Source organism: Myxine glutinosa, chromosome 6 (genome assembly GCF_964187855.1).
Source record: "Myxine glutinosa chromosome 6, kmMyxGlut1.1, whole genome shotgun sequence".
Taxonomy (NCBI): domain Eukaryota; kingdom Metazoa; phylum Chordata; class Myxini; order Myxiniformes; family Myxinidae; genus Myxine; species Myxine glutinosa.
The window spans coordinates 126533384-126605472 of NC_136266.1; the positions used below are offsets into that span (position 1 = coordinate 126533384).

Consider the following 72089-nt stretch of genomic DNA (forward strand, 5'->3'; position numbering starts at 1 on the left):
TATATGGCAAAGTCAGTGGGACTCCTCCCCTAAGGGGAGGTGGTGTCACAAGGTGCATCCATCGATCGTGTCCTTGGGGTCGTCTCCCCGGCTCCCTTGCAGGGAGCAGTCTATCTTATCTCAACTTAGAATTGGACATTGTTTTCTCAATTTTTATCGTCACAGGATCGGGTGCCATCCCTTGGGGTGGTGCGATCGGTGTAAGGTTCCCGAAGATCTGTACCATGTTTTTTCTTTTTGTCCACGTTATAATAATGCTAGAACTCGTCTTCAGCTTTCTGTCCGCGGAATGGGGATCACGTGTTTAGGTCTGCTGGAAGCCTTTTGCTGGCTGGATCTGAAACATCCTGGGTTTTGTAGATCAGTTTTAAAGTTCATCAAAGAGACGGGGTTAGCAGTGTGAGTCTAGTTTTTCTCGTGTTAACCTCCTGGTTTGGTTTGTTTGGATGTTAGGGTGCGTGGCGTATATAGAGCCTCGCGGCTCTGAAAGCGCTATTAAACCTCAAAAAAGCCTTTTTGCTTGGAAATCAGCCAACATCACCGCTTTGCACAAAAAAGGTGCAAAAACAGATCCTAGCAACTACAGACCAATCGGCCTTCTCCCAATTATCAGCAAAGTCATGGAATCCATCATTGCTTCGGATATGAAATCTTTCCTCTTCTCCAATGGCTTGATCTCTGATCATCAATTTGGTTTCAGACCAGGTCACTCTACTCTGGACATGCTGCTTCTGCTGTCTCAACAATGGATGGAGGTCCTCAATGCCAAACAGGAAATTAGAGCTGTCTCCCTCGACATATCACGTGCCTTCGACACGGTCTGGCACCCCGCTCGGCTCACCAAACTCTCCTCCTTTGGTATCCATGGAAATCTCCACGCATGGCTGGCGGACTTCCTCTCTAGTCATCGTCAACGTGTGGCCCTGAATGGGTTTCTCTCATCTCCTCTTCCTGTTCAGGCTGGAGTTCCCCAAGGCAGTGTTCTGGGCCCCGTGCTTTTTCTGGTCTTCATCAATGATCTCTCTGACTCTCTCGAAAATCCTCTCTATCTCTTTGCTGATGACTCCACTCTCTGCCGCTCCATTCCTCTTCCCTCAGATCGGCAGTCTACTGCCTCCTCACTCTCTGAAGACCTGGACAAAATCACAGACTGGTCAAACAAGTGGAACATGTCTTTCAATCCTGACAAATCTCACACTCTTACTATGTCTCTCCGAAAAGATCGACTGGACAACCCTCCCATCTACTTTCTCAACAATCCTCTCCAAGAAGTTCTGTCGCTCAAGATTTTGGGTCTCACTATCTGCCATGATCTTTCTTGGGAAAACCACATTTCCAAGCTGGCCTCCAAAGCCAGTCACCGACTGGGCATCCTCCGTCGTGCGAAGTCCTTCCTCGGCACACCTGAGCTCCTCACCACATACAAGGCTTTCATCCGCAGCTCAATGGAATACTGTTCTCCCCTATGGGCCAGTGCTCCTGCCTCACACCTAGCTCGGCTTCACGCTGTTGAAACCAAAGCTTTCAGAATTATTGGAATCTCCCGCGATGAAGCTATCTCTGAGGGCCTTTCACTCACTCACCGCAGGCAGGTAGGTGGTCTTTCTGTCTTCTACCGACTCCTCTCCGGCCTTGCACCCCCAGCTCTCTCTGTGCTCTGTCCCCCAAATATTCCTACAGGTCGCACAAGATCTGCCAGCAACCCTCTGATGGTTAAACTGCCGAAATCTCGGCTCTCTGCTCACCTTCACTCTTTCATTCCTCTTTTCTCCCGCCTCTGGAACAAACTCCCTCACTCCCTTCAATCCCACTCCTCCCTCCAGGTCTTTAAAACAGCTGTTCACCACCATCTCTTATCTTCCCCCATCCAAAACCTTGATCTTTTCTACCCCCGCTAATTCACCCCAGATTCACCTTGTTTGAAATTCCAACTTCTTTCCTGGAAGTCCTGGCAGTGTCCATATGTTTTATACCTCTCCCACCGCCCCCTTCCCACGCCCCCCCCCCCCCCCCCAAAGCCCTCGCCCTCTCTCAGATCTCTCGATGTCTCCATGTCTCTCGGTCCCTGCTCTCAAATGTTGTTTGTGTCCTTCCCCCTCTCTCCCCATCTTGTCTACCGCTCCCTATGTTATATGTTTTATGTGTCGGTTTGTCTTTCTGTGTGATTAATGTTCGCTCTTTCACGAGCCTCAATCTTGTATACAAAAAAAAAAAAAAAAAAAAAAAAAAAAGAAGAAGATATCGAGAGACGGGTCCTCTGTGATTGCTCGGGTCCTCTGTGATAGTATTTCCTGGTTGGCCCAGCTCGGGTGCTGTGCTTGGTTGCATCGGCTCAAGAAGTGTATTTCCGAGTTTTTGTACTCCAGTGAATTCCTGGCTGTCCAGTGGGTGTGTGCATGTAACTGGCAGACGAAGGTAGGCTTGCATTGAGTATGCAACGCCATTTTGTTCTTTTTATGTATAAATGAAATACGGATGCTGTTGTTGTTAAATGGTAACCGCATTATGTGTTCACTGTTTAGGCAGAGGTGCAGTGGAGTGTTTTCATCGTGATCTGGGTAACCCCTGATCTCTTGTGAAAAGGGTATGTGATTTTGTTTTTTCGAGTAAACAATCAGCGTTTTGTGTATCGTTGATTTGTATATTTATATTGGTGGGTAGTGGGGCTAAGTTAAACCTTTTTGGGGATGCTTTTAATTATGAGAAAGGTAATTTTATGTTTTCTTTACAGATATTTGTTCAGTGGTCAGCTGCTGTTCTTTTGATAGGTTTTATTACTTGGCTGCTATTCGCCTTTTGGGATATTCTCAAGTTTAATAGAGTGTTGTATTGTGCTCTCCTACCAAACTTTCAAATAAATTCCATTAATTTGAAATCTGTTTGTTCAGTTAATTGAACACTTACCTTTGGGGAATTGCCTTCAAATTACTTATTTAGGGTCTCCCACCCCATATTTGGGAGTGGTGTAGTCTGTAAACAAAGTACCAGGAGTCCTGGACTCCCCTGGGTGCCACATATACATTGATTCATAGATGGGCATTGTAAATGTCATGTCCTGTTAGGGTTAATTTAATTGTTTGTTGGGGTTATCACAATATTTGTTTTTTCTCTGAGAGCTTCTTAATATAACGTAGCTCTAGTTGTTAAAATGATGCAACTTCAGTGAGCGAGGTTTGAAGAGCAGAGGAAAAACAAATAAATAAAGAAAAGGTTCGTGCACTTTGTGGTGGGCGTGGCGTTGACTGGGCATGGTGCGATGGAAGGGTGTGGTGTTTTTGGGCGTGGTTTGGGCAGAGGCGTGGCTTGCATTTCTCGAGACGTCGGGTGACCTACGCACACACCCGGACTTGTCCTCACTCACCCTGACTCATCCTCACACATCTTGCTCCTCCTTTTTCACGCAGGTTGTTCTGAACTTTCTACAAAATCATGGATGAGAAAAAGAAATGCGGTGAGTTCGCTTCTCCATGTGCAACACTTTTATACACAATTTCATCAATTGTATTTTTTTAACGATATGAAATGAAACGATCACAATGAGAGTTGCCGAAAGACTCATAGTCTCGTCGCGTTGTAACTTGTAATTCTTATTGTTGAACAAAAGCACTGAGTGTTCGCCTGCGTTCGGTTTCCATAAACATAACCATTTCCAACTTTCCGCAGTGGGCGTGGCTAATAGAGAAGCAACGTCACGTCAGGAACCAATACTTTAGTCTTACGTAATAAATAGATGGCTCCTTGCTCAGTTCACTGAATCATTTCGAGATACATCCGATTAGAAGTTATTCATTCGATCGTGACAATTGCACTTTACATGTGTGACATCACATCATTTAAAGTTACAGCAACTTCACAAAAGAAACAACGACTATGACGTCATTTCAACCACACAGCTTATCTCGGGTAGCTGGGGCTTTTTTTTTTTCCTTTTTTTTTTTCCTTTTTTAGAAAACTTACGGAATTATCAGAGTGACCACTATCAGGTAGACAATGTGAACAATGTATCAATTCAAACCTGCATTACCTTGTTTACTATGCAGGTGTGTGCACGATTCATTGTCCTTGGGGACATAATTTGTATTTTCCAAGCTTGCCACGTCATTTTCTCCTATGGTAAGATTATATGGATGGCTTTCTGGCCGTAGTGCGGTTCATCCACCAAGATTAATTAAATATGTACCAAAAACATTGCACCTTGCGAGAGTGGAACATGGGGATGGGCACATACCAATAACATTGCACCTGTAGGTGCATGAAAATGGGAGGGCCCTCTACCTGGCCAATGACATTGAACCTCGGAGTGTGGAAAATGGGACGTGTAGTTTGTACGAAATTGGGGAAAGGGATTCAGAAAACTGTGGTGGGTGTCAGGAGTTGGAGAGGTTGGGGTTGCCAGGCAGGTGGATGAATTGGGTTCTCGTGGAGGGTGGGGCAAGATTAGGGTTAAGGTGTGGTGATGCCAAAGATGAAACTGAAATACAAAGCAAGGCTAACAGATCATTTGCATTTCATTTATGTCGGCATCATGTTGTGAGAGGGGAAAACAATAAAACTTTTGGAGGTTGGTGGTGGTGGTTCATATGCGGCCTGTGGCTGCTTGGCTGCATCATTTCCTGGGTTGCGTCCATGCCGCTGATGCAGTGCCCCCCAAAGGGGAATCGGGGTTTGCATATTCATAAGCTGTGGCATGACTTCAAACATGTCAGCAGGTTAACTACCGTGAGCTATTACATTGTAATTGCAATGAGTTTGCAACATCAAACCCTCCTCCTTTTACCTCCTCTTTGTTTTACTTAATGAACAGCCTCTTCCCCTTTTTGACTCAACTGGACTATGTCCAGCTGAGTTTTTGTCGACACCCAGTGTCCGTCATCCGTCTGTCGTCTGTCTGTGTCTGTCGTCTGGAAACAATTCGACGTCTACGCTCAAAAAATCACAAATATTGATCAGAGTTTGATGAAACTTGTTATACAGCATCTTCAAGACAAACTAGTTTGGGATTGCATTTGGGCGTTGCATGCCAAAAAATGGGCGCGGCAGGGTGGCCATATTGAAAAATCAATTTTTGTCATATATTTTTAGCACATATAAACGATATCGTTTGTGGTTCTATTATGCATATTCTAACCATATTGATATAGACCAGTTGAGTTCAGGTTCCCTGAAACCTCTCTAGTTTGAGACCTTGGCAAAATGACAAGATGGTCAAACACTTGGAATATGTTTTTCAATCCTCACAAATCTCACATTTTCACGATTTCTCTCCCAAAGGACCATCTGCCTCCCTCTGACCCGCCACACCCATGTACTTTCTGAACAATCCTCTTGAGGAAGATCAGTCATTCAAACTCATGGGTCTCACTTTTAGCCATGATCTTTCTTTGGCGAACCACATTTCAGAGTTGGCTTCCAAAAACCAGGCACCGACTGAGCATCCTCCGTCGTACAAAGTCCTTCCTTGGTACACCTGAACTTCTGTCCACCTAGAAGGCCTTCGTCCACAGCTTCATGGAATACTGCTCTGCCCTTTGGGCTGTTGGCCCAGCCTCACATCTTGCTCAGCTTGATGCTGTAGAACCTTTTAAGATTATTGGAATCTCCTGAAATGAAGCTGACTCTATGGGCCTATCACTTCACCATCACCGACATGTCGGTAATCTGTCTTCTACCACCTCCTTTCTGGTCTTGCACCCTGTACTCTTTCCGTGCTTTGTCTCCCCTTTCCCCCCCACTCGCCAGGTTTTGGCAGGCCACACACGGTCCACCATCAACCCCTTCTGCTGAAACTATCTAAATCCAGGATCATTGATCACCTGCAAACTTTTGATGTGGAACAAACGCTGTCCAATCACGGCACAGTTGGTGATTGGACACCAACTTCAGCATTCTTTTCAATCTCATTCTTCCCTCCAGGTTTCCAAGACAGCTGTTCACCACCATCACAGATCGTCCTCCATCCAAAACCATGATCTTTTCTACCCCTGTCAATCCTCCGTCCCCCACGCAAAGCCCACCCCTTCCAAATTCCACTATTTCCGTCATGAGTGTTCGCTTGTGCATCCCCTACCCTTAATTCCTCCATACAAGTCTTCCTCTATTTTTTTTTTCCTTCAACCCTGCTGTTGGTGTGTTTCCCCTCCTTCTCTCTACTCTTCCTTTTTCTGATACATCCTGATCCTTTCAGTGTTCTCGCTCTTCCATGAGCCTCGACTATGCATACAAAAAACCCCCAAAAACATATTTGTCTCCATGAACCTTTTCACACAACAAGCCACTTCGTATGACACTCCTATACAGTACCGTACATTACAAACACATTTTTATAATGTAGCATATTTATTTAATCTTACTATAATTCACCAAATGTCCATCCGTCTGTCTGTCTGTCTGTCCGTCCGTTCACAGGTACCGCAAAAACGGCTGAACCGATCACAACGAAATTTTGGGTGGGTAATCCTGGGACCCCCTGGAGTAAAATAGGCTATAGTGTTTTTCCAATTTCAGCTTTGGTCTCCTGCATTTTCAGGTTTGGACTCCCGCCGAACGTTATTGTCCCGGGTACCGCAAAAAACGGCTGCACCAATCGCAACGATACACCGCAATCCCACGAGTGACCCCACGAGTAATAATAATGCGAAGTTTGTTTTGTGCATGATAATAACTTGATATCCTCTACACACTTTACAAATAAAATCAATTGACAAACAATATTAAATTAACAATATTCACTCGAACGAACGTTTATTTCAAATCGGCAAACAAGAACAGTAGCCTGGAATTGTAATCTAATGTTTGCGAAAAATCTATAACCTTACTTCATACTGTGCAGAACTATGTGCGTGCGGTGTCATTTTTAAATGCCTGACAATGATCGATATAGATTGCAGCAAACTTGGGTGTGGACAAACACACCCTCCAGAATGGGCACGGCTTACTTGGACAGAATCCATATTCAAGGTATAAAAGCACTTTATTGTTAAATTAGACTTTAAATATTATCGTAAAAATTAGAAAACTCCATTGAACTGCCCCAAAGGTTGCCCAGGTGTGCCAGAGGAGCATTGGAACCTGTAGGCCTTGCAGAATACCTCAGACCACTGACTCAACTAGCCAGGTCTAACTCCGCCTAAGACCATGGCAAGTCGCACCTGTGGCCTGAGGTGCACCACAAGATTTGAGAGGAATGATGCGAATGCCAACTTGAAACAATTTGCTGTTCTTATCTTCTTTAACTGGCACAATTCTGTCCACCGATGTTATTGTGGGGTTGGCTGGGGGAAGCTTGGCCCAAGTGCTTCATCAACCGGTTCGCCAGGCCTGACGTTCGACTAAGGTTAGGTCAGGGATTTCAAATTTGGCCATGGTGCCGGCGATAGCTCATCTGATTTTTGCTAAGGAGCTGGGGCCATAGATGCCGTGCAGAATTTGTGCATTCTTCATTTGTTATGGTTAGATGGGACAACTGGGTTCAATTCTCATTATAACCAGAAAGAGCCTTTAATTGCAGAGTGTATCCAGGGTATATAGATTACAGTGGTGAGAAAAAGTTTGTGAACCCTTTAGAATTTTCTGTATTTCTGCATAAATTTGACCTAAAATGTGATCCGATCCTCATCTAAGTCCAAATAATAGATAAAGACAACCTGATTAAACAAATGGCACAAACATATCTACTTTTTCTTTTATTTATTGAGCAGAATTATCCAACATTCAATTTCTGTGGGGAAAAAGTATGTGAACCTCTAGGTTAATCAGCTCATTTAAGGGGTAATTAGTCAGGTGTTTCAATCAATGGGATAACAATCAGGAGTGAGTTTGGTTGGCCCTGCCCTATATGAAAAACATAAACTTTGTTGATCACCATCAGTTGGGTCTTCACCACACAGGTTTGTGTAAGCGTGCCATGCCCCGATCAAAAGAGATGTCTGAGGACCACAGAAAAAGAGTTGTTGATGCTCATCGGTCTGGAAAGGGTTATAAAACAATTTCTAAAAATGTTGGGCTCCACCAATCCACTGTCAGGCAGATAGTGTACAAATGGCGAAAATTCAATGCCATTGTTACTCTTTCCAGGAGCTGTTGTCCAAAGAAAATCACTAAGAGCAAGGCCTACAATAATCCAGGAGGTCAAAAAGAACCCCAGGATAACTTCTAATAATTTGTAGTCCTCTATTGTATTAACTGTCAGTGTTCATGAGTCCACCAGGAAAACACTGAACAAGAATGGTGTGCATGGGAGGATAACAAGATGGAAACTACCGCGCTCCAAGAATAACATTGCTGCCCATCTCAAGTTTGCCAAAGACCACCTAGATCAGTGGTTCTTAACCTTTTTAAAGGCGCCGAACCCTAACAAAACCCACCGAACACTCGCGGAACCCCTCAAACTTCGCAAAAAAAATTAAGAAGAATTGCATCTTAATGCGTTTTCTGTTCTTCTTTTCGGGAAGCGATCTGGGAAATGCGTGGTTTTGTTTTGGGAAGGGCCACTCTCAAATCATTTTCGCATGCAAGCCTGCTCCTTTTCTTTTTTTTTATGTCCACCAGTTTCGAAAACGCATGATCGCAGAGATACGTTGTAATGAACGGCATGAGGATCTCAAGGGCAATTTTAGCGATGTGAGGATACCCTTCCATTTGGCGGCATCAAAACGTTGAGAGTGTTGTTGTGCCGAAGAGGTGTTGTTGAGTCTGACTCTGCTGAAGTTCGATGCGGTCGACGAGGTATTGGTCGTTGACATCTGCCGTAGCAACGTCGAAAGTAAACGACTGCCGCACCCATGCTGGGTTTTGCTCTTGGTCGGGGAAGTAGCCGTCGAATGACTTTCCCAGCTCATCCAAGTGCGTGGCAATTGCTTGCTTCAGCTCCCCCGGTACAGCAGTGCCTCCATCTTCAGACTCATCTTCGATCCCGCTCACACACTCGTCCAGTAGCGAAAAGTTCGCAAAGTTGTCAGTCTCTGTTCGCTGCCTCCACAATGGTAACTTCTTTCAGAAAGCGCTCAGCTTTTCTTCAGATTCGATGACATTCACTCCACCGCCCTGCATCTGGCAATTGAGGTGATTGAGTGCGTCGAAGATGTCAGCCAAGTATGCCAAGGTGAGGATGAACTCTGACTCTTGGAAATGCGTTGCATGGCAATGCTGGTGTTCTCGCAAAAACAGGACTAATTCTACATGCAAGGCAAAAACACGGCTCACTACCTTCCCTCGTGATAACCATCGAACGTCAGAGTGGTAGAGAAGGACTTCAAATTCAGAGCCGATTTCATTGCACAGCTCTTTGAAGATGCGATGATTCAGACCACAGCTTCGCACGTAATTCACAGTTTCAACGACGATTTTCAGAACATTGGCCAGTTTTGGAGGCAGGGTTTTTGATGCCAGCGCGTGTCTGTGCAGGACGCAGTGCGTGACGATGATGTGTGGTGCATCGGCCTTCACCAGCGCTCCAAAACCGGAGTTGCATCCCAGCATGGCTGGAGCTCCATCCGAGCAATCTGCAGACACCATGTTCCACGAGAGGCCGTTGCTTTTGAAGAAGTCGTCCACAAGCTTTTTCACGTCAGCTGCCTTCGTTGTTGTTGTGAGAGGCTTGCAGAACAGAAAGTCTTCCTTGATCTCGTCTCCTTTGACATAACGCACAAATAACATGAGCTGGCTCAAATTCGAAACGTCGGTGGTCTCTGTCGAGTTGAAGGCTGAATTTCGTCGGGCTCGCGACAAAATCTGCAACTACCTGGGTGAGGATGTCGTCGCTCATGTCATCGATTCTGCATCTGATGGTGTCATTTGAGAGTGGAACGAGAGACGACTTGTTTTCAGCAGCTTTTCCCAGCATGATGTTGGACATCTTCAACGCGGCCGGTTTGATGAGTGTCTCGCCAACGGTGTGTGGTTTGCCCTGCTTTGCGATCAGGTACGCAACTTCACACGACGCGGTGAGGATCAGTTTGTCAATTGGAACGAAGCCGAGAGTGGGCAAGGTAGCACTTGCATCGAATCGGACTCTCTTCAATTTGAATTCATCCAGCGTTGCGTCTTTGTACTGCCCCTCGCCTTGCAGTTTTTTGAAGTGTTCCCGTAGTTTTGCTGGTGCTCAGCTGGAGTTGCTCAACTTGACATTGCAAAGCATGCATTGAGGACGCTGACTTCCGTCCCGTTCCGTCAAACACGTGAACCTGTACCGCACGCAATCCTCCGACCACTTACTTTTTTTGCTCGACATACTGCAACAAAAAAAAAGGAAAAAAAAGGAACAAACTGACCTAATTGAGTTCGGGCAAATAATTATATGACAAAAATTAAAAAAGGAACATGCTTAAATATAATCAGTACCCCTCTGAAAACTGAGAAATTTTAACGAAGAAAACATAACTTATACTTACAATGACGGTATTTATTATCTACTCAACTCTATGTCACCTCAAATCCCATTATAATATCACAAAGAAAACTGTGAATTGTTCGTTTTGAATTTCGACAAAAGGAGTTATATCACCTCCACCTAATTTTCTGAGTAATTCGATCATATTTTATAATCACCATCCACTTTTGACTTTAATATAACTCTGAACCCGCCCTGCATATCCACAAACATTTCCAACTTACTTTTCAATTAATCAGTAGCTCCAAAGTAAGGCGCGACCAATGACGCACGGCACACGACAAGCTAATCGAGGCTATTTACTGGAATTTCCGAACACCTGCAAAGTCCAAAATCCAGCAAGTAAGTGAGCAAGTAAGCATCATCAACATAATAATTAGCAAGTTGCTCATTGATTCAACTTACTACAGTCAGTGTGAAACAACTTATCTTAAACACAGACCAGAGAAACCATGAATGGGATGGGAATACAATTACAAATAACATTTCCATTCGTTCGTAACATACATAGCAAAATAATAATAATATTAATAATAAGCGTAATTACACATGGATTCAAAATTGATACAAAACTAAAAAAAAAACAAAAAAAAAAACAGATTGCAATGCGCTTCGGAGGACCTCCGCCGAACCCCTGAGACTGGCTCACTGAACCCCTGGGGTTCGGTCAAACCCAGGTTAAGAACCACGGACCAAGATGATCCAGAAGGCTATTGGAAGAATATTCTTCAGACAGATAAGTCGAAAACGGAACTTTTAGCTTAAATGAGAAACATTATGTTATGTGAATACCAAACACTGCATTCCAACATAAGAACCTCATCCCAACCGTGAAGCATGGTGGTGGGAGTATCATGGTTTGGGCCTGCTTTGCTGCCTCAAGACATGGACAGCTTGCCATCATTGATGGAAATATGAATTCTGGATTGTTCCAGCAATTTCTGCAGTGCATCCGTAAGTGAGCTGAACTTTAACAGAAAGTGGATCGTGCAGCAAGACAACGATAAAAAATTTTTGTGTGCTATTTGTTTAATAAGGTTCTCTTTATCTATTATTGGGACATGTATGAAGATCACATTTTAGGTCAAATCTATGCAAAAATACATGAAATTCTGAAGGATTCACAAACTTTTTCTCACCACTGTATGTTATATACAGTCACGTGAAAAAGTAAGTACACCCCATGTAAAGTTTTGACTTTTTCAACATATTTCAACATACAGCTATTTGATCTTCATTTCAACAATATTGAAAGATAAAGGTGATATAATATAACAAATATCATGAAACATTCCATTTTGTAGTCCATTGTATAATTTAAATAAACATTCATGCAAATTTTGCATGTGGGAAAAGTAAATACACCCTGACATTTATCACTACCTCAAATAACTTAAATTAGAATCAGGTGCACCACCTCAGGTGCAAATGATTATAACATCGTTGGAGAGGATCTTGGAGGAACCTGTCTTATTTAAACCTCAGACATTTAGTTTGGTTTGCTCTTTGTTGTTGACGTGTCGGCGTCACCATGCCTTGATCAAAAGAGCTCTCTGAGGCCTTCAGAAAGAAGGCTATAGATGCCTACGAGTCTGGGAAGGGATTTAAAAAGATCTCCAAACAATTTGAAATCAATCATTCGACTGTCCGGAAGATCATCTACAAGTAGAGAAGATTCCAAACAACTGCCAATTTGTTCAGGCCAGGCCGCCCCAGCAAGTTCAGCCCGAGAGCAGACCGCAAGATGCTGAAAGAAGTCTCTAAGAACCCCAGAACGTCATCACGGGACCTACAGGTAGCTCTTGCCACTGTTGATGTCAAAGTGCACGAGTCTACCATTAGAAAGAGGCTGCGCAAATTTGATCTACATGGGAGGTGTGCCAGGAGGAAACATTTGCTGTCCAGAAAGAACATCAGGGTAAGACTAAAGTTTGCCAATGAACACCTCGGCAAAGACCAGCACTTCTGGAACAATGTGCTCTGGACAGATGAGTCAATGGTAGAGCTATTTGGCCACAGTACCAGAAGACATGTTTGGCGAAAACCAAAGGCAGCATTTGACCACAAGAACCTGATACCAACTGTAAAGTATGGTGGTGGAAATATTATGGTTAGGGGCAGCTTTGCTGCATCAGGGCCTAGGCAGCTCACCATCATATAATCCACTATGAATTCTTCATTGTACCAGAGGGTGCTTGAGGATAATGTGAGGCCCTCTGTTGGAAAGTTGAAGCTCAACCGAAGGTGGCCCTTGCAACATGACAATGACCCTAAACATACCAGTAAATCCACCAAGGAATGGCTGAAAACAAAGAAATGGAGGGTTCTGGAATGGCCAAGTCAAAGCCCGGATCTAAATCCTATCAAGATGTGGGGGGATTTGAAACGAGCTGTGCATGCAAGAAACCCCTCGAATATCGCACAGCTGAAAGAATTCTGCATGGAGGAGTGGGCAAAAATTTCTCACAGTCGATGTCAGAGACTGGTAGACAGTTATAAGAAATGTCTACTTGAGGTTGTTTCTGCCAAAGGGGGCAATACCACCTATTAGAGCCAAGGGTGTACTTACTTTTTCCACATGCGAAATTTGCAATTATGTTTATTTAAATTATACAATGGACTACAAAATGTAAATGTTTCATGATATTTGTTATATTATATCACCTTTATCTATCAATATTGTTGAAATGAAGATCAAATAGCTGTATGTTGAAATATGTTGAAAAAGTCAAAACTTTACATGGGGTGTACTTACTTTTTCACGTGACTGTATTAAAATTGCTCTGTGTAGACATAGTCAGGTTCACTATGTCAATAAATTATATTTCGTTCAAAATCATGGTAGATTAGCAAACCTATACATTTGTGGAAAGGTTATAGCATAAGGAAACTAAAAATCAATGTTTACATTTGGAGAGATACCTGTATGGCGGCCATTTTGGATTTTCAAAATGGCCACTGTAAAATACATATTTTGTTATATTTCTGCCTCTAATTACCAGTCAGGTTCACCATGTCAATAAATTATATTTCGTTCAAAATCATGGTAGATTAGTAAACCTATACATTTTTGGAAAGGTTATAGCATAAGGAAACTAAAAATCAATGTTTACATTTGGAGAGATACCTGTATGGCGGCCATTTTGGATTTTCAAAATGGCCACAATAAATACATATTTTGTTCTATTTCTGCCTCTAATTACCCTAAAAACTTTTAAAAATATACTAAACCTATATTTTCAGGGACAAGGAATCCAATGAAAGTATCAAATTAGTGCTATGGGGAATGGTAGAGCACGAATCAAAGGTTTTGAATTGCAAAATACTGTCTTTATATTCGCGATAAGTTGCATAATCAAATACATGTTATCATTTTGTACAGGCAGTTAATAACATCAAAATGTGTCACAATAATTCATATCACCAAACATACACAGGCAGTCAGCAAAATCATATATACACATGCAGTCAGTTTAACTTCACATCTACCCAGGCAGTCAATGACAAAATATACACAGGCAGTCAATGGCATCAAACATACACGATTACAGAATATGCCATTTAGAGTTCGTCATCACTGTCCTGACGTCCTGTGTGCCGTATCCGACAATATAGTCCGCATCGTTTTCACAGTCCGTTCCACACAAGCAAAGGTCGGTCAAATTGATTATAAAAATATATATATAACCACCTTTAGAGGCCATTTTCCCCCGCAAAGCGGGGGTTGGCCTTTTTCGGGAACCATGGTTATTGTTGTTTTTTGGTCCCCTTTTTGAAACGATGTTTTACGGCCGGATGCCCTTCCTGACGCCAACCCTTTTTGCCGCCTTTAACGACAAATAGGGAATTACCAGTGAACTGATACTCAATTAGCCGACCTCGGAAGGATGACAGGCTGAGTCAACCCCCCTGGCGTTAATTCAGCGATCGACCGGGATTCGAACCCAGGATCCTAGGATCCTAAGCCGGCACCCTAGCCGCTAGCCCAACACCAGGGGGGTTGACTCAGCCTGTCATCCTTCCGAGGTCGGCTAATCCTGTGTGTCGTATCCGACAATATAGTCCGCATCGTTTTCACAGTCCGTTCCACACAAGCAAAGGTCGGTCAAATTGATTGGCAAATCGAATTGGTCGAATGGTCGATCGAAGCGATTGGTCGAATGGTCGAATTGGTCGAATCGAATTGGTCGGAATTGGCAAATGTAAACATTGATTTTCAGATTTTCGATGTAATAACGTTTCCAAAAATGTATAGGTTTGCTAATCTACCATGATTTTGAACGAAAAAACATAGTGAACCTGACTAACACGTACACACACTGACACAGACTGATTACAATAGACTCCATCACATCGGGAACGGGCGAGGCTCGCAATTATTTCATAACTCATCCATGGGTTGATGGTGCGCTTTTAGACCTGCCTAAAGCGTGGCGTTACGGGCGCTGCTTGCGAGCAAGGAGGAAGCGGACAACCGGTAACTTATAAGCGTCTTTATTTCAGGAGCTCACTGTAACACTAGCCCGCTCTGGGCTGCGCGCCCCATGTATATCCTCAGGCCACGCCTACCCCTCGGGCATGTCCCTCGCCCACTTGGTGCGCGGAATGATGTCACCACGCCAGTGGGCTTTTGTGTCCGCCACACGCGCCCCCCCAGAATTCCCGCGCACCTGGAGGGCCAGTTTGCGGGGCAGACGAATGATCCGGCCGAAGCGCCCCCTGGCGATCGGCGGCGTCCGGGGTGCAGGGATGCCAGGTGGGATGCCCCTGGCTGCCCCTGGGATGGGTGCAGGACCGGGGGGCGGCGTGGCGGCGGGGCTGGGCGGTGCCGGGGGTCCGCCCGCAGGGGGGCGGCCCCGACGTGGGGGTCGGGCCACTGGCGGTGGATGGTCCACGTTGAGGTGGGCCGGCTTGAGGCGGTCTACCGAAACGCGGTCGGGAGTACCGCCGATGTCCAGGGTGAAGTGCTTCGACCCGGTCTCCAGCATGCGGAAAGGCCCGTCGTACGGGGGCCGCAGTGGTGTCCGGTGGGCATTGTGGCGGACGAAGACGTACTCCACCGTGCGAAGCTCCGGGGCGACATGCGTCGGTGGGTGCCCGTGGCATGCCATTGGCACCGGGGCGAACCTCTGGGCGGTCTCTTGCAGAGCGGAGCGCTGCTGTGCCGCGGACCATGGTGCCGTGGAGTCGGGGAGGAACTCGCCCGGCACCCGCAGCGGTTGCCCGAAGAACAACTACGCTGCGGATGCGCGCAGGTCCTCCTTGGGCGCCGTCCGGAGGCCCAGCAGGACCCAGGGGAGCCTGTCGACCCAGCCACCATCGCGGAGGGTGGCCCGGAGCGCGGCCTTCATTGAGCGGTGAAATCGCTCACACAGGCCGTTAGCCTGGGGGTGGTAGGCCGTGGTTCGGTGCAGCCGGACCCCGAGCCCCTGCGCGACCGCCCCCCAGAGCTCCGAGGTGAACTGAGGGCCGCGGTCGGACGAGATGTCTGAGGGGGCGCCGAACCGGGCGACACAGGTGGCGATGAAAGCCTGCGCGACATCGGCCGCCGTTGTCGACGCCAAGGGCACGGCCTCCGGCCACCGGGTGGTGCGGTCCACCATGGTGAGGACGTGGGTGAAACCCCGCGAGGGGGGCAGAGGTCCCACCAGGTCCACGTGGACGTGGTCAAACCGGCGTTCCGGCACCGTGAACGGGGCCAACGGGGCCTGGGTGTGCCGGTGCACCTTGGCGCGCTGGCACGCGAGGCACGTCCTGGCCCAGCCGCGGACGGCCTTCCGGAGGCCATGCCAGATGAACTTGTCGGCGATCAGCCTTTGGGAGGCCCTCGCGCCCGGGTGGGACAGGCCGTGGATGGCGTCAAACACCTGGCGCTGCCAGCCCGCGGGCATGATGGGGCGAGGACGCCCGAGGGAGACGTCACACAAGAGGGCCTCGCCCGCGCCGTCGAACGGCACCTCGGTGACGCGGAGGCCCGTGACGGCGGTCCGCAAGGCCTGGACGTCGGGGTCAGCGGCCTGGTCCGCTGCCATCCGGGCATAGTCGATGCGGAGGTGGACTGCATGGGCGACGGCCTGGGAAAGGCAATCCGCCACCGGGTTGTCCTTCCCCGCGACGTGCTGGATGTCCGTCGTGTACTCGGACATGGCCGAGAGGTGACGCTGCTGCCGGGCCGACCACGGCTCGGTGACCTTGCCCATCGCGAAGATCAGCGGCTTGTGGTCGACGAAGGCCGTGAACGCACGGCCCTCGAGCAGATGGCGGAAGTGCCTGACCGCCAAGTGAAGCCCGAGCAACTCGCGGTCGAAGGTACTGTAACGGCGTTCGGGCGGGCGAAGCTGCCGGCTAAAGAACGCCAGCGGTTGCCAAGCTCCACGCACCCATTGCTCGTGCACTGCGCCCACCGCGTAGTCCGAGGCATCGGTGGTGAGGGCGATCGGTGCATCGGGTGCACGAGCATGGTGGCGTTAGCCAAGGCGAGCTTCGCGCCCGTGAACGCCGTGTCCATCTGCTCGGTCCAGGTAACGTCACCTTTGCCCGGCTTACCTCGGAGAGCTTTGTGCAGGGGGCGCAGGAGCTGGGCGATACGGGGCAGGAACCGATGGTAAAAGTTCACCATGCCCAGGAACTCCTGCAGCCCTCTGATCGTGCGGGGGCGCGGAAACCCCATCACTGCCTCCACCTTGGCCGGCAGGGGGACGGCTCCGTGCCTGGTGACACGGTGCCCCAGAAAATCGATTATGGCGGCGCCGAACCGGCACTTTGCGGGGTTCACAATCAGGCCATGCTGGCCCAGGCGTTCGAAGAGCGTGCGGAGGTGGCGTAGGTGCTCTTCGCGGGACGCGCTGGCGACGAGGATATCGTCCAGGTAGACGTAGACAAAATCCAAGTCGCGCAGGACGCTGTCCATCAGTCGCTGGAACGCCTGAGCCGCATTCTTCAGACCGAAGGGCATGCGCAGGAACTCGAAGAGTCCGAATGGCGTGATGACCGCCGTCTTCGGGACGTCCTCCGGCCTGACGGGGACCTGATAGTAGCCGCGTATGAGGTCCACCTTCGAGAAGAAGGACATGCCCGCCAAACGGGCGGAAAAGTCCTGAATGTGGGGGACGGGGTAGCGGTCGGGAGTCGTGGCGTCATTGAGACGGCGATAGTCCCCGCACGGTCGCCATCCCCCACCGGGCTTCGGCACGATGTGCAGCGGCGACGCCCAAGCGCTCTCTGAGCGCCGAACGATGCCAAGTCGCTCCAGGGTAGCGAACCCCGCTTTTGCCACCGCCAGCTTCATCGGCTCGAGGCGGCGTGCCCGGGCGTAGACCGGTGGCCCGACGGTGGGGATGTGATGGGCCACCCCGTGCTTGACGGCCCCCGGCGCGGAAGCGGGTGAATGCGTCCGCTGCCGGAAGCGTACAGACCAACGTGGCCGGAACCGAACCGTTCGGCAAGCCGCTTGGCAAGCCGCTCGTTGAGCTGCTCGGCGAGCTGGGCAACGCACAAGCGAGCGAGCTGAACGTCTCGGCCTGGACAAGACGTCTGCACTTGACATCGACCAGGAGCCCATTAGCGCACAGGAAGTCCGCGCCAAGCAGTGCCATGGGCACGTCGGCGGTGACGAACGTCCATCGGAAAACCTGCCCTCTGAACCGCAGAGAGAGGCAGCATTTTCCGTACGTACGGATGGGCGTCCCGTTCGCGGCAAGCAGCGCGGGGCCCCCACCCGCGGCATGCTTGTCTGACGTGCCGGCGGGAACGACACTCACCTGCGCTCCCGTGTCGCACAGGTAACGGCGCCCGGAGAAGGTGTCCGTTATGAACAGCAGGCCGGCGCTCATCGCCACAATTGAGCGCCGGCCCGGGCGTTTCCCGACCTGTTGAAGGAGCATGGCGGATGACACTGCCGAGCTTCGTGGCCGAACTTGGCGTGGAACCAGCACCAGGTGGTGGAGCTGGAGGAGCGCGGCTGGCTCCGCCAGGCCGGTGGAGTTGGCGGGTTTCCCCGCGGTGGCGGTTTTCGCCGCGGCGGTGGGCGGGGTGTGGCGGCGGTCACGAGGTGCGTATCAGCATGCTGCGTATGCTGTATAAGCTGATGCTGTGGATCAGCAGCATCAGCAGCATCAGCAGCATCAGCAGCATCAGCCACGAGGGCCGTGACGGCCACGCCGACTCTCGCCCGCGTGTCCGAAGCGGCGAAGTACTTGTCCGCCTCGGCTGCCAATGCTCGGGGTTCCGTTAGCCCGGTCCCAGCCAACGCGAGGCGAACCTGCGCTGGAAGTTGGCGACGGAAAAGCGCCCGTAATAGAGAACCGGGGGCTTCGTCGCCCAACAGTGACAGCATATGGTCCATTCGGACCGACGGGCGCGTGTCACCGAGCTCGGGGAGATCCAGGAGGCGGGCGGCCCGTGCGTCGTCCGTGAGGCCGAACGTGGCTAGGAGTAGCCGCTTGAGTGCCTCGTACTTGTGGCCGTCCGGTGGGTGGCGAAGGACGGACACAACTCGAGCGGCCGTGCCGGGCCCGAGGGAGGCGACGACGTGGCAATAGCGCGTGTCATCGCCGGTGAGGCGCCGAAGCTGAAATTGGGCTTCGGCCTGGACGAACCAGACTTCGGTCTGAGCCTCCCAAAATTCGGGAAGTTTGATGAAGTTGGCCATGGCAATGGCGTCGCGTGTGGAAGGATCGCTCCGGCAGATCCAACGTCGAGGGGGTCACCAGTAAAGCGCGGCGTTACGCGTGCTGCTTGCGAGCAAAGAGGAAGCGGACAAGCGGTAACTTATAAGCGTCTTTATTTCAGGAGCTCACTGTAACACTAGCCCGCTCTGGGCTGCGCGCCCCGTGTATATCCTCAGGCCACGCCTACCCCTCGGGCGTGGCCCTCGCCCACTTGGTGCGCGGAATGATGTCACCACGCCAGTGGGCTTTTGTGTCCGCCACATGCCTACCTTTACATAAAGTGCACATTCTGTTTGCATAAAATTGTTTGTACCTCAATCCACGACTATGTATAAAGGCAAGAAAGTTGCAAAGTCGAGCTAACATTATAATTTTGGACTTGCAGCATTTGATTTTCAAAAGGATAATTCCAGATGTCAAAAAGCATGTTTTATTTCCCATCTGAGTTAAAAGGTTTCCTTATATATTAAGAGTTTACAATGTCACATGTTGTTTTACTTATACGTGTGCGTATACTCACCACTGGTGATCAACAACTAATTACTCCCGCTCGGGAGTAATTGTCATGTATGAAGCTGCAAATGTTCACTGTTGTATCCCTTCACCGTGACCGCGTTGTATCCCTACGCCCGAGCTCGGATGGTGCTGCAGTGAATCGGGCCTGCAATCCCTGCATCGGGAGAGTCAATAAACGTGTGCTACAATCGATCGTAGTTTGTCGAGAGAGATGCCTTACTGCGTGTGTGTGTGTGTGTGTGTGTGTGTGTGTGTGTGTGTGTGTGTGTGTGTGTGTGTGTGTGTGTGTGTGTGTGTGTGTGTGTTAACAAGATATCTGGAAAAGTTCTGAACGGATTTGGATGAAAGTTGGTGGGATGATTGCCCTTGGGATAAGGAAGAATTGATTAGTTTTTGGTGAAGCTCAGGATATTATTCCGGATCCAGGAATTTTTTGAAGGATTTTTTTACCATTGGAAGATAGGTCCCTTTTTTTAACATTATCTTCTATATATTCTATATTTAACATTGTGATATGAAAATAGTTTTCATATTTGTTGTAAATGTAGTTTAAACTCGTGGTTATGCGTTAGAGCGGTGTATTTTTTTTAGCAGCGTCGTCTTCAATGTTCGGTTGTTTGTTTTTTCTAATAAAGACATATTCTGTCATTTTAAAACCACCAAAGTGTGTATTAGGTTTCCCCGTTTCATGAAATGTATCGTTTGATACGTATTATGCTTTAAAACGGTTTTTTTTTTTTGGTTTTTTTTTTTACCTCAGAAGAGATATCAACATTTACCTCAGCGAATGTCAATTGCGGTGTCAGTATTTGATGAACTTATAAAGACTTAGGTGACTTATAAATGTGACAAGCATGTGCACGGGATTCTTCCCAGAAGAATGAGTGGTCGCATTAGCTTGCACGACTTAAAATGAGCGAGTTTTGTTTTGACGTTTGGCCCAGTTTTACATGTTGTATCCCGAAGGAATGAAACGAACGTTATTCCTGGCTTACAATTTTATTTGAAGTCACACATGCCTCAAAATACACTCACTTATATAGAATTGAACGCTGAATCCGAAAATGTGAGTGAAATTGCCTTTTTTTTCTTCTTTTTTTTACATTATCTTCTATATATTCTAAATATAGGCCTATATCTGTGCAGTGTCTGTCTTGTGTTGTCTTGTCTTGTGTTGTCACTGAACTACTCCCTCAAACTTTTGTGAAATCTTACGATTCCAACTTGACCCACGACGGGAGTATGCGCTCTACTGAGTGGCATTGTAGCGGTTACCGCTGGGTGTACACAATCGCCTTGCACCTGCCAGGACGCGGCCTGGGCGCAATCGCCATGCCGGGCTCGTCCGGACGGGCCCAGACGCGCCTCTCCAGGGCATGCCCGGACTCGCTGTTCCCGGGCTCGCCCGAACCTCCCGGGCACGCCCGGTCTCGTCTTTCCCGGGCATGCCCGCTCTCGCCTTTCCAAGGCTCGCCCAGAACGCCCGGGCATGCCCGCTCTCGCCTTTCCAGGGCTCACCCAGAGCGTCCGGGCATGCCCGCTCTCGCCTTTCCAGGGCTCACCCAGAGCATCCGGGCATGCCCGCTCTCGCCTTTCCAGGGCTCGCCCAGAGCGCCCGGGCATGCCCGCTCTCGCCTTTCCAGGGCTCGCCCAGAGCGCCCGGGCACGCCCAGCCTCGCCTTTCCAAGGCTCGCCCAGGATGCCCGGGCAGGTCCAGACTCGCCTTTCCAGGACTCGCCCTTGACACCCGGGCATGCCCGGTCTCGCTTTTCCCGGGCAAACGCTCCGGCATAAATGTGTATATATATTGCTGCCCGATAAACGGGCTTTTCAGAGTACCCGAGTTTGATACGTGCAATAAAGCAACTCGGACGAATTTCCGTCTTTGGTCGAGTCAATCCTTTCGACTTGCGTTGGAGCACAGCTCCTTCATTGGTGACCCCGAACATGGACACGGCAGTGGCTCTTAAACTGCCTACCTTCTGGGAGGCTCATGCGGCTGTTTGGTTCGCCCAGGCGGACTCCCAGATCGCCCTGCGAGGCATCACCGCCGACGACACCCGCTTCCACCATGTCGTGGCAGCGCTCGGCTCCGCCACCGCGGCCCGTGCCATGAGCCTCCTCGAGCGCCTGCCAGCTGCTGACAAGTATGACGCGATTAAGACGCTCCTCCTCGACGCTTTCGCCCTCTCACTGGCGGCACGCGCACGGCGCCTGCTTGACCTGCCCGAGCTCGGCGACACGCGCCCGTCCGAGCGCATGGACTACATGCTCTCGTTGCTCGGTGAGCACTCTCCGGATTTTCTGTTCCGCGAGCTGTTCCTTCGCCAGCTGCCTAACCCGGTACGCCTCGCCCTGGCTGGCACGTCGATCACGGATCCCCGCGCCCTCGCCAGGGAAGCCGACAAGATCTCCTCGGTGGGCCAGCACATCGGAGCGGCAACCTGGAGCCCGCCGCCGTCCGAGGTGACGCCCACGACGCCCGAGCGCCCTGCGCGGTTGGAGGCCGAACTGCCGGTGCAACTGGCGGCCGCCACGCTGCACCGACCGCTTCCAAAACGACGGCCGGGGCCTCCACCTGACCAGGCGTGGTGTTATTACCACGCCAGGTTCGGACACAAGGCTCGGACATGCCGATCCCCGTGCACTTTCGGCAAGTCGGGAAACGGCCGGGCCGGCGTTCATTACCAGCCATGAGCGCCGGCCACTCGGGCAACTTGCTTTTTATTAAGGACAAAGCGTCCGGGCGGCGTTTCCTTTGTGACACCGGCGCCCAACTGAGCGTCATACCCACCTCAGAGCAGGACAGGCGTAACGCCGTTTGCGGCCCCTCTTTGGTCGCTGCTAATGGATCGGCCATATGCACTTTCGGCCCGCGCAACGTCACCCTCTGCTTCGGCAGCCAGCGCTTTCAGTGGACCTTTGTGACCGCCAGCGTCCCGCTGGCTTTGCTGGGCGCCGACTTCCTCTGCACGTACGGGCTGCTGGTCGACGTCAAACGACGTCGCCTTGTCAACGCCGAGACCTTCAGCTCCCTGGCGTGTACGATGAGCAGCTCCGCGCCGACCGAACTGGCATGCGCCCTCCCGACGGCGAATGAGTTCGCTCACCTGCTCGCGGAATTCCCGGCCCTCACGCGGCCGAAGTTTTCGGCCGTCGCAGTGCGACATGGGATCGAGCACCACATACCCAATACGGGCCCGCCGGTCTATGCCAGGGCCCGCCGCCTCGACCCGGCCAAGCTCGCCGTGGCAAAGGCCGAGTTCGACGCGTTGGAGCGCCTCGGCATCGTGCGGCGCTCCGATAGCGCGTGGGCCTCACCACTGCACATCGTGCCAAAGCCGGGGGGCGGATGGCGCCCGTGTGGCGACTACCGCCGCCTCAACGACGCTACCACCCCCGACAGGTACCCGATCCCGCACATCCAGGACTTTTCCGCCCGTTTGGCGGGACGGGTCATATTTTCAAAAATTGACCTGATACGGGGATACCACCAGGTACCTGTCCGGCCGGCCGACGTCCTGAAGATGGCCGTCATCACGCCGTTCGGCCTGTTCGAATTTTTGAGGATGCCGTTTGGCCTCAAGAACGCGGCCCAGGCGTTCCAACACTTGATGGACGGCGTGCTGCGCGACCTGCCATTTCTTTTCGTCTATCTGGACGACATCCTCGTCGCCAGCACGTCCCGCGCCGAGCACCTCCTCCACCTCCGAACACTGTTCGGTCGCCTCAGCGAGCACGGCTTAATTGTCAACCCGGCCAAATGCCACTTCGGCACGATGACCGTTGACTTTTTGGGCCACCGCATCACCAAGACCGGGGCCGTGCCGCTGCCGACCAAGGTCGAGGCCATCACCACGTTCCCGCGTCCACGCTCCATCAAGGCCCTACAAGAGTTCCTCGGCATGGTGAATTTTTATCACTGATTAGTGCCCCGCGCTGCTCAGCTCATGCGGCCCCTTTACGAGGCCCTCCGGGGCAAGCCGGCCAAGCATGACATTGTCTGGTCCGCGGCCATGGACGCGGCATTCACGAGCGCAAAGCGGGCCCTCGCCGACGCCACGCTGCTGGCTCACCCGGTGCTCAACACGCCCATCGCCCTCACTACGGACGCCTCCAACTATGTGGTGGGCGCCGTCCATGAACAATGGGTGAACGGGGTTTGGCAGCCACTCGCTTTTTTCAGCCGGCAACTCCGGCCGAACGAGTTAAAATACAGCACGTTCGACCGCGAGCTCCTCGGTCTATTCCTGGCCGTTCGCCATTTCCGCCACCTCCTGGAGGGCCGCCCGTTCACGGCTTTCGTCGAACACAAGCCATTGGTTTACGCGATGGCCAAAGTCATGGCGCCGTGGTCGGCCCGCCAGCAGCGCCACCTCTCCGCCGTGTCGGAATTTACCACGGACATCCGGCACGTCGCCGGCAAAGACAACGCCATGGCCGACTGTCTTTCTCGGGCCAGCGCGAACGTGGTCCACCTCGGCGTGGACTTAGCGCTCATGGCGGCCGACCAGACCACCGACACCACGGTGCAGGCCCTCTGGGCAGCGGACACGGGCCTCCGCCTGGCCAACATCCCCTTCGCGGACACTGTCCTGCTCTGCGACGTCTCCCAGGGCCAGCCTCGCCACATCGTCCCCGTTACCTGGCAGCGCCGCATCTTCGCCTCCATCCACGGCGTTTCTCACCCGGGCCGGAAAGCTTCTCAGAAGCTGGTGTCGGCGCGTTTCGTCTGGCACGGCCTTCGACGGGACGTCCGCGACTGGGCCAATGCCTGCACGGCCTGCCAGCGGGCCAAGGTCCACCGCCACACCCAGGCCCCGCTGGCACCTTTCACCGTGCCTGAACGGCGTTTCGACCACGTCCACATGGACCTGGTGGGACCCCTGCCCCCATCGCGGGGGTTCACCCACCTGCTCACCATGGTGGACAGGACCACAAGGTGGCCGGAGGCCGTGCCCCTCACCTCCACCACCACCACCGACGTGGCGCAGGCGTTCATCGCCACCTGGGTCACACGCTTCGGCGCACCGGCGGACATCTCGTCCGACCGCGGCCCACAGTTCACGTCCGAACATTGGGGCGCGGTCGCCCGCTCGTTGGGAGTCACTCTGCACCGCACCACGGCCTACCACCCCCAAGCCAACGGGTTGTGCGAGCGGTTTCACCGCTCCATGAAGGCCGCACTCATGGCCGGCCTTCAGGACGACGGTTGGGCCGACCGGCTGCCGTGGGTCCTTTTGGGCCTCCGCACGGCCCCCAAGGAGGATCTCCGGGTGTCCGCCGCCGAGCTCCTCTACGGCCAGCCGCTCCGCGTCCCGGGCGAGTTCGTGCCCGACGCTACCAGTCCCTGGTCCGCCGCACGCCAGCGCTCGGACCTCCAGGAGGCCACCCGACGATTTGCCCCCGTGCCAACGTCCCGCCACGGTGGCCCCCAGTCCTACGTCCCCCCGGTGCTTCGCACAGTGGAGTATGTCTTTGTGCGTCATGACGCACACCGGGGGCCACTCCGGCCTCCGTACGACGGGCCCTTCCAGGTCCTGCGACGGGGCGACAAGTCATTCGTCGTCGACTTCGGCGGCCGGTCGGACCGGATTTCTGTGGACCGCCTCAAACCGGCGCACGTGGACGTCGACCGGCCACCACGGTTGGCCCTTCCTCCGCGGCGAGGCCGCCCCCCATCCACAGTTCCCCCCGCTCGACCACCCACCACCACATCGCCCCCCCCCCCCACGACCCTCCAGGGGTCGCTTTGGCCGGGTCATCCGGACCCCCCTTAAATTGACCCTGCCGGTGCAGGTCGATTCTGGAGGGGCGTGTGTAGCGGTTACCACTGGGTGTACACAATCACCTTGCACCTGCCAGGACGCGGCCTGGGCGCAATTGCCATGCCGGGCTCGTCCGGACGGGCCCAGACGCGCCTCTCCCGGGCATGCCCGGACTCGCTGTTCCCGGGCTCGCCCGAACCTCCCGGGCACGCCCGGTCTCGTCTTTCCCGGGCATGCCTGCTCTCGCCTTTCCAGGGCTCGCCCAGAACGCCCGGGCATGCCCGCTCTTGCCTTTCCAGTGCTCGCCCAGAGCGCCCGGGCACGCCCAGCCTCGCCTTTCCAAGGCTCGCCCAGGATGCCCGGGCATGTCCAGACTCGCCTTTCCAGGACTTGCCCTTGACACCCGGGCATGCCCGGTCTCGCTTTTCCCGGGCAAACGCTCCGGCATAAATGTGTATATATATTGCTGGACCTTCCCCCTCTCTCGCATCGCGTCTCTCGCGTTTCGACTCGCGTAGATGCACAGCTCCTTCAGTGTTCTAGTTTTCTTTTGAACTGTTCATGAAGGAAATCTTTCCAAAAATGAAGAATTAGACTCAATTACTTCAAACATGTTAGCCAGGTGTGGACATATAATTATTAATCACACCTCACTTTGACTGTTTAAAAGCCGATTCACCTCACATATGGATGATATTGTTATGAATGTTGGGGTAGGGCATATATAGATACAGGTAGATCTGATAGGGTAGCAGGACACAGCATTTTTTTTTTGTTGTTGTATACAAGATCGAGGCTCGTGAAAGAGCTAACATGAATCACAGTTAATCACCAAGTCAAAACGACACATAAAACACAAAATAAGGGGAGCTTTAGACAAGACGGGGAGAGAGGGGGAAGGACACAAACACAACATTTGAGAGCATGGACATCGAGAGAACTGTGAGAGGGAGAGGGCTTGGGGGGAGGTGGGAGAGGTATAAAACATATGGACACTGCAAGTACTTCCAGGAAAGTAGTTGGAATTTCAAAAAAATGGATCTGGGGTGAATTTGCAGGGGTAGAAAAGATCAAGGTTTTGGATGGTGGAAGATAAGAGATGGTGGTGAACAGCTGTTTTAAAGACCTGGAGGGTGGATTGGGGGAGTTTGTTCCAGAGGCGGGAGAAAAGGAGAATGAAAGAGTGAAGGTGAGCAGAGAGAGCTGATAATAACTTTGCTGATAATTGGGACAGAGCACAGAGGGCTGGGGGAGCAAGGCCGGAGCAGAGTCGGTCGAAGCCAGAAGACAAATACCGCCAACCTGCCTGCGGTGAGTGAGTGAAAGGCCCTCGGAGTTAGCTTCATCGCAGGATATTCCAATGATTCTGAAAGCTTTGGTTTCAACAGCCTGAAGCCGAGCATGGTGTGAGGCAGGAGCACCGGCCCAGAGGTGGGAACAGTATTCCATTGAGCTGAGGATGAAAGCCTTGTCTGTGGTGAGGAGCTCAGGTGTGCCAAGGAAGGACTTCGCACAACGGAGAATGCCCAGTCAGCGACTGTCTTTGGAGGCCAGCTTGGAAATGTGGTTTTCCCAAGAAAGATCATGGCAGATAGTGAGACCCAAAAGCTTGAGCGACAGAACTTATTCGAGAGGATTGTTGAGAAATTAGATGGGAGGGTTTTCCAGTCGATCTTTTCGGAGAGACATTGTAAGAGTGTGAGATTTGTCAGGATTGAAAGACATGTTCCACTTGTTTGACCAGTCTGACTTTGTCCAGGTCTGCAGAGAGTGAGGAGGGCTGCAGAATGCCGATCTGAGGGATGAGGAATGGAGGGCCAGAGTGGAGTCATCAGCAAAGAGATAGAGTGGATTTTCCAGAGAGTCGGAGAGATCATTGATGAAGACCAGAAAAAGCACAGGGCCTTGAACACTACCTTGGGGAACTCTAGCCAGAACAGGAAGGGGAGATGAGAGAAATCCATTCAGGGCCACACGTTGACTACGACCAGAGAGGAAGTCCGCAAGCCATGCTTGGAGATGTCCATGGATACCATAGGAGGAGAGTTTGGTGAGCAGAGCTGGGTGCCAGACCGTATCGAAGGCACGTGATATGTCAAGGGAGACAGCTCTGATTTCCTGTTTGGCATTGAGGACCTCCATCCATTGTTGAGACAGCAGAAGCAACATGTCCAGAGTAGAATGACCTGGTCTGAAACCAAATTGATGATCTGAGATCAAGCCTTTAGAGAAGAGGAAGGATTTGATATCCGAAGCAATGATGGATTCCATGACTTCTCGGATAATTGGGAGCAGGCTGATTGGGCTGTAGTTGCAAGGATCTGTTTTTGCTCCTTTTTGTGTAAAGCAGTAATGTTTGCTGATTTCCAAGATGCTGGCAGATTACCTTGAGCAAAAGAGGGTGAAAAGAACAGAGACGGTGAGATAGAGCGGCAGAGCAGGATTTTAAGACCCGTGGGCTGATGCCGTGTGGTCCAGTTACAGGATCAGAGTCGATGTTTGACAAAAACTTCTTCACCTTGTCAGGAGAGAAGGACACAGACTCCAGGAGCAGTTGGGTTCGACTGGGTAAGGTGGGAACAGAGAGAGAGATGGGTTTGGGACACAAGATTTTGAGGCATTCGGCTTTGTCACGTGCGGTGTCAACTGTGTAGCCATTTGAGGTGAGGGAGGGGATTGAGGGGGAACAAACACCAGAGATGGATTTGACCAGACACCACCAGGATTTGGAGGAAGGAGACAGGTTTGAGAGTTCATTCTTGAGTGTGGAGAGATAGTGCTTCCTGGCACTCCTGATGGTAGACACACTTGTTCCGAGCTTGGTGGAAGGAACTGAGATTGCCTTCAGTTGCATTTGCCTTCGAAGAGGCAGAGGCAAGTTGTTTCAGGGCAACTGCCTCACCACAACATTCATTGTACCATGGACCGGAGGAAGGGTAAGACAACTGAAGACGAGATGGAATAAATCTGTGCATGAGAGAGAGAGAGCAGTTTGCTTTGGAAGAATTCCCAAGAAGAATTGATGTCAGGCAGAAGAGATGGGAGACCAGTCCAGATGATTGATGGCTGCTTGCAGTCCGTGCCAGTCAGCCTGAGTGAAATGCCAGACTCATCGGCGCTGAGGAGGCTCTCTGAGAATGGCCAGAGTGATGTCCACTTTAGCAAGCACATGATCAGAAGAACCGATTGGAGCAGAAGAAGAGCAGCAGACATTTGCAGGGAAGTTTGTCATAATCAAGTCTAGAAGAGAAGATACTCCATTGACTGAGATCCGGGTCGGGAAATTGACAGATTGTGTCAGTCACAATGAGTCGCAGAGGTCCTTTGCTGAGGTGCCATGGTTGGTGAGAGAGGACCCCACACCCAGCCACCTGGCATGATGACAGTTGAAGTCACCACATATGAGGAAGAGAGAGTTTTGGATGAGTTGATAGAAGTTGGTCCATGTTGTCAGATAGCGAAATGTAAATGGAGTCATCACGGTTTGGAGGACGGTATAGAAAACATATGAACAAAAGGTGGGAGCGGAGAGGAAGCCGTAGCCAGAGGTACTCTTGGGGGTGGGGTGGAGAGAGGGCAGTACAAGGAGAGTGAGGAAAAGTTTTTAATAAAGATAGCAACCCCACCACCATAACGAGGCTCAGGTCTATCATACCGGAGGAGGGAGTAACCAGGAAGAGATATTAAGGAATCGGAGACATCTTGACGGAGGGAAGTTTCTGTTAACCAGATCAAGTCTGGATTGTCAGAAGCAACCTGAATGGAGAGATCAATCAGGTTTGAGTGAAGGCCCCGGATGTTTGAGGTCCATACCGTTAATGAGGAGAGAGGGGGAGCATTGGGTGCAGGACAGGGGAGGGGTAGGGTCAGATGAATGATGAGAGGGGGAGGTAGGGAGAGCAGTTGATAGTGTGTCAGAGATTACAGAAGAGTTACAAGAAGGGGAAGGATGAGGACGAAAGGTTTGATAGTGATGGGATGAGGCACAGTGAGGGGTTGTTTGAGTGGGGCAGAGGAAAGTAGAAGGTTGGTGGTGGTATGAGACAGAAGGGAGACTCAGTGGGGAGGAGGCAGCTTTGAGGAGGAGGGGGATGGGGTAGAATTGGAGAGGGATGGTAGGGGTGGGGGGGATTTGAAGTGGAGGTGTTGGGGGGGAGTTTTGAAGTGGAGGGGTTTGGGGGGGAGTTTTGAAGGGGAGGGAGGAGTTTAGGAGGGGAGGGGCAAGGGGGAGTTTAGAAAGTGGATGATTAATGAAAGACGAACATTTATAACAAATTGGGTTTATTGTGATTTTCAAGTTAGAGATCCGTTTAAGAACGATAGACGAGGGGTGGAATGAATGTGAATTTAGAGCATGTACTGAGGAAGAATTATAAGAGATTGAATTTTTTTTTTTTTGAAGTGGAGTGAGTTGAAAAGAGCCTTTTAAATAGCAGGAAAAGCAGCGTGTTGTAATATACCACTGAATAAAACACTGCAGGGGAAATTTTAAACATATTTGAACAGAACCGTGAAGAACAATCTTATATTCACAAAAATACCAACAGGTAGAGGGCCTAGAGGGACAACCACGAGTCACGTGAACATGGCAAAAGGTGGAAGGCAAGGAGATAATGGGGGCGGGGCGAGACAGCGCACATGGACAGAATCACACAATGAGACAACAGCACACCTGGAGAAAGGGGGAAAAAATGTGTTTGTTGTTTTTTTTTGGGGGGGGGGGGGGGGAAGGGGCAGGTTTAAAACGTTAGACAAAGAGTAGATGTTCGGGGAGAAGGGAAAAATCTAAGAACCAAGCAAAAACAGCGAAGGAAGGAACTTAAGTGAACAAACTTCGACGGGGGAAGCCTCAGGCTGCAAGGCCGCACACGCGGGGCAAACAGGAACGATTAATTTATTACGAGTTACAGGAAATTCAAACCAAAATGAACTAGAAACAAACAGTAACGCAAAGACGATAAAACAACGAGTGGAAATTTGACAAACACACAAATGGAAAAATAACTTAACTTTGGATGCCAGGAGAGAACAAAAGTTGCCACCTCGATCGCGAAACCGGAACCGGAGAAATGACTTTGCCTTCAACTGGTTACGGGGGCGAATGTGCCAATATTTGGGACGTGGGATTGTGGGGATGTGGTTGGGTAGTCTGGGGGTCGGCGTGGTGCTGCAGGTGTCCAAGGTGTATGGACCATGTCTTCTAGAGGAGTCTCCTGGTGGAGCAGGGCTGTCTGCTAGACCTTGGCGTGGTCAAGTGTGGGTGGGCACTGGGGAATGAGGGTGACCTGATGTGGATGCCACGCATTGCGACTGCCCCCCCCCCCCAGGGCCGAGGTTGTGAGTGTGGTAGTGTTGTTGGCAGCAGGTGCTCACCACATTGGCCAGCTGGGGCTAACTCAGCCATGTTCCTTGCAGGGGGGCCAAAAGATGGATGGTGGGTCGCACCCTTATGGACGCTCATGGGCCATGTTGACGTTTTGGCTGCTCAGCTTGTCCCGATGGCCCTTGCACGGTAGAGGTGCGGAGCTGTCGTGGCCAAATGTAGTTGTTTAGTACAGTTCACCGTTTAAGGCGGATCCACATACCTGCCAGTTCAGTAGGGAGAAAAGTGAAATTTGGTGAAATTTCATTGGTCCAATGGGAGAAATTTTGGGATTCTGTCGGGTGGATGGCACTTTTGGACCTGACCAACTGACAAATACCTGCACATCAAGGTATGGGTAAGGCCTTAATGGTTACTGTCCCAGACTTCAGTACTTGCTTGAGAAATTGGGGACATGTACAGTGCATTCAGAAAGTATTCAGACCTCTTCACTTTTTTCACATTTTGTTATGTTGCAGCCTTATGCTGAAATCGTTTAAATTCATTTTTTCCCTCATCAATCTTCACTCAATACCCCATAATGACAAAGAGAAAACAGGATTTTAGAAAGCTTTGCAAATTTATTAAAAATAAAAAAACTGAAATATCACATTTACACAAGTATTCAGACCCTTTGCTATGACACTCGAAATTTAGCTCAGGTGCCTCCCATTTTTCTTGATCATCTTTGAGATGTGTTTACACCTTGATTGGAGTCCACATGTGGTAAATTCAATTGATTGGACATGATTTGGAAAGGCACAGACCTGTCTATATAAGGTCTCACAGCAGACAATGCATATCAGAGCAAAAACCAAGCCATGAGGTCGAAGGAACTGCCTGCAGAGCTCAGACAGGATTGTGTCGAGGCACAGATCTGGGGAAGCCTACAAAAAAAATCTCTGCCGCATTGATTGTTCCCAAGAGCACAATGGCCTCCATAATTCTTAAATGGAAGAAGTTTGGAACAACCAGGACTCTTCCTAGAGCTGGCTGCCTGGCCAAACTGAGCAATCGGGGGAGAAGGGCCTTGGTAAGAGAGGTTTTCACATTGAAGGGTTGATGGGGAGATCAAGGCAGGCCGAGTAAGAAGCATGCTGCCGATTGGCAGAGTAAGGAAGAGCTCGTGATTGGTCAAGGGAGGGGAAGAAGCAACGCACTGATTGGCGGGGAGAGAGAGCTGACGTCACGAAACGATCGATAAAACGACTTGTAAGCCGGCATTTGGCCCTTCTTGTTCTGGTTCCCCTCATGGTTGGACTGCCTCTTGTTCTGGAGCCTGCCTACGAGTGTGTGTGGACGGGCTGCATTCTTGACCTCTGCGCAAGTGGTGGCGTGCCGGCCTCGTCTCCTCGTTCCCCTGTTCATTGGCATCTGGGTTTGAAACAGCCGATGGGAGAGTCGGCGCGTGGACGAGAGTACGAGTGCTGCAGCATGTGAGGACATCAAGGCCTGTTTCGCGCCAACGGCCGAGCAGTTCCCGCGAACACGAGCACCGCGTCCGGACTGCGTGCTCGAGTTGGCGACGTTGACGAGGACACACTGCAGACAGAGATAAGCTCGCACCACAGAACACAACGGTTTCTTTAATGAATTCTTCCTTTGTCTGTTGTTGAAGTGAGGTGTGTGGGATCCCAACCTAGTTTATAGTATTATCGTCACGTTCTTTATCTGGTTCTGTTTAATAAATCATATTTTTGTACACTTTAATTCCGCCTCGGGTTGAGTTACTTTTTGCAGGGTGAAGATGCCTGTGCCGGCCGTCCAGGTGAGTCGGTATTCTTCATTCCGTCTCACGTATCATTCACCATCAATTGGATAACGCCTCAAAGTAAGCTCGATTGCTATCCGTGATTTCCCGGTCTTCACCGAGGGCAATCACACGACAATATTTAACATCTATTGTCTAATTGTAGTTGGGAAGGACATCGCAAAGAGAAACTTTGGTAGAAATGTTTTTTTTTCATAATGACATAACTTGCAGCGTCGTACCTCCAAACAAGCTATGTCTTGCGTTGCTTTGGGCAAATAATTTTGTTTAATTTATTTTGGGTGTGGTGTGCTTCAAAAGCCTGGGTGTCTGGGTGTGTCAGCCTGATTTTTGTCATTGTAGGAAAGCCAGCCAATTTGAGCCTTTTTCTCCTTTAATTAACCATATAGTGTTTGAAATAATTTTGGAAACAGTGAGGGGGAGAAGGAGGTATAAAGGGCAAATACTTCCACAATAACAAACAAACTCCCTCAATTTACTTCCAAACTTCACTTCCAAACTCATTTTACTTTTAACAAACTCCCTCGCTCTTCAATCCCACTCCTCCCTCCAGGTCTTTAAAGCATCTGTTCACCACCATCTCATCTTCCCCCATCCAAAACCTTGATCTCTTCTACCCCCGTTAATTCACACCAGATCCACGTTGTTTTTTTAAATACCGATTTCTTTCCTGGAAGTTCTAGCAGTGTCCATGTGTTTTATACCTCTCCCCACACCCCCCCGCCCCCCGTCTTCCCATGTCTCATCTCCCCCAAGCCCTCTCCCGCCTACAGATCTTCCGATGTCCCTGTTCTCTGCTGTTGTACTTGTGTGCTTCCCTATCTCTCGCCATCTTGTCTCCCGCTCCCTTTATTGTATGTTTTGTGTGTCCATTTGTTTTGTTTGTGATTGATGTTAGCTCCTACACGAGCCTCGATCTTGTATACAAAAAAATATATAAAAAATACCACCCCTTCAACAATTAACTGCATCAGAGTACAACCAGGTGTTGGTATTTTACATTGTGACTTGTGGGAACAATTGAGAACATGCCAAATTAATATAAAGCCATTCGAAGTACAGACGCCTCAAGAAAAAGGGTGAATCCAAAAATGTCTCCCAGGACTGAAATTGCCCCCATGACAAACTTATATAAATAAAACTTATGGTTTGTGAACTGCATACAAAAATCGAAAACAAAATGGTGCCTCCATGTATCATTTTGAGCTTCAAGCAAGACCCAAAAACTTGAAAGTATATCTGGCGAGTACAAAGCTGCTGGAGACTTGTGCTTTTTACAAATCAATCTAAAAAAAAATCTATTTGTTGGGCGATAGCCAATGACATCGTTTGACGTCACAGATGAGAAAGTATCGTTTTTAAAATACAACATCCACAGTGAAACATGTTGGAGAACGAGATCTTTTTGGGACTTTATCTCCCATGACGGTGTCGGTGATCTACACAAAATGGATATCAACATGACTGCTGCACTCAAAGGCTGAATGTGATGAGTCATGCTATTCCTTCATAAACAATATCGATGGGCAGGAATTAATCTTCCACCAACATGGTGATCCTAAGCATACAGCTGATTTATTGAAATTATTTATTGATGGCAGTTTTGCGATATGCATCGGTCTGTTTCGCGATCAAGTTTCACATGATACGACATAGATTATCCAAATTACATAGATTGTCAAAATTTGTCAACTAACCCCCGCTCTAGCAGGGAAAATGGCCTTAAAATGCCTGTTGTTATTGTTGTATCAATTTGTCATCTCAATAAAATAGTTAACCTCAGACATAAAATTATTGACTTTGATAAATAATCATACTGTAAGTATTTTCTAGATCCCTGCGCAGAGAAATACTAGAGCTAAGTCGATGGTGCGCCATCGCAAATCCTCACGCATCCCATCGAAAGCAAAGTTTAAAGATGGCAAAAAGTTCCACCAGGAATGACCCAATATCAAATTGAGATCTTCTGTTTTAACCCCTGTTGCCCTAAGTCCCCAACCTAGGGCATGAACTGCGGGTCAAAACCCCAAAATTGTTATATATTTCATACGTCCCCCATGTTGATTGCATATGTAAAATTCCATTAAAATGTGCCCGTAATTGCATTGTTTTGTATTTGACCTTTTGACCTTGCCATAGTGCCCCAAGGGGCATGGCCAGAAATGATGAAGCTCTTGTACCCTCTTGCTATGTGGTCATCATATCTGCCAAGTTTGATGAATTTCGGCACAATTGTTTAGGAGGAGACAGCGTGACGGACAAACCCAATATCCCTCTTCTTTTTTTTTTTCTTTTTTTTTCTTTTTTTTTTAAGCGTGGGAATTATGAGCATGCGACACAATGGGAACAAATAGAAATAGATGAATGCATACAAAATTAACATTAGTAGCTCCCTTTACAGATTAACAGGTGGTTGTTCCACTTGAATCAAGCTGGCTATAATTTCAATTTAAGGGAAAGGAAGTGACACATCTTACAGTTTCTCTGATGAAGTTCAGCCACAGCTCTGCTCCTCGCCACGTCATGTGGTATGCCTCCCCGCTCTACCTATTTGTCTACAGTGCAGCCTTGACACCAAACTATCTGTGGTGGGGTATTAACTGACTGGGACTCGACCTCAAGCTGATTCTGTTTATATGGTCTAAGGCAGCTCAAAATGGACTTAGCTTTGCAGAACTAAGCACTTACCCAATATCAAAACCCCATTGATCATAAAAGTATAACATTCACCATCCATGTGCAGTCATGTATTGTTTGTGACTCCTATTATTTGGGATGAGGGGTGTGTATATGAAAATGTTTCATGGGGTCGTTATTCTCAAAAAAGGTCAACTAAACAAGCTACCACACCAAGGTTTTCACTCTTGCCTCCACAGGATTTTTTTTGCTTTTACAGGATTTTTTTTTTCCTTTACAGGATTTTTTTTTGCCTTTCCAGGATTTTTTTTTGCCTTTACAGGATTTTTTTTGCCTTTACAGGATTTTTTTTGCCTTTGCTGGATTTTTTTGCCTTTGCTGGATTTTTTTGCCTTTGCTGGATTTTTTTGCCTTTACAGGATTTTTTTGCCTTTGCAGGATTTTTTTGCCTTTACAGGATTTTTTTTGGCTTTACAGGATTTTTTTTGGCTTTACAGGATTTTTTGGCTTTGCAGGATTTTTTGGTTTTACAGGATTTGTTGGGCCTTTACAGGATTTTTTTTTGGCCTTTACAGGATTTTTTTTGCCTTTACAGGATTTTTTTTGCCTTTGCTGGATTTTTTTTGCCTTTGCTGGATTTTTTTGCCTTTGCTGGATTTTTTTGCCTTTGCTGGATTTTTTTGCCTTTACAGGATTTTTTTGCCTTTGCAGGATTTTTTTGCCTTTACAGGATTTTTTTGCCTTTACAGGATTTTTTTTGGTTTTACAGGATTTTTTTTGGCTTTACAGGATTTTTTGGCTTTGCAGGATTTTTTGGTTTTACAGGATTTGTTGGGCCTTTACAGGATTTTTTTTTGGCCTTTACAGGATTTTTTGGGACTTTACAGGATTTTTTTTTTTTTTACCTTTACAGGATTTTTTTTTGCCTTTATCTTGCTTTTACTACAACATCGTGCCTTTCCAGATTTACAGGATTTTTGTCCTTTGACAGACACTTTATTGTCATTGTTCTTTAATCTCTTTGCATCTCAAAGACCATTTGTACTTATGATCGTCGTGAGTTTCAGTGACGATTTTAACCTTCTTCATGTGAACTCCCCAGCCGATTGTCAAACAGACCACCACCCACTTACGACTCCCAGCACCCCTATCCCTGTGGGCCCCTTGGTATGCCTGCCACGTTTGGTCAAGATCGGCCAAAAACTGCAGGAATAAACACATATACCATTCATATTATTATTATTACATATTCCTTCCCATACACAGGAATATTATAGTTTAATTTTGACAAAGTTGTGCAATGTCACTCGGTTAGAACATTCGGCAGATCAACTTCAAGGTTTGTTGTTCAAGTTTCTATTTGGCAGAGGGATTTTTTAAGTTGAGTTTGGGGAATGTGACTGAACCACATTTGGTATTGGCATAAAAACCACCGATTCATAGCCCTCACAGAGAAACTCTTGTCAGAGTCATGAGGTTTTTCCTCTGTGGGCAGTTACAGTTTAAAATGTCAGGAAAATTGCTTAATGGTGACTTAGTTGATAGAGATGTGTACGGTCCGGTCACTGCCATGCACGGTGCAGCCTCCCCACCCCATGCACGGTGCACCCCCTTCTCCACCCATATGGTGCACCCTCCTCCATGCATGGTGGACCCCACTTTGTGCAGTGTGTGGTAAGCCTTTATTATGCAACTAACTCTGATTAAAAAAAAAGTGAACATATTAGACAGGGCACTGTCCAATTTAACGACCAAAAACACAGGTAATTACTGCATATGATACCTGTCCAATTTGTTCACATGTTCTGATTATTATGAAAATATTTATAGAGTGCTAGAAGGGCAGTTCTAATGTAGAAATTTTCTAGGATTTGAAATAACAGGCATTCCAAATCGCATGTTTGAAATAATGATTGGGGGGGGGGGGTGGGGGGGGGTAGTGTGCAGAGGAGGGTGGGGTGGGAGTGGATTGGAGGGGGGGGATAATTGGAAAATAATGCAAAGTGTAGAGTGAGGAGGAGTGGTGGTGGTGGAAGAGAAAAGTGCTGAGGAGTGTGCAGAGGAATGAGGGAGGAGGAGTGTGCAGAGGTGTGAGTGGGCGATGAGGTGGGGAGGTGGGTTGTGTAGTGCAGGTGGAAGAGAATTATATCAGACATTCTCTGAGCATGTTGAGTAGAGGAAGAGTGTTCACAGGAGTGAGTTTGGTTTGTTACATAAACCTATTTAGGTATTTATTTAATTGTTGCATATAACTTGAGTCTGTACAGGATACAGCAATGCATTTCCATATTGTCCCATGGTTTCTGATTCTGATGGAACATTCTCTAACAGTCGGTGCTGCCGAATCAGTTTCTTGACGAGGGTTATACTGGGTAGTTTTCCAGCAGTAGTTGGAGCAGGAATGTGGAATTTGGTCAGGGTTCCAGTGATGTCCCTTGCGAACAGTACAGGTGAACCATCGTGGGGTCTTCAACGTTCATTCATAACTAATGCTAGCAGACGGGACACCTGTTTAACATCCATCCGAGGGAAGGCGCACACATTGATGAATCACCCGACCTGTGAATCTCCGGGAAGCCATTTTATAGCTGGGTTGGGATTCAAACCCACACTAGACAGCTTAGAGTTGAGTGTGCGTACCTGCCATCCTGCCAGCCCACCCCCTGGTTCAGGGTATTGATCTACTGTAATTTTGTAAATATCCCTCTTTCACAGCTGTTTGTATTTAAGCCATGAAACTCCAGCCTGATTCGTGGCCTAGCTTCCTTTAGGCTTGTCATGTTACGCAGTGTTTAATTAGCCGTCATCGTCTCGTTTGTGCAATGGATTGGCACAACCGCGGGAACCTACACAACACGAACCAGGTGTCTCATGACTGGAGGAGCGTGTTGTTCTGCTTCGTACCCACAATGCCAAACAAGTACTTTCAAAAAGACACATAAAGCAAGATGTAAAAAGCATTCCAAATGCCAAACAAGCACTTTCAAAAAGACACATAAAGCAAGATGTAAAAAGCATTCCAAATGCCAAACAAGCACTTTCAAAAAGACACATAAAGCAAGATGTAAAAAGCATTCCAAATGCCAAACAAGCACTTTCAAAAAGACACATAAAGCAAGATGTAAAAAGCATTCCAAATGCCAAACAAGTACTTTCAAAAAGACACATAAAGCAAGATGTAAAAAGCATTCCAAATGCCAAACAAGTACTTTCAAAAAGACGTAAAGCAAGATGTAAAAAGCATTCCAAATGCCAAACAAGCACTTTCAAAAAGACACATAAAGCAAGATGTAAAAAGCATTCCAAATGCCAAACAAGCACTTTCAAAAAGACACATAAAGCAAGATGTAAAAAGCATTCCAAATGCCAAACAAGCACTTTCAAAAAGACACGTAAAGCAAGATGTAAAAAGCATTCCAAATGCCAAACAAGCACTTTCAAAAAGACACGTAAAGCAAGATGTAAAAAGCATTCCAAATGCCAAACAAGCACTTTCAAAAAGACACGTAAAGCAAGATGTAAAAAGCATTCCAAATGCCAAACAAGTACTTTCAAAAAGACACGTAAAGCAAGATGTAAAAAGCATTCCAAATGCCAAACAAGCACTTTCAAAAAGACACATAAAGCAAGATGTAAAAAGCATTCCAAATGCCAAACAAGTACTTTCAAAAAGACACATAAAGCAAGATATAAAAAGCATTCCAAATGCCAAACAAGCACTTTCAAAAAGACACGTAAAGCAAGATGTAAAAAGCATTCCAAATGCCAAACAAGTACTTTCAAAAAGACACATAAAGCAAGATGTAAAAAGCATTCCAAATGCCAAACAAGTACTTTCAAAAAGACACATAAAGCAAGATGTAAAAAGCACTCCAAATGCCAAACAAGCACTTTCAAAAAGACACATAAAGCAAGATGTAAAAAGCATTCCAAATGCCAAACAAGTACTTTCAAAAAGACACATTAAGCAAGATGTAAAAAGCATTCCAAATGCCAAACAAGCACTTTCAAAAAGACACGTAAAGCAAGATGTAAAAAGCATTCCAAATGCCAAACAAGCACTTTCAAAAAGACACATAAAGCAAGATGTAAAAAGCATTCCAAATGCCAAACAAGCACTTTCAAAAAGACACGTAAAGCAAGATGTAAAAAGCATTCCAAATGCCAAACAAGCACTTTCAAAAAGACACGTAAAGCAAGATGTAAAAAGCATTCCAAATGCCAAACAAGTACTTTCAAAAAGACACATAAAGCAAGATGTAAAAAGCATTCCAAATGCCAAACAAGCACTTTCAAAAAGACACATAAAGCAAGATGTAAAAAGCATTCCAAATGCCAAACAAGTACTTTCAAAAAGACACATAAAGCAAGATGTAAAAAGCATTCCAAATGCCAAACAAGTACTTTCAAAAAGACACGTAAAGCAAGATGTAAAAAGCATTCCAAATGCCAAACAAGCACTTTCAAAAAGACACATAAAGCAAGATGTAAAAAGCATTCCAAATGCCAAACAAGTACTTTCAAAAAGACACATGAAGCAAGATGTAAAAAGCATTCCAAATGCCAAACAAGCACTTTCAAAAAGACACATAAAGCAAGATGTAAAAAGCATTCCAAATGCCAAACAAGTACTTTCAAAAAGACACATGAAGCAAGATGTAAAAAGCATTCCAAATGCCAAACAAGCACTTTCAAAAAGACACATAAAGCAAGATATAAAAAGCATTCCAAATGCCAAACAAGTACTTTCAAAAAGACACATAAAGCAAGATGTAAAAAGCATTCCAAATGCCAAACAAGCACTTTCAAAAAGACACGTAAAGCAAGATGTAAAAAGCATTCCAAATGCCAAACAAGTACTTTCAAAAAGACACATAAAGCAAGATGTAAAAAGCATTCCAAATGCCAAACAAGCACTTTCAAAAAGACACATAAAGCAAGATGTAAAAAGCATTCCAAATGCCAAACAAGCACTTTCAAAAAGACACATAAAGCAAGATGTAAAAAGCATTCCAAATGCCAAACAAGTACTTTCAAAAAGACACATAAAGCAAGATGTAAAAAGCATTCCAAATGCCAAACAAGCACTTTCAAAAAGACACATAAAGCAAGATGTAAAAAGCATTCCAAATGCCAAACAAGTACTTTCAAAAAGACACATAAAGCAAGATGTAAAAAGCATTCCAAATGCCAAACAAGCACTTTCAAAAAGACACGTAAAGCAAGATGTAAAAAGCATTCCAAATGCCAAACAAGCACTTTCAAAAAGACACGTAAAGCAAGATGTAAAAAGCATTCCAAATGCCAAACAAGCACTTTCAAAAAGACACGTAAAGCAAGATGTAAAAAGCATTCCAAATGCCAAACAAGCGCTTTCAAAAAGACACATAAAGCAAGATATAAAAAGCATTCCAAATGCCAAACAAGCACTTTCAAAAAGACACATAAAGCAAGATGTAAAAAGCATTCCAAATGCCAAACAAGCACTTTCAAAAAGACACATAAAGCAAGATGTAAAAAGCATTCCAAATGCCAAACAAGCACTTTCAAAAAGACACGTAAAGCAAGATATAAAAAGCATTCCAAATGCCAAACAAGCACTTTCAAAAAGACACATAAAGCAAGATGTAAAAAGCATTCCAAATGCCAAACAAGCACTTTCAAAAAGACGCATAATGCAAGATGTAAAAAGCATTCCAAATGCCAAACAAGCACTTTCAAAAAGACACGTAAAGCAAGATATAAAAAGCATTCCAAATGCCAAACAAGCACTTTCAAAAAGACACATAAAGCAAGATGTAAAAAGCATTCCAAATGCCAAACAAGCACTTTCAAAAAGACACGTAAAGCAAGATATAAAAAGCATTCCAAATGCCAAACAAGCACTTTCAAAAAGACACGTAAAGCAAGATGTAAAAAGCATTCCAAATGCCAAACAAGCACTTTCAAAAAGACACATAAAGCAAGATATAAAAAGCATTCCAAATGCCAAACAAGTATTTTCAAAAAGACACATAAAGCAAGATGTAAAAAGCATTCCAAATGCCAAACAAGCACTTTCAAAAAGACACATAAAGCAAGATGTAAAAAGCATTCCAAATGCCAAACAAGCACTTTCAAAAAGACACATAAAGCAAGATGTAAAAAGCATTCCAAATGCCAAACAAGCACTTTCAAAAAGACACATAAAGCAAGATATAAAAAGCATTCCAAATGCCAAACAAGCACTTTCAAAAAGACACGTAAAGCAAGATGTAAAAAGCATTCCAAATGCCAAACAAGCACTTTCAAAAAGACACATAAAGCAAGATATAAAAAGCATTCCAAATGCCAAACAAGCACTTTCAAAAAGACACGTAAAGCAAGATGTAAAAACCTTTTCCAAATGCCAAACAAGCACTTTCAAAAAGACACGTAAAGCAAGATGTAAAAAGCATTCCAAAATTTGCACATCGTCTTTAAGATACTGCAATCTGGTCACAATGCTTTGAGCAAATTGAACGACCACTCACGGTCATACTCTCATGTGAGAATCTTTTTTTATTAATAAATAAAATTCAAAACTGCATGGTCACCGAGAGGCAACCATTGCGGTTTACTGTGACGCTACATTCCTTCAACCCCTCTAATGTGGGTGAAAATAGCTGGTTTAGCCCGTTTCAAACAACTGGGGGTGCGACGAGGCCACTCCTCCCGTCCCTCACCGCGTAAACCTTCCGGTATATTTATTTTCATTCACTCAGATGTTGCTTCGTTATCGTTGTGCATTTGCTTCACCAAGACACGGTGTGTTATATGCTTCAAGGGCAGCGTTCATTGGATACGATGGAGGGCATTTTGGGCTTGGAAATTTGATTCCTCGTCCATATACGAAGAATGTCCTTGAGCAGTGTCAAGCTTCAGGTGTTATGGAATATCTTGTATAATGATATCCTTTGTAGAAAAACCACATTGAAGTAATTTTAATGAATGAAGGTACCTCGTTGACGAGGGGGTGGCTCGAGAGCAACTGAATCACCACTTCCTCACCCTTTACCCTCCACCTCAGATATTTTATATTACATTAATGTTGCAAAGTTGGTTGAGATTTTTTTTTTTTTTGTACACAGAATCGAGGCTCGTGAAAGAGCTAACATTTATTTCACAAACAAATCCACCAGACAAACAAAATATATAAAAAGAGGGAGCGGAAGACAAGATGGGGAGAGAAGGGGAAGCACACAAACATAACATTTGAGAGCAGGGAGATGTGTGGGAGGGAGAGGGCTTGGGGGGAGGAGGCGTGGGAAGGGGGGGGGGGGGTGGGAGAAGTATAAAACACAAGGACACCAAGGACTTCCCGGACAGAAGTTGGTATTTCAAAAAAGTGGATTTGGGGTGAAATTAGCGGGGGTAGAAAAGATCAAGGTTTTGGATGGGGGAAGATAGGAGATGGTGGTGAACAGCTGTTTTAAAGACCTGGAGAGTGGAGTGGGATTGAAGAGAGTGAGGGAGTTTGTTCCAGAGGCGGGAGAAAAGAGGAATGAAGGAGTGAAGGTGAGCAGAGAGTCTTGATTTTGGCAGTTTAACCATAAGAGGGTTGCAGGTAGATCTTGTGCGACCTGCAGGAATATTTGGGGGATGGAGCCCAGAGAGAGCTGGGGGGGGGGGGCAAGGCCAGATACGAGTCGGTAGAAGACGGAAAGACCACCAACTTGCCTGCCATTTCACGGGACAACAGGACATGCTTTACTGAACAGCACCAACCAGGCTTTCATTTTTCCTTATTTCCGCTCTCATCAACGTTATTACCTCCGCCGCCAAAGGTGAATGGAGGTTGTTTTACCCATGTCTGTCTGTCTGTCCCTTTGTGAACAAAATATCTCAAAGTTGTGGACGGATTCAGACGAAATTTGGCAGAGATGTAGCGTATGTGACAGACGAAATGATTAGATTTTGGTCATTTTGAAAGTGATTCTTCACCATTGGGAAATAGGGCCAAAAACGATGTTCAAAAAGCAGATATCTCAAAAAGTTGCGCATGTATTTGGACGAAACTTGTTGGACAGATTGTGTGTGTGTGACAAGGAAGAATCGAGTCAATTTTGGTGAAGAATGTTTCTACATTATATAAAGTAGTGAGGTACCCGTGCTACGCACGGGTGGGGGGCCAGAAGCAGACAGACAATATAGAAATGGCGAATGCTAAACATGAAACCAATAAATTCCACATTCCTGTAGCACCTTCAGTCGCACGTCAGATATGGACAGCATGTTCGTGAAGGACGTCCATGAAAAAGGTACCCGTACACAAACAAACGGGTACGTTCACGTACAGGAACATTGATCGTGGGTCCGTGGCGAATATGCATATGGCGATCGGCGAATTTCACGTTTAGAAGGTAGAAACCATCATGGCATTCTGTCATTCACTTGAACTCGATATCTTTTTTTTTCATTCCAAACAGCATATCTCCAATCACAAATTAATTAGCATTAACATAACAAACTAGAACGCCACTCAGTAGAGCGCATGCTCCTGCCGTGGGTGGCCGCTGCTGAGCCCTATCTTCCAATGGTAAAAAATCCTTCAAAAAATTCCTGGATCCGGAATAATATCCTGAGCGTCACCAAAAACTAAACAATTCTTCCTTAACCCAAGGGCAAACATCCCACCAACTTTCATCCAAATCCGTTCAGAACTTTTCCAGATATCTTGTTCACGAACACACGAACACACACACGGACAGACACGATCGAATGCATTACTCTCTGGCGGGAGTAATAAACTCTCAACAACATTGTTAATGTTTCCTTCATTGTAAAAACTACCAAGTCAACAGTTAAAAGGATTTTGAGCCAATGGGTGTTACGGCCTTGGAAAGATCGATGGAGACAACGATCTGTTAGCTTATACACCGCCCAAATAGCTAAGTGGAATTCTCTCATGTCGAGATCAAACCCACGTCATTTGAACTTTGGCCAAGGTCATTATTTACTTTTAATGATATTTAATATGAATCAAAAACAAGATAATTCGTTTTGGGTCGTCCTTTCCACATATCTCGTGGGATTGTGAGTTGGAGAGTAGGCCGTGATGGCGGGGAGGGGATTGGCATTCTCTCAAGCAGGGATTCATCCCATGTCCTTATAAAAGGTCTTTGTCCGAGGTCATTATTTTTAACTGTGTGTTTTCATTCGTCAGGTTGCGATCGGTGCAGCCGTTTGTGCGGTACCCGGGAAAATAACGTTATGCGGGAGTCCAAACCTGAAAATGCTGGAGACCACAGCTGAAATTGGAAAAACAATATAGCCTATTTTACTCCAGGGGGTCCCCGGATTACCCACCCAAAATATCGTTGCGATCGGTTGAGCCGTTTTTGCGGTACCTTCGAACGGACGGATGGACAGACAGACATTTGGTGAATTATAGTAAGATTCTGTATTGTGATTTTCTGGTCTACTCTGAGATACAAAACGGAAACTGTTCACCAGGTGAACGTATGCTCTCTACTGAGTGTCATTCTAGTTCAAATATTGTAATGAAGATGTTTTCAGTGACATTAGTTTTAACGAGTTGAATTTTTTTTGGTTATTTATCTCCCCTGTTGCCCCTCCCCTCCTTTCTCCCCAACAGATACAAAGCCTAAATATGAGCCTGGAAAAGAACCGCCCGATATTGCAGTATGTCCGACTAGGCCCCCTATTGCAGTATGTCCGCCTGATCCCCCTATTGCAGTATGTCCGCCTGGGCCTGACTATTATCCCTTTCCACCAATGAAGATTGCTCCATGCCCACCTGGGCCCACTATTGCAGTATGTCCGCCTGATCCCCATATTGCAGTATGTCCGCTTGGGCCTGACTATCCAGGCTTTCCACCAATGAAGATTGGTCCATGCGGGCTTCCTGCTCCAATTGTCTGTGTTGGTCCACCACCACCAGGGGGATTTTGTGGCACTGCTGAATGGATGAATAGGGAGAGGGAAAAGAAGGAAAAGAAGAAGCAGAAGAAAGTATTGAAAAAGTTGAAGAAGGAAAATAAGAAGAAGGCTGAAGAGGTCTGTATTAGAGGGTGATATATGTGTTGATGTGTTTGTGAAATACTGGGTTCTGTGCTGATGTCGAGCCTTTGACAAAGATTATGTTGGAACCCATCTGTGGATCGGTCCCATCGGCCGATGGGTCTGACCCATCTGTGGATGCACGAGAAATGACAATGCAGACCCATCGGCCGATGGGACCGATCCACAGATGGGTTCCAACAATTATATTGAGCCTATGCCAAACGGATAAGACCGTACAATTTTTTGGGTTCCTTCTGATGACTCCATTGCAGTATTTGGTTTTCTGTTTCATTACGATTGTATCATATCCTGATGCTGTGTGTACTGTGCTTCCACGCTGATGAACCTCTGGTAACTTGTAAATGTTGCTGCATTTTTGCCTGAGGAAGAACTGCTGAAATATATCTATCTGGGTTCTTCCCAACATCTCTGTTCCTTTCACATTTCTTTCTACTTCTTCATATTTCTCTTTATTAGTCCCCTACCGGTGTACACCAGAGGGGACTATAGGCCTGCACGCCGTCCCTCCGTCCGTCAGTCCGTCAGTCCGTCAGTCCGTCACGCAAAGAACAGTTTTCCGGACTTTTTTTCTAAACGCTTAATGCTAAAGATTTCAAACTTGGCACATGGTTTCCTCATGATAAGTTACAGATCAAGTTCGAACTTCACGACGTTTCGATCATTTTTGACAAAGTTATGGCACTTTGAACTTTGGGAATTCTGATAATTCTGATGATCCTTAACTCAGTGCCATTTAAAGTTTTAATTTATTTTAAAAACCAATTTCTCAGCAATAATAGGACCGATTGAGATCAAATTTTCACCGTAGGAGGGAATCGGTCTCTAGAATATTTTAATGGTAATTATGACGTCACAGGTCACGTGGTTCGGCCGCCATATTGTTTTTCGTGAAAACACGAAAACCCCTTTTTCTCTGCAACGGCTGAACAGATCGAGGCCAAACTTTGCAGGCAGAATCGCATACCCATGACGAACAAAAAAGTCAACGAGCATGACCTCATGCATCACATGGTTTCAGAGTTATGACGTTTTTAAGCATGAACCTTTAAAACCGAGCTCCTCCCTCATTTTTGATCCAATCGAGGGGAAACTTCACAATTCTGTTCAGCATGTCAATCTACTAAAATGTCATTTTGGAATTTGCGATAGGGCACGTGGTTTGGCAGATATCGTTAATTAAACGAAAAAAAAAAAAAAAAAGGATATCTCTTGAATCGCCAGTACCTCACGCCGTGAGTTGGGAATAAATTATATAATTCACGCAGTGCAATACGTGCAGGCCGCTGCACGGAGCGACCTCGCGGGCTTATCAACCCGCAATGAACTTATCAATCCGCTTATCAACCCGGTTTATCACCCGCAATATGTCTCAGCATACCTCAGATCAAGTTTGAAAACCAGCATCAACTGTGCATAAATTTGCATATTCGATCATTTTTGACAAAGTTATGGCACTTTGTTTATTCTGGAGTTCTCCTCAAGCCGCAACGCGCACCCTCAGTCTCGTCTCGCGAACGTCAAAAGCGTGACACAGCGCGCTCTTTCAGGAGGGGCGGAGCCAAGCCGAGCAACATATATATACACATCGATCATTGATCTTGAAAAACAACGTATTTTCTCGTGCTTCTGCTGACCTGTCTGCAAGGTGTACAAATCGAAGTCCCGAGTGCGAATCACAGGTGAGCCCGTCCTGAGGTAATTAGTGATTGGGAACGATTCAGACCCTGTAGGTAAATAACCCTTGGTAATTTTCCCAACAGTTTTCCGGACTATAATTTGGAGTGCGGTAAGTCAAAGCTGTTAATATTCCTTGTGTACAATATGCTGTAATCGTGGACTGTTCTTTAAAATGCTTTCCTAGAATAAGCATCATGTCAAAAACGTTTTCACTGAATTTTGTTTCCATTGACACAATTCTTCATATCAGGCAAGAATACATTGAATTCACATAGTTTACCAATAAATCAACAATACATCTAGGGAGGTTGGAGTGTCACTTTACCATATGCTTCTGTGCATATAATCTGCGTGAATACTTCTTTAAATATGTATCTGATACTCTGCCCTCTTAGCAGTATACACAGTAGGCGTCAGAAGTAACCTTGCTTCCACGGTCCGCGGATAACCTGGTCAGGATAACCCGGTCAGGATAACCCGGTCTCACATCATCCGCGCCCACATTCAACCATGCATAAATTTGCATATTTAATGAGGTTCGTCTGTCACACTTTGGTTTCGTGCGATAACTCCACCAAACATTGGCTGATTTCAACAAAATTTTGTACACGCATGTGTCTCAGCATAACGCAGATCAAGTTTGAAAATCAGCATCAACCGTGCATAAATTTGCATATTTAATTAGATCCGTCTGTTCATCTGTCACAGTTTGGTTTCCGGACGATAACTGCACCAAACATTGGCTGATTTCAACAAAATTTTGTACACAGATATGTCTCAGCATAACGCAGATCAAGTTTGAAAACCAGCATCAACCGTGCATAAATTTGCATATTCGATCATTTTTGACAAAGTTATGGCACTTTGAACTTTGGTAAGAGACATATATTGCAGCGCAATACTCAGAATACTTGTTCATTATAATTCTTGCTTCTTCTTTATTTCTCTCTTTCTTTATCCATATGTCTTCGGAGAAATGAATTATTGTAGCATTTTTTTTTTTCTGGAAGGTTCATTTGGCTGTGCTTGGATGGGCTTGAGGGTTGTGGAGTAGCGGCTGAAACCCGAATCCTATCCAGGTTCCTCCTGATGACTCCATCTTTCCTCTTTACCTTTTTTTTGTGGTTCCTTCTGATGACTCCAATGCAGTATTTGGTTTTCTGTTTCATTGCGTAGACCCTGGTACAATGGCGGTTTCCTGGTGAGGAAATTGAAATGGCATCCCAGTGAATGTTGTCTCAAATCCAGTTGAACACAGCAGTAACTAGAACGGCATTCAGTGGAGCGCATACCTCCGCCAAGCTGAACACTTATGTTTTGAATTCCATTGATAGGCCGGATCTGGCTTCGAACCTGAAAAAAAAAATCTAATCGGCTTGTTCTTGTCACCAAACCAAATCATCCACCGACTTGAGTTATGACTCGTCCATAACTTTTTAAAATGTCATGTGGGTTCCGAGAATTATCGCTTTTCACCCGATCTCTCAATGGTGAAGAATCACTTTAATAATTAAATAATTCTCGTATCCGAATCCATATTCAGATCTTCACCAAAATCGAATCGATTCGTCCGTGTCACACACCCAATCTCACCACCAAGTTTCGTCCAAATCCGTCCATAACGTTTTGAGATATCCTGCTGTATATAGTTTTTGGCCCAATATCTCCGAATGAGGAAGAATCACTTTAAAAATTCAAGTATCCGAATCCAGATAATCACCAAAATCTAATCATTTCGTTCTTGTCACATACACTACATCTCTGCCAAATTTCGTCCTAATCCGTCCACAACTTTTTGAGATATTTTGTTCACAAACAAACAGACAGACAGGTGTGCAAACATAACGAATCCACCTTTGGTGGTGGAGGTGATAACGATTTGGATTCTAATTTTATGGAAACAGAGTCTGAGGATAATTACTGCATCGATATTGAATTCCCTGCCTGTTCCACTTGGTTTGTCTACATGTGACACCATTCCACGCTTCGTGGTCGACTCTTAATGCCCTCTTGGCAACTTGGGTCGAGGACTAGAATGCAACCAATGGGTAGTGCTATGTAATATTCTCCAAGTCGAAAAATATAAATCCCAAGATCTGTTTTTCCTCTCAATTTTCTGTGCTTGATTCTATCATTCCGTTCACTCGCAGTCTTCTATTCTTCCCTGTGATTTGATCGATAACCTGACCTCTTCACTTGTGTGCTTCTCTTCAGTGTGACAATGGGCTGACCGCCGAAGAGAATGCGTCATGCAGAAAGACGAAACTTGAAATGAAGAATTTGAAAGGCAAGATGAAGCAAGCCAAGAGAAAGAACAAGGTGGGTCGACGTGGATCAAAAGCAGAAAAATCCATGGCGTTTCCTGAAACATTCACAGACTTAGGACATCAATACCTGCCTTTGTAGGAGAGATGAAATTATCATTTGCAGACAAATTTAAATGTATAAGAGTAGTGCTCCATAAGAGGCTCAAAGACCCCCATCCTTTGGAAGATTTGCCTGGCTTTCCTCGAATTTCAATGAAAGTTTATATACCGCCCTCCGTTTTCATTTTCTTTCTTTGACCCCTCATTTCAGGAGGGATGCGGTGATGGCACATGTGGCCTGTGTCCCATGGAGAGGGAGGAGTTAGAAAAGAAGAAGGCTCAAATGAAAGTTTGGAAGGAGAAGAAGAAGATCCACAAGAAAAATAAGGAGGTGAGCTTCCAGACAGCTTATGTGTTTGCAGCCTCCCTGTTTAAGCAAACGAGGATTTTTGAGCTGAAGTTTGTTTGACAATCATACTAAAATACGCAATTGTTGGTGTCTGCCTTTCTGTGTGCCTGACGATTTTTGATCGTGATACATTCGCTCGTTACTTATCCAATCGCAACCAAACTTGTCAGGGAGACTAAGGTTGTAGCGATTTAACGTCCACCCCACCCAAATGGGGTTTTTCCTGCCAAGGAAGTTGCGTGTTGAGGTGTATATCCATGTTAAGATAGCTTTATCGTAGCGTTTTTCCAAAACCACTTCTAATAAGAAAAGTAACAACACTAAAAATAGCAGAATATTACTGTTATTACAAAGCAATATTAATACAATTAATAATATCTTACCTCCCCAAGGGGTTTTTCCTCCTTGAGCAAATGCAGTATTCATGTGAATAAACAGCTTATCGGGCCGTATTGGTGGGAGCACCCTGACCAGAAGTACAAATATTATAAACCACAAACACGTTTGATTACCTTTTGAAAAAGTTGCTCCTGCAGATTAACACTAAAGTGAAAGGGATGAAATCCGGAGTGTTTTAAGTTACCAAAGCAACTAGCGAGCATTTTGTGCGCACCCCCTGTTGTTTGAAACGGGCTAAACCAGCCATTTTCACAACCACGTGAGAGATGGGTTGACAATAACATTTTGTGCAAAAGAGCCAAACGAAATGAAAACCTTGAGCAGTTTGTGCACAAAGAGCTAATCGTTAAGGTAAAGGCAATCCTGGTTAAGGACGTGATTCGCAGTACTCAACAATACTTCCAAATAATTTTCATTTCTTGTTCTTATCAAGAAGTGAAAATGAACTATTTCATTTTTTGCACCATTTTCTTTTTCTCCCACAATCCCAACCCTTGTGCTCACACAACCACATCCAGGGCCCCAGCTCCAGCGAATCTGACACTGGCCTGGAAAAAGATGAGTTTGAATGCTGGAAGACATCAAAGGCTGAAATTAAATGTTTGAAGAAGAAAGCAAAAAAGGTGAAAGCAGATAAAGCGTGTTTTTGCTTGCAAATACAATCGCCCAACTTTGTCACATTCAATATGAATATATATATATATATATATATATATATATATATATATATATATATATATATATATATATATATATATATATATATATATATATATATATATATATATATATATATATAGAGATTATATATACATATATATATATAGATATATATATATATAGATATATATATATATATATATATATATATATATATATATATAGATATGTATATATATATATATATATATATATATATATATATATATATATATATATATATATATATATATATATATATATATATATAATCTCTCTATATATATATATATATATATATATAGATATATATATAGATAGATATATAGATATATATATAGATATATAAATATATATATATAGATATATAGATATATATATAGATATATATATCCTGTATATATACATATAGATATATAGATATATATGGGGCAGTCAATAAGTAACCTTAAAATATTTTTCACATCTTGTTTATTGCGTGTACGTGTGTAACAACTGATATTTTTCAGCATAATCTCCATTTCGTTCAGTGCACTTTTTCCAGCGCTTTACTAACGCCTGGATTCCTCTAGAAAAAATATTTTGGCTGCTTGTGTAGCCATTCGTGCACCGCCTCTTCGTCCTCTTCATCGGATCGGAAAGTGGTTCCACCATCCACCTCTAAGTGGCCCAAAGATGTGGTAATCCGAAGGGTCGAGGTCTGGTGAGTAGGGTGGATGAGGAAGACACTCAAAATGCAGGTTGTCGCAGCTGTTGTGCGGGAAGTATGGGGCCGAGCATTGTCATGCTGTAGCAAAACACCAGTAGCGAGTAGTCCACGACGTTTTGATCTGATTGCTGGTTTCAGATGATTTTTAAGGAGGTTGCATTACGATGCACTGGTGGCTGTGGTTCCTCTGGGCATGTAATGCTCTACAAGTGGGCCTCGGCTATCCCAGAAGAGCATCAGCATCACTTTTCCAGCGGACGGCTGTGTGCGGAATTTTATTGGGCTTCGGTGAAGTTGAATGGCGTCACTCTTTGCTTGCCCTCTTCGTTTCTCGCCGAAAGTAGTCGAACCAGCTTTCATCCACAGTCACAACGCGCTGCAAGAAAGCTTCGCCTTCTGTTTCCTAACGTCGCAGAAGTTCTTCACATGCGTCCACTCGCCATTCGTTCAGTTCGGGTGTGAGTTGTCTCGGCACCCACCTTGCAGACACTTTACAGAACCCCAGCAAATTGTGAATGATATGGTATGCTGAACCATGGCTAATGTTCAATTCAGAAACCACTTCATCGAGTGTAATTCGACGGTTTTCCCTTAGCACTCGCTCATGTCCTGCAACCATTTCTGGTGTGTCAGCTGTGTGAGGCCGACCCGACCAAGCATCGTGTGCCACACTGGACACTCCGCTTTTAAACTTCCTGTCCCAGTCGTACACCTGCTGCAGCGATAAACATGCGTCACCATAATGCATCTTCATTCTGCAATGGATTTCACTGGGATTCACACCCTCACTTCCTAAGAAACGGATGACAGATCGTTGCTCCTCCCTGGTGCATGCTTCTAAAAGAGCTGACATCTTGGAACTGCTCTACTGACGTCATACGCTCAATGTTGCCAGAACTAAAACAGGCAAAACAATACTCGAACCCATAGATATAACATATGTCGTCTACATCGACACACATTACATTCTCGAATTTAAATCGCCATTTTAAGGTTGCTTATTGACTGGCCCTCGTATATATATATGCACATGCGCCTGACTCATTTTGGTGTTGTGAAGTTACAAACCAGTGCAGTTGTCTTCTGCTGTCATCATCCCTGGATTCAGAGCCACCATCTTTCACTGTTTCTCATACACATCTGATCTGTACATTCAGAGTGCCACTGACAGTACCGCTGTTGGCTTGACAAGCAAAGAAATGGAAGATCTCAAGAACCTGGAGAAGAAATTTAAGGCGTTGAAATTGAAGAAAAAAGAATACAAGAAAAAAAACAAGTCTGCTTCGGTAAGCTTACAAATCGTTTGATTTTTTTACGTCCCAGAAGGGAATTCAAGGAAATCTTTGTTCCACATCGCAAATGAAAAGTAATACTGTAAATCACACTTTTGATGCTCTCAGGTTTGCTTCATCTCCACTCACCAATCCGATTTATTTTCCCCAACAATCCCAACCCATGTGCCCACACCCCCACATCTAGGACTCGGACTCCGACACCGGATTGACTGCTGAAGAGTTTCAATGCTGGAAGAATTACAAGTGCCAATTGAAGTGTTTGAAGAAGAAGACAAAGGATGCCAAAAAGGCGTATAAAATGGCAAACAAGGTGATAAATTCCAAAATCCAGGCTCACCACCCATTATCATTCTCCCTTTCCTCCTTTTACCCATTTGCCCAACAGCCTTCCTGAGGCTGTTCAATCACTCTCTTCCATTCAGGAATTCAAGTTTGCAGTGTACTGTCATTTCATATTGGCTCCATCCCGACCCGTGTTCTTGTTTTCCCCCATTAACATGACCTAACCCAATCATTAGACTTCCTGGTTACTGTTTGTTTCCTGCCCTCCTGTCTCTTAATTCCCCTATACATTCATTCCCTTGATTGTTGCATCCACCTGCTGCTCCACTACCTTTAAATTGCCTTTTTGCCCTTTGTGACCTCACTCTTCCACCAAAGCTACAATTTGTATCCCAAAAAAATGGAAAACAAATATTGTTGCAGCAAAATAAATATATGCTGACGACTGATGAATACTTAATGTAAAATCAAATTATATTTCACACCAGCCTCTCCATCTTGGTAAAAGGTCACATGAATGAAGTCATCAGGTATTGCAATGCATGGTGGCCACGAATGATGAATATATTGAATTGCATTCTGAGGAGTTCACATGTAGCTGACGGCAACAGCATTAAGGGATTTAGATCCTGGGATTCTAAGGATTTGGATTTAGACTCGGATTGTCAATAAAAATCCATTTGGCACATTTTTGATGCTCAGGGATATTCTACCTCCTGATCTTTCTGGTCTGATCGATATATTATTCCAGTCTCCAATTTATTGGTGTAGGCACTGCTCGTGTTACCTATGTAAGGGCAGCACAGCCCAAAATCCTGCTTTCACAAATGACTAAGATGTGCGGGAAGTAGTTTAAGTACTAACCATTGACCTGCATTTGCTGTCTCCTCTTTAACCCTTCCTTCATAAGGGTGCTCCATGTGCTGACGCAGTTGTTTTCCTGTCGCCCATGGATATGGAAGAGATGAAGAAGCTGAAGGAAAGTAAGAAGAAACTGCAGCAAAAGAAGAGAGAATACAAGAAAAAGAATAATGTAAGCTCTCATACATTTGCAAATGGTTAACAGCTAAAATTGTGCATGGGTTTTTGTCCTTGGAATGGGCAAGATGTCATTGAAATGTTTTTCCGAATAAATTTTCACAGATTGAGGTTTCTTCAACTTCAAGTGACTCCGATGAAAACCTGACACCGGAGCAAGTGAAAAAGAAAAAGCAGATGAAGGAAGAAGGAAAGAAGTATAAGAAGATGATGAAACAGCAAAAGAAGGATGCGAAAGCCAAAAACAAGAAGCCTGGAGATGTAAGTGCTAAAGGAGGATTCATTTTCAAAATGCTTAGGGTTGAGAAGGTTGTTTGAGTCAATAATAGCCGAATTTATAATTGCACTATGGAGTCTAAACGGTTGTATGGTAATTGGCTCAAGGAAGGTTAAGGTGTGTTGCAACACAGTGATTGTAAAAGCAGGGGTGTTGAGGAGAGTGAGGAGGGTTTGCGGAAGATTGTAACAACCAGGTAGTCTCGTCGCCGACGTCATAGTACAGAAAAACTCATTTAGCTTTTACTGTAGGAAGTCACGTGGTCAAAGATAATGTGCAATAAGCTTCGAGGTTAAGCAATGCAGAAGAATACGTCTTTAGAATTATTACCCTCGTCAGAGGAGAGGGTATTGCGTTTGAGTGTTTGTTAGTTGGGAAAAAAAAATTTTTGACAAGTTTGTTGATCACTCCGGTTTGTGTGTGTGTTTCTCTGTCCGCTCACTTATACTTGCCTACAGGTCACAATTTTAAACCGATCTTCACGAAACTTCAACAAATAATAGATTTTGTGGTCTGACAATCCTATATATTTTTGAGGTCAAAAGGTCAACATAGGCCAAAGGTCAATCACGTTTTTTCAAATTTCTAAAATCCTCAGTTTTAATCCGATTCACTTGAATTTGAATCGGATTTACTTATCGGCAAACTGAATTCAACCACCAACTATTTTTGAGATCAACATAGGTCACAAGGTCAACATAGGCCAAAGGTCAACCACTTTCTTCAAATTTCTAAAATCCTCAATTTTCATTGGATTGACTTGAAATCTGAATCGGATTTTCATATCAGCTAACTGAAACCAACCACCAACTATTTTGGCGATCAACATTGGCCAAAAGGTCAACATAGGCCAAAGTTCATACGAGCATGTTTACTGCTGTGAGAAATGAGGTGTGGCTGATGTTTCGACCATCAACCCTTCATTTATTTTTCTCCGACAAATGACTAGTGCTTGAAACGTCGTCTGCACCTCGTTTCCCACGGTGCTAAGCCTTAGAGTCTTGTCAACTTCTAGTTGCTAGAATCCATTGAAAAAAACTTACGTTTGACTCATAGAAAGTTTATAATAACCATAAGAAGATTTTCAAGGGCTGGTGATGATCAAAGAGTATGGATGAATATCAATCAACCTATGAACATTTTGGTGAAATAGCTTTGAGAGCTACTTATAGTATTGTTTAGGGTCTTATTGCCAATGATTGAATGTGTCAGAAGGATTTGCAGAATGACATTTTCTATCTAATAAAGCGACCATCCTCTCTTCCCTCAGCCCAAGCCAAGTGATTCCTCTTCTTCTTCCAGTTCTTCCTCCTCTTCAAGTTCCTCCTCTTCCTCCAGTGATAATGAGTGCGGTGCATGTCCCACCAAACCACCCGTATGCAAACCGTGTCCCCAAATGGAGAAGCCATGTCCCCAACGGGAGAAATCGTGTCCCAAGTTGCCAAAATAGTGATGGAGTTTTCCAAAGAGTCACACTGGCCTTCGGTCTTGTGACCAACACACGGCTTATTCTTGCTTTTTATTCGGCTTCTAACAAGTTAACCTCGGCTAAAATTGATCAGTTTGGCAACAAAAAATATTTTACTTTGCTTTTCGTGCAGAACCATTCATTTTAATCATCAAAAAAGAATGGTTAACTTTCTCAACGCTGGTGAGTTTCCTTTTCAAAGACTTTTACCCCCCTCATGAGGAAGGTCAAAACCCTTGAAAGACTCAGTTTGGAAGTTGAAAGAGGAACGTTGTACTGTGTGATCCAACGGATGATTTGTGTTGAAAAAAAAAAAATGCTGAAAAATACAACAAAAACTTTTTTTTTCTTAAAAGACACGGTCAGAAGTTTGACGTTTTGACCACGGAATGGTCTTCAACTGAGACCAAGCAAGACATATCGTCCAAAGTCTTCATATACCCTTTGAGAGAGGTCGAAGTGGGAGTGGCAGGGGGGATCCTATGTCCAAAGAAGGAAAGGGGAGGAAAGAGGAACATGAGATAGGAGAGAAGGACGAAGAGGTGGGTTGAAGAGAATGAAAGAGGAATAAAGGGGGGCAATCTAAACCGGATCCACTCACCCCACTCACCACACTCTCCTTAACTCCTATCAACTACTCCCATTCTTCCTCCACCCCCATTCTTCCTCAACCCCCATACTTTCCTCGACCTGCTGCCTCCACCCTCTTCATTTATCCACCATTTCTCTTCCCCTCTCACAATCCTTTGATCCACCCCCACTCTCTATCACGACCAGCTCGGTGTACCTGTCCTGCTCGGTCCCAGTTGAAGTGCACCTTGTGGTCAATGCATTGAAACTCTGAGGATTTGCTGTTCAACAAAATGGTCAATTGGTGATATTTTGCTTTCATTATCTTGTGATCTCTGCACCTTTAAAATGTGATGTCTCAACTGCACTTCGTTTGTCCTTTATCATGCAATAATGATTAATTGTGGTGGATTATGAGGGATTCAATGGGAAATTTTTCTGTATTTGAGGGAATGGTGAAATAAACGATTAAAACTTTATTGCAGCATCTTATTTATCAAACAACTTATTATCGAACTTTGTTTTTTATTTGGATGCCCCAGTTACAAGGTTCATGGAAGAGCGAGTTGGCAGAGGGTAAAATGGTAATGTAATGATAGTCGGGCAGTGTAGCAACAGCAGACATGAAAGGAAAGGTGATGAATGTACAAGAAAAGAGGAGACAGGGAATAGAGGAGTAAAGACTCCTGCACCCAATGCTCCCCTTCTCTCCTCATTAACGGTATGGGCCTCAAACATCCGGGGCCTTCGCTCAAACCTGATTGACCTCTCCATTCAGGTTGCTTCTGACAATCCAGACTTGATCTGCTTAACAGAAACTTTCCTCCTTCAAGATGTCTCTGATTCCTTAATATCTCTTCCTCGTTATTCCCTCCTCCGCTCTGATAGACCTGAGCCTCGTCCTGGTGGTGGGGTTGCTATCTTTATCTAAAACTCTCTTCCTCACTCTCCTTGCACTGCCCTCTCTCCACCCCACCCCAAGGAGTACCTCTGGCTACGGCTTCAGTCTTCGCTCCCAACGTTTCTTCATATGTGTTTTGTACCGTCTTCCAAACAGTGATGACTCCATTTACATTTCGCTGTCTGACAACATGCACCAACTTCTATCAACTCATCCAAACTCTCTCTTCCTCATATGTGGCGACTTCAACTGTCATCATGCCAGCTGGCTGTGTGTGCGTTCCTCTCTCACCAGCCATGTCACCTCAGCAAAGGACTTCTGCGACTGATTGGGACTGACACAATTTGTCAATTTCCCGACCTGGATCTCAGTCAATGGAATATCTTCTCTTCTAGACTTGGTTATGACAAACCTCCCTGGAAATGTCTGCTGCTCTTCTTCTGCTCCAATCGGTTCTTCTGATCATGTGCTTCTTTAAGTGGATATCTCTCTGGCCATTCTCAGAGAGCCTCCTCAGCACCGACGAGTCCGGCATTTCCCTCAGGCCGACTGGCATGGTCTGCAAGCAGCCATCAATCATCAGGACTGGTCTCCCATCTCCACTGCCTCTGACATCAATTCTTCCTGGGAATTGCTCTCTCTCATGCACAGATTTATCCCATCTCGTCTTCAGTTGTCTTACCCTTCCTCCCGTCAATGGTACACTGAATCTTGCGGTGAGGCAGTTGCCCTGAAACAACTTGCCTTTGCCTCTTGGAAGGCAAATCCAAATGAAGGCAATCTCAGTTCCTTCCACCAAGCTCAGAACAAGCGTGTGTCTACCCTCAGGAGTGCGAGGAAGCACTATCTCTCCACACTCAAGAATGAACTCTCAAACCTGTCTCCTTCCTCCAAATCCTGGTGGCGTCTCATCAAATCCGTTTCTGGTGTTTGTTCCTCCTCCATCCCCTCACTTACCCCAAATGGCTACACAGTTGACACCGCACGTGACAAAGCCGAATGCCTCAAGTCTGTGTTTACCTCCAGATCTTGTGTCCCAAATCCATCTCTCTCTGTTCCCACCTTACCCAGTCGAACCCAACTGCTCCTGGAGTCTGTGTCCTTCTCTCCTGACAAGGTGGAGAAGTTTTTGTCAAACCTCGACTCTGATTCTGCAACTGCACCAGACGGCATCAGCCCACGGGTCCTAAAATCCTGCTCTTCCGCTCTATCTCACCCTCTCTCTGTTCTTTTCACCATCTCTATTGATCAAGGTCATCTGCCAGCATCTTGGAAATCCGCAAACATTACCGCTTTACACAAAAAGGTGCAAAAACGGATCCTTGCAACTACAGACCAATCAGCCTGCTCCCAATTATCAGCAAAGTCATGGAATCCATCATTGCTTCGGATATCAAATCCTTCCTCTTCTCCAATGGCTTGATCTCCGATCATCAATTTGGATTCAGACCAGGTCATCCTACTCTGGACATGTTGCTTCTGCTGTCTCAACAATGGATGGAGGTCCTCAATGCCAAACAGGAAATCAGAGCTGTCTCCCTTGACATATCACATGCCTTCGATACGGTCTGGCACCCAGTGCTGCTCCCCAAACTCTCCACCTGTGGTAACCATGGAAATCTCCACGCATGGCTTGTGGACTTCCTCTCTGGTCATAGTCAACGTGTGGCCCTGAATGGATTTCTCTCATCGCCCTTCCTGTTCTGGCTGGAGTTCCCCATGGTAGTGTTCTGGGCCCTGTGCTTTTTCTTGTCTTCATCAATGATCTCTCCGACTCTTTGGAAAATCCTCTCTATCTCTTTGCTGACGACTCCACTCTCTGCCGCTCCATTCCTCATCCCTCAGATCGGCAGTCTGCAGCCTCCTCACTCTCTGCAGACCTGGACAAAATCAGACTGGTCAAACAAGTGGAAGATGTCTTTCAATCCTGACAAATCTCACACTCTTACTGTGTCTCTCTGAAAAGACCGACTGGAAAACCCTCCCATCTACTTTTTCAACAATCCTCTCCAAGAAGTTCTGTCACTCAAGCTTTTGGGTCTCACTATCTGCCACGATCTTTCCTGGGAAAACCACATTTCCAAGCTGGCCTCCAAAGCCAGTCGCCGACTGTGCATCCTCCATCGTGTGGTCCTTCCTTGGCACACCTGAGCTCCTCACCACCTACAAGGCTTTCATCCTCAGCTCAATGGAATACTGTTCGCCCCTCTGGGCCGGTGCTCCTGCCTCACACATAGCTCGGCTTCACGCTGTTGAAACCAAAGCTTTCAGAATCATTGGAATCTCCTGCGATGAAGCTAACTCCGAGGCCCTTTCACTCACTCACCGCAGGCAGGTTGGTGGTCTTTCTGTCTTCTACCGACTCCCTCCGGCCTTGCTCCCCCAGCTCCCTCTGTGCTCTTTCCCTCAAATATTCCTGCAGGTCGCACAAGATCTGCCAGCAAGCCTCTTATGGTTAAACTGCCAAAATCTAGGCTCTCTGCTCACATTCACTCTTTCATTCCCCTTTTCTCCCCCCTCTGGAACAAACTCCCCCACTCCCTTCAATCCCACTCCTCCCTCCAGGTCTTTAAAACAGCTGTTCACCACCATCTCTTATCTTCCCCCATCCAAAACCTTGATCTTTTCTACCCCTGCTAATTCACCCCAGATACCCTTTTAAAAAAAAAATTCAACCTCTTTCCTGGAAGTCCTTGCAGTGTCCATGTTTTATACCTCTCCCACCTCCCCCCTCCTCTCTCCCTCCCACAGTTCTCTCGATGTCCCTGCTCTCAAATGTTATGTTTGTTTCCTTCCCCCTCTCTCCCCATCTTGTCTACCGCCCCCATTATTTTGTGTTGTTTTGTCGGTTTGCTTTTTGTGTGATTAATGTTCGCTCTTTCACGAGATTCGATCTTGTATGCAAAAAAAAAAAAAAAAGCTAACATTTTTGCGTTGCCACAACGTTGCTCCAACGTTTCACTTTCGTTGTTGCCACTTTTTCCCCTACCGTCGGGAACGTTCTGAAGTATGACAATATTAAATTTTGCTCTAACGTCGGGAACATTCAAACGTTGGTTTTGCTGACATTTCCATAACGTTATTATAACTTTGCAGCAACGTTTTATAACGCCATTGCAGGTACGTTTACACAACCTTTACAGGAACATTTACGCAACGTTCTGGGAACGTTCAAACGTTGGGTTTTCCTGACGTTTCTACAACGTTTTATTTTATCATGACGTTGCAATAACGTTACTATAATTTTGGAGCAACGTTTTATAACGCCATTGCAGGGACATTTACATCACGTTTTTTGTTTCATAACGTTATGGTTTAACTTTCAGATATCAATAAAAACAGGACACAGATTTTGTTTGTGACATTAATTTTGTTCGTGTTTTTTTGTGTTTGTGTGAAAAATGAAGAATTGAAATTTGATAATTGAAAAAACAATTGTAATATTAAAGCAGGTCGGCTGGGCAGGTCGATGCTGTTCTTCACAAATCACCATCATCCTCACCTGTAGTCCACCTGCATGCATGAACTATTCACCTGAAGCAGTCAACATCTGAAAAAAAAAAACATCAATATTAAAAGTGCTTTTTAAATTATCAAGAGGGGAGAGAATAATCATTCTTAATAGTTATCCAAAACATGTATTACCCTTTATTTGAAGCATATATGAAAGGTCATAGTTATCCAAAACATGTATTACCCTTTATTTGAAGCATAATATGAAAGGTCATAGTTATCCAAAACATGTATTACCCTTTACTTGAAGCATATATGAAAGGTCATAGTTATCCAAAACATGTATTACCCTTTATTTGAAGCATATATGAAAGGTCATAGTTATCCAAAACATGTATTACCCTTTATTTGAAGCATAATATGAAAGGTCATAGTTATCCAAAACATGTATTACCCTTTATTTGAAGCATATATGAAAGGTCATAGTTATCCAAAACATGTATTACCCTTTATTTGAAGCATATATGAAAGGTCATAGTTATCCAAAACATGTATTACCCTTTATTTGAAGCATAATATGAAAGGTCATAGTTATCCAAAACATGTATTACCCTTTATTTGAAGCATATATGAAAGGTCATACTTATCCAAAACATGTATTACCCTTTTCTTGAAGCATATATGAAAGGTCATAGTTATCCAAAACATGTATTACCCTTTATTTGAAGCACATATGAAAGGTCATACTTATCCAAAACATGTATTACCCTTTTCTTGAAGCATATATGAAAGGTCATAGTTATCCAAAACATGTATTACCCTTTATTTGAAGCATATATGAAAGGTCATAGTTATCCAAAACATGTATTACCCTTTATTTGAAGCATAATATGAAAGGTCATAGTTATCCAAAACATGTGTTACCCTTTATTTGAAGCATATTCGACCACGTGTTTCTCCCCCATTTCCCCAGATAGTTTTCACTGCTCAATTAAAAAATGTTTAAACTTTCCCCTGAAGTACTGTATTCTGTGGTATATTATAACACCTTTTTCTTCTTCTTCTTTAAAAGGTTGCTTTCGACTTGCTCACCAAATCTATTCATCCAAAAAAAAAAATTCCATCTCTTACAGTGCCTCTTTCCTACATTCCCTAAACTCTCCTGCACTCCATCCCCCATCCAGCGTCCTTAATCGTATTTTTGACTCGAAGGTCACAAGAAACTCATTTTGCAATAATTGTTCGTTTTCCATTAATCGTACACTTTCCAAAATCCAATCTCACCCTCCCCTCCAAATCTTCCCAATCACCCGTCCCCTCCAAAACTTCCCCATCACCCCTCCCCTCCAAAACTTCCCCATCACCACTCCCCTCCAAATCCTCCCCATCACCCATCCCTTTCAAATCTCCCCCTTGCTTCTTCCCTCCTAAACTCGCCCACACCCCTCCCCTCCAAGACTCCCCCTCGCCCCTCCCCTCCCAGACTCCCCCCTCACCCCTCGCCTCCAAATCTCTCACATCTCACATCCCTTTCAAATCCCTCCCCTTGTCCCTTTCCTCCTAAACTCCCCCCTAACCCGTTTCCTCCTAAACTCCCCCCTCACCCCTCCCCTTCAAATCTCCCCACCCTCATTTCTTCTCCATTTCCCCCCTCTCACCCCTCCTCCTCAAAGCATCCTCCCCGCTTCTTCCCCCTTCCAACTCTCACCTCCATCTCCCCCAACCTCCTGCTTCGCTCTTCCCCCTCCTCAAATAACACCTCATTGTGCCTCACCCAATCACCATCAAACCTTTTGTCCGCCCCATCCTTCCCTTTCTCAGAGCTATTCTGAAATATCTGACACATCTTCAACAGCTCTTCCTCCTCTTCCACATCTTACCTTCCACAATTCGGTACTCCTCCCCCCCCCCCCCCCCCCCCTGTTCTGTATCCGATGCTCCCCCTTCCTCTTCATAAACGGTATGGACCTCAAACATCCGGGGCCTTCGTTCAAACTTAACTGATCTCTCCATACAGGTTGCTTCTAACAAACCAGACGTGATCTGCTTAACAGAAACTTTCCTCCTCCATGATGTCTCTGATTCCTTAGTATCTCTCCCGGGTTACTCCCTCCTCCGGTATGATAGACCTGAGCCTCGTCCTGGAGGTGGGGTTGCTATCTTTATCAAAAACTCTCTTCCTAACTCGCCCTGCACTGCCCTCTCTCCACCTCACCTCCAGGAATACCTCTGGCTACGGCTTCCCCTTCGCTCCCACCTCTTGTTCACGTGTGTGCTGCACCGTCCACCAAACAGTGATGACTCTATCTACATCTCGCCTTTCTGATAATATGGACCAACTTCTATCTACCTGTCCCAACTCTCTCTTCCTCATATGTGGTGATTTCAATTGTCAACATGCCAGTTGGCTGGGTGTGGGTACCTCTCACCAGCCATGGCTCCTCAGCAAAGGACCTCTGCGACTCACTGGGACTGACACAATCTGTCAATTTCCCGACCCGGATCTCAGTCAACAGAGCATCTTCTCTTCTGGACTTGGTTATGACTAACTTCCCTGAAAATGTCTGCTGCTCTTCTTCTGCTCCAATCGGCTCATCTGATCATGTGCTTGTTAAAGTGGACATCTCTCTGACCATTCTCAGGGAGCCTCCTCAGCGTCGACGAGTCTGGCATTTCACTCAGGCCAACTGGCACGGTCTTCAAGCAGCCATCAATCATCTGGACTGGTCTCCCATCTCTACCACCTCTGACATCAACTCATCCTGGGAATTCTTCCAAAGTAAATTGCTCTCTCTCATGCACAGATTTATCCCATCTCGTCTTCAGTTGTCATACCCTTCCTCCCGTCCATGGTACACAGAATCTTGTGGTGAGGCTGTTGCCCAGAAACAACTTGCCTTCGTCTCCTGGAAAGCAAATCCAATGGAAGGAAATCTCATTTCCTTTCACAAAGCCCACTTTCACGAGCCTCGATTCAGTATACACAAAAAACAAACAAACAAAAAAAAAAGTGTGTGTCCACCCTCAGGAGAGCCAGGAAAGAATATCTCTCCGTTCTCAAGACCGAACTCTCTTATCTGTCTCCCTCTTCCAAATCCTGGTGGCGTCTGGTCAAATCGGTTTCTGGTGTTTGTTCCCCCTCCATCCCCTCCCGTACCTCAAATGGCTACACAGCTGACTCTGCATGTGAAAAAGCTGAATGTCTCAACTCTGTGTTTCCCTCTAAATCCTGTGTCCCAAAACCATCTGTCTCTGTACCCAGTCGTACTCAGCTGCTCCTGGACTCTGTGTCCTTTCCTCCTGACAAGGTGGAAAATTTTCTGTCAACCCACGACTCTGATTCTGCAACTGGCCCTGACAGCATCAGCCCACGGATCCTAAAATCCTGTTCTTCCGCTCTTTCACTCCCTCTCTCTGTTCTCTTCACCCGCTCTTTTGCTCAAGGTCAACTGCCATCTGCTTGGAAATTAGTTAACATCACCGCTTTACACAAAAAGGTGCAAAAACAGATCCTAGCAACTACAGACCAATCAGCCTTCTCCCAATTATCAGCATTGTCATGGAATCCATCATTGCTTCGGATATGAAATCTTTCCTCTTCTCCAACGGCTTGATCTCTGATCATCAATTTGGTTTCAGACCAGGTAACTCTACTCTGGACATGCTGCTTCTGCTGTCCCAACAATGGATGGAGGTCCTCAATGCCAAACAGGAAATTAGAGCTGTCTCCCTCGACATATCACGTGCCTTTGATACGGTCTGGCACCCCGCTCTGCTCACCAAACTCTTCTCCTTTGGTATCCATGGAAATATCCACGCATGGCTGGCGGACTTCCTCTCTAGTTGTAGTCAACGTGTGGCCCTGAATGGGGTTCTCTCATCTCCTCTTCCTGTTCAGGCTGGAGTTCCCCAAGGCAGTGTTCTGGGCCCTGTGCTTTTTCTGGTCTTCATCAATGATCTCTCCGACTCTCTTGATAATCCTCTCTATCTCTTTGCTGATGACTCCACTCTCTGCCGCTCAATTCCTCATCCCTCAGATCGGCAGTCTGCATCCTCCTCACTCTCTGCAGACCTGGACAAAATCACAGACTGGGCAAACAAGTGGAACATGTCTTTCAATCCTGACAAATCTCACACTCTTACGATGTCTCTCCGAAAAGACCGACTGGACTACCCTCCCATCCACTTTCTGAATAATCCTCTCCAAGAACTTCTGTCTCTCAAGCTTTTAGGTCTCACTATCTGCCATGATCTTTCCTGGGAAAACCACATTTCCAAGCTGGCCTCCAAAGCCAGTCGCCGACTGGGCATCCTCCGTCGAGCGAAGTCCTTCCTTGGCACACCTGAGCTCCTCACCACATACAAGGCTTTCATCCGCAGCTCAATGGAGTACTGCTCTCCCCTCTGGGCTGGTGCTCCTGCCTCACACATAGCTCATCTTCACGCTGTTGAAACCAAAGCGTTCAGAATCATTGGAATCTCCTGCGATGACGCTATCTCCGAGGGCCTTTCACTTACTCACCGCAGGCAGGTTGGTGGTCTTTCCGTCTTCTACCGAAACCTCTCCGGCCTTGCTCCCCACAGCTCTCTCTGGGCTCTGTCCCCAAAATATTCCTACAGGTCGCACAAGATCTGCCTGCAACCCTCTTATGGTTAAACTGCCAAAATCAAGACTCTCTGCTCACCTTCACTCCTTCATTCCTCTTTTCTCCCGCCTCTGGAACAAACTCCCTCACTCTATTCAATCCCACTCCTCCCTCCGGGTCTTTAAAACGGCTGTTCACCACCATCTCTTATCTTCCCCAATCCAAAACCTTGATCTTTTCTACCCCCGCTAATTTCACCCCAAATCCACTTTTTTGAGGTGCCGACTTCTTTCCTGGAAGTCCTTGGTGTCCTTGCGTTTTATACCTATCCTGCCTCCCCCAGGCCCTCTCCCTCCCACACATCTCCTGATGTCCCTGCTCTCAAATGTTGTGTTTGTGTGCTTCCTCCCCTTCTCTCCCCATATTGTCGACCGCTCCCCTTTTTATATACTTTGTTTGCTTGTTTGATTTGGTTGTTTGATAAATGTTAGCTCTTTCACAAGCCTCGACTCTGTATACAAAAAAATAATAATTATATATATATATATATATATATATATATATATATATATATATATATATATATATATATATATATATATATATATATATATCAAAGGTCATAGTTATCCAAAACATGTATTACCCTTTATTTGAAGCATATATGAAAGGTCATAGTTATCCAAAACATGTATTACCCTTTATTTGAAGCATATATGAAAGGTCATAGTTATCCAAAACATGTATTACCCTTTATTTGAAGCATATATGAAAGGTTGAAGGAGCTGGGGCTCCCACGTCGATCGGAAGAATGGACGCGACAAAAAGCTGGAATTCATCCGAGTTGCTTTAATCAAACCAAACACTCAGGCACTCTGAAAAGCCCGTTTATCGGGCAGCAATATATATACATATTATCCCGGAGCGTTTGCCCCGGAAAGGCGAGAGGGGGCGTGGCCCAGCGTCCTGGCTGCGGCCTGGCAAGTTGAGGGCGAGCATGCCCGGGCGTCCTGGACAAGCCCGGCATGGTGATCGCTCCGCGTCCTTGATAGGTGCAAGGCGATTGTGAAAACCCAGCGGTAGCCGCTACACACGTCCCCCCAGAATCGACTTGCACCGGCAGGGTCAATTTGAGGGGGGTCCTGATGACCCGGCCGAAGCGACCCCTGGCGGGTCGTGGGAGGGGGTCCGGGGTGGTGGTGGGCGGTCGAGAGGGGGGCACCGTGGACGGGGGGCGGCCTCCGCGGCGGAAGGCCCACCCGTGGTGGGTGGTCGACGTCCACGTGCGCCGGCTTGAGGCGGTCCACCGCAATCCGGTCCGACCTGCCGCCGATGTCGATGACGAACGACTTGTCGTCCCGTCGCAGCACCCGGAAGGGCCCGTCGTACGGCGGCCGGAGTGGCCCCCGATGTGCGTCGTGACGCACAAAAACATACTCCGCTGTGCGAAGTGCTGGGGGGACGTAGGACTGGGGGTCACCGTGATGGGATGTTGGCACGGGGGCAAACCGTCGGGCGGCCTCCTGGAGGTCCGAGCGCTGGTGAGCTGCGGACCAGGGACTGGTAGCGTCGGGCACGAATTCGCCCGGGACGCGTAGCGCCTGGCCATAGACAAGCTCGGCGGTGGATGCCTGGAGGTCCTCCTTGGGGGCCGTGCGGAGGCCCAAAAGGACCCACGGCAGCCGGTCGGCCCAACCGCCGTCTTGAAGGCCGGCCATGAGCGCGGCCTTCATGGAGCGGTGGAATCGCTCGCACAACCCGTTTGCTTGGGGGTGGTAGGCCGTAGTACGGTGGAGCTTGACCCCCAGGTTGCGGGCGATCGTGCCCCACAGCTCGGAGGTGAACTGTGGTCTGCGGTCTGACGAGATGTCCGCCGGTGCGCCGAAGCGGGCGACCCAGGTGGCGATGAAAGCCTGCGCCACGTCGGCGGTGGTGGTGGAGACGAGGGGAACGGCCTCCGGCCACCTGGTGGTCCTGTCCACCATGGTGAGCAGGTGTGTGAACCCCCGTGACGGGGGGAGGGGGCCCACCAGATCCACGTTGACGTGGTCGAAACGTCGTTCGGGCACGGTGAAAGGTGCCAGCGGGGCCTGGGTGTGTCGGTGGACCTTGGCCCGTTGGCAGGCCGTGCAGGTGCTGGTCCAATCGCGGACGTCCCGACGAAGGCCATGCCAGACGAATCGCGCCGACACCAGCTTCTGGGAAGCTTTCCGGCCCGGGTGGGAAAGCCGTGGAGGGAGGCGAAGATGCGGCGTTGCCAGGTGACGGGCACGATGGGGCGAGGCTGGCCTTGGGAGACGTCGCAGAGCAGGACAGTGTCCGCGAAGGGGATGTCGGCCAGGCAGAGGCCCGTGTCCGCCGCCCGGAGGGCTTGCACCGTGGTGTCGGTGGTTTGGTCCGCCGCCATAAGCGCAAAGTCCACGCCCAGGTGGACCGCGTTCGCGCTGGCCCGGGAAAGACAGTCGGCCACGGCGTTGTTTTTGCCGGCGACGTGCCGGATGTCCATGGTAAACTCCGACACGGCGGAGAGGTGGCGCTGTTGGCGGGCCGACCACGGCTCCGTGACCTTGGCCATGGCGTAAACCAACGGCTTGTGGTCGACGAACGCCGTGAAAGGTCGGCCCTCCAGGAGGTGGCGGAAATGGCGGACGGCCAGGTGTAGACCGAGGAGCTCCCGGTCAAACATGCTGTATTTGAGCTCGTTCGGCCGGAGCTGCCGGCTGAAAAAAGCGAGTGGCTGCCAAACCCCGTTCACCCATTGCTCATGTACGGCGCCCACCGCGTAGTCGGAGGCATCCGTGGTGAGGGCGATGGGAGCGTTGAGCACCGGGTGAGCGAGCAGTGTTGCGTCGGCGAGGGCCCGCTTTGAGCTTTGGAAGGCCGCATCCATTGCTGCGGACCAGGCGATGTCGTGCTTGGCCGGCTTGCCCCGGAGGGCTTCGTAGAGGGGCCGCAGGAGTTGAGCAGCGCGGGGCATGAAGCGGTGATAAAAATTCACCATTCCCAGGAATTCCTGCAGGGCCTTTATGGTGCGGGGACGCGGGAACGTGGTGATGGCCTCGACCTTGGTTGGCAGCGGCACGGCCCCGTTCTTGGTGATGTGGTGGCCCAAAAAATCAACGGCCGTCGTGCCGAAGTGGCATTTGGCCGGGTTGACGATGAGGCCGTGCTCGCTGAGGCGCCCGAACAGTGTTCGGAGGTGGAGGAGGTGCTCGGCCCGGGACGTGCTGGCGACGAGGATGTCGTCCAGGTAAACGAAAAGGAACGGCAGGTCACGCAGCACGCCGTCCATCAAGCGCTGGAACGCCTGAGCCGCGTTCTTGAGACCAAACAGCATCCGCAAGAATTCGAATAAGCCGAACGGCGTGATGACTGCCGTTTTAGGGACGTCGGCCGCCCTGACAGGTACCTGGTGATATCCCTGTATGAGACCAATTTTCGAAAAAATGACCCGTCCCGCCAGACGGGCGGAGAAGTCTTGGATATGCGGGATCGGGTACCTGTCGGGGGTGGTAGCGTCATTGAGACGGCGGTAGTCACCACACGGGCGCCATCCACCCCCCGGCTTTGGCACGATGTGCAGTGGCGAGGCCCACGCGCTATCGGAGCACCGCACGATGCCGAGGTGCTCCAACGCGTCGAATTCGGCCTTCGCCACGGCGAGCTTGGCTGGGTCGAGGCGGCGGCCCTGGCATAGACCGGCGGGCCCGTGGTTGGTATGTGGTGCTCGATCCCATGCCGTACTGCGACAGCCGAAAACGTCGGCCGCGTGAGGACCGGGAACTCCGTGAGCAGGCGAGCAAACTCGTTCGCCGCCGGGACGGCGCATGCCAGCTCGGTCGGCGCGGAGCTGCTCAATGTGCATACCAGGGAGCTGAAGGTTTCGGCGTTGATTAAACGACGCCGTTGGACGTCCACCAGCAGTCCGTGTGCGCAGAGGAAGTCGGCGCCTAGCAGAGCCATGGGCACGTTTGCGGTTACAAACGTCCAAGCAAAGCGTTGGCCGACGAAGCAGAGGGTGACATTGCGCGGGCCGAAGGTGCGGATGGTCGATCCGTTGGCCGCAACCAAGGAGGGGCCGCAAACCGTGGATTGCCTTTCCTGGTCAGAGGCGGGTATGACGCTCAGTTGGGCGCCGGTGTCGCACAGGAAGCGCCGTCCGGACGCTTTATCCATGATGAACAGTAAGTTGCCCGTGTGGCCGGCGCTCATGGCTGGTAATGAACGCCGGCCCGGCCGTTTCCCGGCCTGCCGAAGGTGCACGGGGGTCGGCATGTCCGGGCCTTCTGTCCGAACCTGGCATGATAGTAACACCACGCTTGGTCAGGTGGAGGCCCCGGTCGTCGTGCTGGAGGTGGTCGGCTCGGTGTAGCGGCCGCCAATTGCGTCGGCAGTTCGGTCGTCGACCGTGCCGGGTGCTCGGGTGCCATGGGTGTTGCGTCGGACGGCGGTGGGTCCCATGTCGCCGCTGCGATGCGCTGACCTGCGGCGGAGATCTTGTCGGCTTCTCTGGCAAGGGCCCGGGGATCTGTGATCGTCGTGCTTGCCAGGGCGAGGCGTACCGGGTTAGGCAGCTGACGGAGGAACAGCTCCCGGAACAGGAATGCCGGAGAGTGCTCGCCGAGCAGTGAAAGCATGTAGTCCATTCGCTCGGAAGGGCGCGTGTGGCCGAGCTCGGGCAGGTCGAGCAGGCGCCGTGCGCGTTCCGCCGATGGGAGGGTGAAAGCGTCGAGGAGAAGCTTCTTAATCGCGCCGTATTTGTCAGCGGCTGGCGGGCTCTCGAGGAGGCTCAGGGCGCGGGCCGCGGTGGCCGAACCGAGCGCTGCTACCACATGGTGGAAGCGGGTGTCGTCGGCCGTGATGCCTCGCAGGGCGAACAGGGAATCCGCCTGTGCGAACCAAACCGCCGCGTGAGCCTCCCAGAAGGCAGGGAGTTTAAGGGCGACTGCCGTGTCCATGTCGGTAGGTCACCAATGAAGGAGCTGGGGCTCCCACGTCGATCGGAAGAATGGACGCGACAAAAAGCTGGAATTCATCCGAGTTGCTTTAATCAAACCAAACACTCAGGCACTCTGAAAAGCCCGTTTATCGGGCAGCAATATATATACATATTATCCCGGAGCGTTTGCCCCGGAAAGGCGAGAGGGGGCGTGGCCCAGCGTCCCGACCGAGGCCTGGCAAGTTGAGCGCGGGCCTGCCCGGGCGGCCTGGACGAGCCCGGCATGGTGATCGCTCCGCGTCCTTGATAGGTGCAAGGCGATTGTGAAAACCCAGCGGTAGCCGCTACAAGGTCGTAGTTATCCAAAACATGTATTACCCTTTTCTTGAAGTATATATGAAAGGTCATAGTTATCCAAAACATGTATTACCCTTTATTTGAAGCATATATGAAAGGTCATAGTTATCCAAAACATGTATTACCCTTTATTTGAAGCATGTATGAAAGGTCATAGTTATCCAAAAGATGTATTACCCTTTATTTGAAGCATATATGAAAGGTCGTAGTTATCCAAAACATGTATTACCCTTTATTTGAAGCATATATGAAAGGTCTTGCATATAAACGTTTTTATAAGAAACTTGTAGGGAAACAAAAATCTTGCGGGGTCAATGTCACCAACTTCTGTACCTAAACTGTTGTTAACGGATTTCAAAGAAACCACTGTCAGCCTAAGTTAACACATCACTTATCAGTTATCCCTCCCTCCCCCTACAAAGCTGTTTTAATTTAAGGCGTCAAGTGCAAGAGCCACAATGCATAGCGAGTCCTTCAGCGCTAAATCTACTGTACCTGAAACTCCCAAACATAAATAGAAAACGAACAAATGAATCCATAATGCGAAAAATTACCTTTTTCTGCTCAAACCCTTATGGGAATGTATTCGGATCTGAAAAGTGAAAGTATCGCATTGGAACCTCAAAATTATTGTATTTTCATAAAAATCATATCGAGCAGTCAAATTATGAACCCAATAATGATGGTAATAATAATAGTATTAATAAAATAACACCCGATTAATGTTCGTGGGTGTTACATATAAATAGATTAACCAAAGGACCAGAAGGCGGGTTTCTTCCAAGGGCAGTGAGTGAGTTCAATCCCGAACCGAACAGCATCAATTACTCCAAAGGGAGCGCAGCACACACACACAACGAGCGTTCAATCGCCCAACCACCGGAACTCCCTTCAAGAAAATCCGACCATCTATATATAATGGATCCAGTGTATGTATGTCACGGAGGTATATATAGAACCTGGAGAGCCAATGAGATGCGGCGCAGCAGTAGCAGCCGTGAAGCCGAGCGGCGGCCATATTGGCGGGCCGAATGTTTTGTCAACAAACCATTGCGCCCATCGGTGACTAATACTAGTAATAGACTCGACAGAAGAAGTAAAATTTAAAATTGTGCAGTTGAAGTTGAAACCAGTATATCAATGGTCATTGAAGAGAATGGAATACTTGTCGCACTTTTCTTTTTGTCTGTTTATTGGACACATTAAAGAATAATATATTTACAATGATTATGTCACACTGCAAGTCACTGCCTGAAGCAAGATACTTTTCAATGGAAAATCTGTCAATAGTTTGTGTATGAAAACAAATGATAGGCCTACCAACCAAAAGCACAATTTTTGTTTATTACAAAAAAGGCATACAAAACATTGTACAATTTACATCAAATTACATCAGCAGTTATAATGTAGTTCCTCTTTGGAAAGTATCAACTGGGAGGGCAATGTGTAGGCTACAACTGATCCACACCCACCTGCAAACCCACAATTATTACAATGCACCTAACAAAAAGGAGCAGAAATCCTGATAAATTATAAATAGTACCAAGTC

The 72089-nt window shown here is 47.1% G+C and overlaps 1 protein-coding gene across 1 annotated transcript; it reads left to right on the top strand.

Moving 5' to 3' along the window:
• Positions 1-3282: 3282 nt before the first annotated feature.
• LOC137430267 (uncharacterized) lies at positions 3283-56783 on the top strand. The gene is made up of 10 exons (XM_078780494.1): positions 3283-3451; positions 44727-45148; positions 49067-49171; positions 49430-49549; positions 50485-50589; positions 52532-52660; positions 52854-52979; positions 53862-53984; positions 54095-54250; positions 55537-56783. Exons 1-10 carry the CDS (start codon positions 3430-3432, stop codon positions 55714-55716), a joined length of 1488 nt encoding a protein of 495 aa, XP_078636620.1. The 5' UTR covers positions 3283-3429; the 3' UTR covers positions 55717-56783.
• The last annotated feature ends 15306 nt before the right edge of the window (positions 56784-72089 follow it).

Excerpts from the sequence above, each read along its gene's own strand:
- LOC137430267 (XM_078780494.1), top strand. The coding sequence starts at position 3,430 with ATGGATGAGAAAAAGAAATGCG. Across the intron at positions 52,980-53,861 it reads CGTATAAAATGGCAAACAAG|GGTGCTCCATGTGCTGACGC; the intron begins GTGATAAATTCC and ends TTCCTTCATAAG. Across the intron at positions 53,985-54,094 it reads AATACAAGAAAAAGAATAAT|ATTGAGGTTTCTTCAACTTC; the intron begins GTAAGCTCTCAT and ends AAATTTTCACAG.